At 46.0% G+C, this 70841-nt stretch overlaps 4 protein-coding genes across 6 annotated transcripts; 2 read left to right on the forward strand and 2 right to left on the reverse strand.

The window, feature by feature from the left end:
* The first annotated feature begins 25066 nt into the window (after window positions 1–25066).
* On the forward strand, window positions 25067–27839 carry LOC109784566 (protein transport protein sft2). The gene is made up of 5 exons (XM_020343166.4): window positions 25067–25173; window positions 25260–25504; window positions 26141–26408; window positions 27148–27252; window positions 27474–27839. The coding sequence occupies exons 2-5, from the start codon at window positions 25305–25307 to the stop codon at window positions 27582–27584; spliced, it is 684 nt and encodes a 227-aa protein (XP_020198755.1). The 5' UTR covers window positions 25067–25173; window positions 25260–25304; the 3' UTR covers window positions 27585–27839.
* A 551-nt stretch (window positions 27840–28390) lies between these two features.
* LOC109784565 (fructose-bisphosphate aldolase 5, cytosolic) lies at window positions 28391–30252 on the forward strand. Its single transcript, XM_020343165.4, has 3 exons — window positions 28391–28774; window positions 28864–29549; window positions 29648–30252. Exons 1-3 carry the CDS (start codon window positions 28747–28749, stop codon window positions 30014–30016), a joined length of 1083 nt encoding a protein of 360 aa, XP_020198754.1. The 5' UTR covers window positions 28391–28746; the 3' UTR covers window positions 30017–30252.
* A 238-nt stretch (window positions 30253–30490) lies between these two features.
* On the reverse strand, window positions 30491–36767 carry LOC109784563 (E3 ubiquitin-protein ligase RGLG3). 2 transcript variants are annotated; one of them, XM_020343162.4, is made up of 12 exons: window positions 36662–36767; window positions 35429–35660; window positions 34298–34382; window positions 33778–33918; window positions 32976–33089; window positions 32764–32861; window positions 32542–32621; window positions 32350–32455; window positions 32143–32270; window positions 31774–32035; window positions 30973–31029; window positions 30491–30887 (listed from the first exon to the last, which is right to left on the reverse strand). In XM_020343162.4, exons 2-12 carry the CDS (start codon window positions 35639–35641, stop codon window positions 30807–30809), a joined length of 1365 nt encoding a protein of 454 aa, XP_020198751.1. In that variant the 5' UTR covers window positions 35642–35660; window positions 36662–36767; the 3' UTR covers window positions 30491–30806. The 2 variants fall into 2 exon arrangements, with proteins under 2 accessions (XP_020198751.1, XP_045086671.1); XM_045230736.2 differs by lacking the exon at window positions 36662–36767 and adding an exon at window positions 35848–36116.
* Window positions 36768–38271: 1504 nt separating this feature from the next.
* LOC109784564 (E3 ubiquitin-protein ligase RGLG5) lies at window positions 38272–44433 on the reverse strand. Of its 2 annotated transcripts, none has more exons than XM_045230737.2 (12): window positions 44247–44433; window positions 42902–43125; window positions 41721–41805; window positions 41061–41201; window positions 40841–40954; window positions 40615–40712; window positions 40422–40501; window positions 40216–40321; window positions 40000–40127; window positions 39624–39894; window positions 38847–38903; window positions 38272–38755 (listed from the first exon to the last, which is right to left on the reverse strand). In XM_045230737.2, the coding sequence occupies exons 2-12, from the start codon at window positions 43100–43102 to the stop codon at window positions 38675–38677; spliced, it is 1362 nt and encodes a 453-aa protein (XP_045086672.1). In that variant the 5' UTR covers window positions 43103–43125; window positions 44247–44433; the 3' UTR covers window positions 38272–38674. The 2 variants fall into 2 exon arrangements, with proteins under 2 accessions (XP_045086672.1, XP_020198752.1); XM_020343163.4 differs by having other exon boundaries at window positions 43785–44364.
* Window positions 44434–70841: the final 26408 nt, after the last annotated feature.

Consider the following 70841-nt stretch of genomic DNA (forward strand, 5'->3'; position numbering starts at 1 on the left):
ACCACAAAACACAGATCCTTCCTCAAATTCCTCCCCATGGATGAAACCAACAAAGGCGTGCTTCACGGCGCTTTGAACCTTGGCGGGTCATGCACGCTGAGCCGTCTCGATGATGTCGGTGCAGGTGTCCATCTCAGGGCCCGACTCGCCGATCTTGCCAATGAAGACGTGGATTCTGCCGAAGGGGACCCGGTACCCGTACTCAATTGAGCCGGCCTCGGGGCCCTAGCCAGCATCGTTGATGTAAAACTTGCTGTGACGGCTCTTGGTCATCCGGCCCACGGCGTATCCCTTGATCCCTGCGAAGTTGCCCTTCAAGAACTCGAAACCACCCCGCGCTGGCCCCATGGTGGGCGCCAACTATCTTGGACTTAACACGGCAGATGCCCTAGCGAAAGGACTTAGGTGTGGAACCATTGCAGCTAGGTTAGCTTGAAGGGGTTAATCGGGACAAAGGACACAGAGAGTTTATACTGGTTCGGCCCCTCAGAAAGAGGTAAAGGCTTACTCCAGTTTGGGGTTGTATTGCTTGGATTCGATTACAAGTGAGTGAATACGCTTGACCTAGTTCTCGATCTCTTCTTTCTTGTCTTAACCCGCCGCCGGGTCACCCCTTTATATACACAGGTTGATGCTCGGCAGCTTACAGAGTCCCGGCCGGCTCACACACAACATGTCCGGCTCGGTGACTAACTAAGCTTGCCTTACAATACAAGTTACACATATGGTGGTTTATCCTCTTGGGACTCAAGTCGCCCCTATGTCTTGGGCCTTCAATAGGCTTGCTTTATAACCCGCCATCTTCATCCTTAATTCGCCAGTGGCATGACCCGGCCCCTCCTGGGCGGGTCATACCCAATAGTTATATCCCCAAAACTCTACGTTCACATACAACGGGTGCAAGACAGTTTTGCACATGCGGAATACTCGGGTTAAACTTGACGAGCCTAGCATGTACATACATGGCCTTGGAACACTGAAGACCGAAAGGTCAAACGTTAATCATATAGTAGATATGATCAACATAGAGATGTTCACCATTCAAAACTACTCCATCTCACGTGAGATGATCGGACATGGTTTAGTTGATATGGATCACGTGATCATTTAGATGACTCGAGGGATGTCTATCTAAGTGGGAGTTCTTAAGTAATATGATTAATTGAACTTAATTTATCATGAACTTAGTCCTGATAGTATTTGCATATCTATGTTGTAGATCAATAGCTCACGATATAGCTCCTATATATATTTTTGATATGTTCCTAGAGAAAAATTGAAAGATGATAGTAGCAATGATGCGGACTGGGTCCATGATCTGAGGATTATCCTCGTTGCTACACAGAAGTATTATATCCTTGATGCACCGCTAGGTGACAAACCTGTTGCAGGAGCAGATACAGACGTTATGAACGTTTTACAAGCTCGATATGATGACTACTTGATAGTTTAGTGGGCCATGCTTTACGGCTTAGAACCAGGACTTCAAAAATGTTTTGAACGCCACTGAGCATATGAGATGTTCCCAGAGCTGAAATTGGTATTTCAGACTCATGCCCGTGTCGAGAGGTATGAGACCTCTGACAAGTACTTTGCCTACAAGATGGAGGAGAATAGCTCAACCAGTGAGCATGTGCTCAGAATGTCTGGGTACTACAATCTTTTGAATCAAGTGGGAGTTAATCTTCCAGATAAGATAGTGATTGACAGAGTTCTCTAGTCACTATCACCAAGTTACTCAAACTTCGTGATGAACTATAATATGCAAGGGATAACGAAAACAATCCCCGAGCTCTTCGCGATGTTGAAATTGGCGAAGGTAGAAATCAAAGAGCATCAAGTGTTGATGGTTGAAAAGACCACTGGTTTCAAGTAAAATGGCAAGGGAAAGAAAGGTAACTTCAAGAAGAATGGCAAGAAAGTTGCACTCCCGTGAAGAATCCCAAAGCTAGACCTAAGCCTGAAACTGGGTGCTTCTACTGCAAAGGGAATGGTCACTGGAAGCGAAACTACCCCAAATACTTGGCGGATAAGAAGGATGCCAAAGTGAACAAAGGTATATTTGATATACATGTTATTGATGTGTACTTTACTAGTGTTCATAGTAACCCCAGGGTATTTGATACCGGTTCAGTTGCTAAGATTAGTAACTCAAAACGGGAGTTGCAAAAATGAACAGAGACTAGTTAAAGGCGAGGTGACGATGTGTGTTGGAAGTGATTACAAGGTTGATAAGATCACCATGGATACTCCCTCTACCTTCGGGATTAGTGTTGAACCTAAATAAATGTTATTTGGTGTTTGCGTTGAGCATGAATACGATTGGATCATGTTTATTGCAATACGGTTATTCATTTAAGTCAGAGAATAATTGTTGTTCTGTTTACATGAATAAAACCTTCTATGGTCATAGACCCAATGTAAATGGTTTATTGAATCTCGGTCATAATGATACACATATTCATAATATTGATGCCAAAAGATGCAAAGTTGATAATGATAGTGCAACATATTTGTGGCACTGCCGTTTAGGTCATATTGGTGTAAAGCGCATGAAGAAACTCCATGCGGATGGACTTTTGGAATCACTTGATTATGAATCATTTGATTGCGAACCATGCCTCATGGGCAAGATGACTAAAACTCCGTTCTACGGAACAATGGAGCGAGCCACTGACTTATTGGAAATAATACATACCGATGTATGCGGTTCGATGAGTGTTGAGGCTCGCGGTGGGTATCGCTATTTTCTGACCTTCACAGATGATTTGAGCAGATATGGGTATATCTGCTTGATGAAACACAAGTCTGAAACATTTGAAAAGTTCATAGAATTTCAGAGTGAAGTGGAGAATCATCGTAACAAGAAAATAAAGTTTCTACGATCTGATCACGGAGGCGAATATTTGAGTTGCGAGTTTGGCCTTCATTTAAAACAATGTGGAATAGTTTCACAACTCACGCCACCTGGAACACCACAGCGTAATGGTGTGTCCGAACGTCGTAACCGTACTTTATTAGATATGGTGCGATCTATGGTGTCTCTTACCGATTTACCACTATAGGTTTGGGGTTATGCATTAGAGACAACTACATTCACGTTAAATAGGGCACCGTCTAAATCTGTTGAGATGACACCGTATGAACTGTGGTTTGGCAAGAAACCTAAGATGCCATTTCTTAAAGTTTGGGGTTGAGATGCTTATGTGAAAAAGCTTCAACCTGATAAGCTCGAACCCAAATTGGAGAAGTGTGTTTTCATAGGATATCCAAAAGAAACTGTTGGGTACACCTTCTATCACAGATCCAAAGGCAAGATCTTTGTTGCTAAGAATGGATCCTTTCTAGGGAAGGAGTTTCTCTCGAAAGAAGTGAGTGGGAGGAAAGTGGAACTTGATGAGGTAATTGTACCTTCTCTCGAATTGGGAAGTAGCTCATCACAGAAAACCGTTCTCGTGATGCCTACTCCAACTATAGAGGAAGCTAATGATATGATGAAACTTCAGATCAAGTTACTACCGAACCTCGTAGGTCAACCAGAGCACGTTCCGCACTAGAGTGATACGGTAATCCTGTTATGGAAGTCATGTTACTAGACCATGACGAACCTACGAACTATGAGGAAGCGATGATGAGCCCAGATTCCATAAAATGGCTTGAGGCCATGAAATCTGAGATAGGATCCATGTATGAGAACAAAGTATGGACTTTGGTTGACTTGCCCAATGATCGGCAAGCCATAGAGAATAAATGGATCTTCAAGAAGAAGACTGGCGCTGATGGTAATGTTACTGTCTACAAAGCTCGACTTGTTGCGAAAGGTTTTCGACAAGTTCATGGAGTTGACTACGATGAGACATTCTCACCGGTAGGGATGCTTAAGTCTATCCGAATCATGTTAGCAATTGCCACATTTTATGATTATGAAATCTGGCAAATGGACGTCAAAACTGCATTCCTTAATCGATTTCTTAAAGAAGAGTTGTATATGATGCAACCAGAAGGTTTTATCAATCCTAAAGGTGCTGACAAAATGTGCAAACTCCAGCGATCCATCTATGGACCGGTGCAAGCACCTCAGAGTTGGAATATACGCTTTGATGAGTTGATCAAAGCATATAGTTTTATACAGACTTGCGGTGAAGCTTGTATTTACAAGAAAGTGAGTGGGAGCACTACAACCTTTCTGATAAGTATATGTGAATTGTTGATCGGAAATGATGTAGAATTTTCTACAAAGCATAAAGGAGAGTTTGAAAGGAGTTTTTCAAAGAAAGACCTCGCTGAAGCTGCTTACATATTGGGCATCAAGATCTATAGAGATAGATCAAGACGCTTGATAAGATTTTTCAATGAGTACATACCTTGACAAGATTTTAAAGTAGTTCAAAATGGAACAATCAAAGAAGGAGTTCTTGCCTATGTTGCAAGGTGTAAAGTTGAGTAAGACTCAAAACCCGACCACGACAGAAAATTGAAAGAGAATGAAAGTCATTCCCTATGCCTCAGCCATAGGTTCTATATAGTACGCTATGCTGTGTACCAGACCTATTGTGTACCATATCATGAGTTTGGCAAGGGGGTACGATAGTGATCCAGGAGTGGATCACTGGACAGTGGTCAAAGTTATCCTTAGTTACCTAAGAGGACTAAGGAAATATTTCTCGGTTATGGAGGTGATAAAGAGTTCGTCGTAAAAGTTACGCCGATGCAAGCTTTTACACCGATCAGATGACTCCGAGTCTCAATCTGGATACATATTGAAAGTGGGAGCAATAAGCTAGAGTAGCTCCATGCAGAGCATTGTAGACATAGAAAATTTGCAAAATACATACGACTCTGAATGTGGCAGACCCGTTGACTAAACTTCTCTCACAAGCAAAACATGATCACACCTTAGTACACCCTGGGTGTTAATCACATAGTGATGTGAACTAGATTATTGACTCTAGTAAACCCTTTGGGTGTTGGTCACATGGCGATGTGAACTATGGGTGTTAATCACATACAGATGTGAACTATTGGTGTTAAATCACATGGCGATGTGAACTAGATTATTGACTCTAGTGCAAGTGGGAGAGTGAAGGAAATACGCCCTGGAGGCAATAATAAAGTTGTTATTTTATATATCATGATAAATGTTTATTATTCATGCTAGAATTGTATTAACCGGAAGGTTGATACATGTGTGGATACATTGACAAAACACAATGTCCCTAGTAAGCCTCTACTAGACTAGCTCGTTAATCAAAGATGGTTAAGTTTCCTAACCATAGACATGTGTTGTCATTTGATGAACGGGATCACGTCACTAGGAGAATGATGTGATGGACAAGACCCATCCGTTAGCTTAGCATAATGATCGTTAAGTTTTATTGCTATTGCTTTCTTCATGACTTATACATATTCCTCTGACCATGAGATTATGCAACTCCGGGATACCGGAGGAATACCTCGTGTGCTATCAAATGTCAAAACGTAACTGGGTGATTATAAAGATGCAATACAGGTATCTCCGAAGGTGTTTGTTGGGTTGGTATAGATCGAGATTAGGATTTGTCACTCCGAGTATCGGAGAGGTATCTCTGGGCCCTCTCGGTAATGCACATCATAATAAGTCTTGCAAGCAATATGACTAATGAGTTAGTTACGGGATGATGCATTACGGAACGAGTAAAGAGACTTGCCGGTAATGAGATTGAACTAGGTATGAAGATACCGACGATCGAATCTCGAGCAAGTAACATACCGATGACAAAGGGAATTACGTATGTTGTCATTGCGGTACGACCGATAAAGATCTTCGTAGAATATGTAGGAACCAATATGAGCATCCAGGTTCCGCTGTTGGTTATTGACCGGAGAGGTGTCTCGGTCATGTCTACATAGTTCTCAAACCCGTAGGGTCCGCACGCTTAACGTTCGATGACGATTTTGTATTGTATGAGTTATGTGATTTGGTGACCGAATGTTGTTCGGAGTCCCGCATGAGATCACGGACATGACGAGGAGTCTCGAAATGGTCGAGAGGTAAAGATTCATATATAGGACGATGGTATTTGGACACCAGAAGTGTTTCGGAGGTACCGGGTATGTATCGGGTCACCGGAAGGGGTTCCGGGCTACCCCGGCAAACTATATGGGCCTATTGGGCCAAGAGGGGAAACGCAGCAGCCAGCATGGGCTGCTGCGCCCCCTTGCTGGCCGAATAGGAAGGGGAAGGGAAAGGGGGAAGAGAGAAGGAAGGGGAGGCAATTCGGCCTCCCCCTTCCTTCCCTCTCCGGAAAAGATGGAAAGGGGGGTGCCGAATTGGACAAGGCCCCCAAGTAGGATTCCTCCTACTTGGGGCGCCCCATGGCTGTCCCCCTACCCCTCCCACCTATATATATGTGGGGAGGGGGCGCCTAGAACACACAAGAAACATTGTTAACCGTGTGCGGCGCCCCCCTCCATAGTTTACGCCTCCGGTCATATTCACGTAGTGCTTAGGCGAAGCCCTGCGCGGATCACTTCACCATCACTGTCACCACGCCGTCGTGCTGATGGAACTCTCCCTTGACACTTTGCTGGATCAAGAGTTCGAGGGACGTCATCGAGCTGAACGTGTGCAGAACTCAGAGGTGTCGTACATTCGGTGTTTGATCGGTCGGATCGAGAAGAAGTTCGATTACATCAATGATGTCTACTACACAACCTTCTTCTTGTAGACGTTGTTGGGCCTCCAAGTGCAGAGGTTTGTAGGACAGTAGCAAGTTTCCCTCAAGTGCATGACCTAAGGTTTATCAATCCGTGGAAGGCGTAGGATGAAGATGGTCTCTCTCAAACAACCCTGCAACCAAATTACAAAGAGTCTCTTGTGTCCCCAACACACCCAGTACAATGGTAAATTGTATAGGTGCACTAGTTCGGCGAAGAGATGGTGATACAAGTGCAATATGGATGGTAGATGTAGGTTTTTGTAATCTGAAAATATAAAAACAGCAAGGTAACTAATGATAAAAGTGAGCGTAAACGGTATTGCAATGCTAGGAAACAAGGCCTAGGGTTCATACTTTCACTAGTGCAAGTTCTCTCAACAATAATAACATAACTGGATCACATAACTATCCCTCAACATGCAACAAAGAGTCACTCCAAAGCCACTAATAGCGGAGAACAAACGATGAGATTATGGTAGGGTACGAAACCACCTCAAAGTTATTCTTTCGGATCGATCTATTCAAGAGTTCGTACTAGAATAACACCTTAAGACACATATCAACCAAAACCCTAATGTCACCTAGATACTCCAATGTCACCTCAAGTATCCGTGGGCATGATTATACGATATGCATCACACAATCTCATATTCATCTATTCAACCAACACAAAGTACTTCAAAGAGTGCCCCAAAGTTTCTACCGGAGAGTCAAGACGAAAACGTGTGCCAACCCCTATGCACTTCATGGGCGGAACCCGCAAGTTGATCACCAAAACATACATCAAGTGAATCAATAGAATAAGCCATTGTCACCACGGTTATCCCACGCAAGGCATACATCAAGTGTTCTCAAATCATTAAAGACTCAATCCGATAAGATAACTTCAAAGGGAAAACTCAATCCATTAAAAGATAGTAGAGGGGGAGAAACATCATAAGATCCAACTATAATAGCAAAGCTCGCAATACATCAAGATCGTAACACCTCAAGAACACGAGAGAGAGAGAGATCAAACACATAGCTACTGATACATACCCTCAGCCCCGAGGGTGAACTACTCCCTCCTCGTCATGGAGAGCGCCGGGATGATGAAGATGGCCACCGGTGAGGGATCCCCCCTCCGGCAGGGTGCCGGAACGGGCTCCCGAGAGGTTTTTGGTGGTTAGAGAGGCTTGCGGCAGCGCAACTCCCGATCTATTCTGTTCCCCGATCGTTTTAGGGTATATGGAGATATATAGGCGAAAGAAGTCGGTAAGGGGAGCCACGAGGGGCCCACGAGGGTGGAGGGCGCGCCCAGGGGGGTGGGCGCACCCCCTGCCTTGTGCTCTCCTCGTTGATCTCCTGATGTGCACTCCAAGTCTCCTGTATTGCTTTCTTTCCAAAAATAACTTTTCCGAAGGTTTCATTCCGTTTGGACTCCGTTTGATATTCCTTTTCCGCGAAACACTGCAACAAGGGAAATAACAGAAACTGGCACTAGGCTCTGGGTCAATAGGTTAGTCCCAAAAATAATATAAAAGTGTATAGTAAAGCCCATTAAACGTCCAAGATGGATAATATAATAGCATGAATACTTCATAAATTATAGATACGTTGGAGACGTATCAGCATCCCCAAGCTTAATTCCTGCTCGTCCTCGAGTAGGTAAATGATAAAAGAAATAATTTATGAAGTGTGAATGCTAGCAAGTGCACAAGTTTGATCAATGATAATTTCAATCACCTTTTCTAGCATCGTTATATGTCATAACAGTAGCTCAACTCATAAAACTTCTCATGATCAAGTAACAAGCTATTCACATGTTAAAGTATAGATCATAAACTTTCTTGAAAACTAACAAACCGTGTTATTAGTCATCAAACAATTACAATTCATCTTATTTTCAGGAAGAGTCTATGTCAGAGCTTTGATTTAGCAAATCCCACATACTCAACTATCATATAGTCTTCCATGATTGCTACCACTCAAAGCATATTTTTAGAACAAATAGCATCCATCGAACACAGAGAAAGATAGGGGCTTAATGTTTCGCCTCCCAACTTATTTATCATATAGATAATTGTCAACAATAATAATTCATGATCAAATATATTTGAATGGCCATATATGCTTAGATCTTTCCATCATATGATGCTTGCCAACTAAAGAGTAGGTTGGAATGAGAAGGAATACTATTGGCTCTTGCATAAAAGTAAAAGATAGCCCCTTCGCAGAGGGAAGCAGGGATTTGCAGAGGTGCCAGAGCTCGAAGCTAAAACAGAGATGAAAATAATTTTGAGAGGTATGCTTTCATTGTCAATATAATGACCAAGAGTTCCCAATATCTTCCATACTAGATACATTATAGGCGGTTCCCACACAGAAAGGTAAAGTTTTTACTCCCCCTCCACCAACATTCACACTCCACGACTTGTCCGAAACAACGGGTGCCGTCCAACTATCAACATTCCTGGGGGAGTTTTGTTAAATTATTTGCGAATTTGTTTTTGATCTTTTGATCATAGGACTAGGCATCCCAGTTACCAGCCATTTTCTCGTGAATGATGAGCGGAGTCCACTCATCGTGAGAATAACCCACCTAGCATGGAAGATACTGACAGCCCCTAGTCGCTACATGAGCGATTCGGGCATACAAAACATATTATTATTTGAAGGTTTAGTGTTTGGCACATGCAAATTTACTTGGAACGGCAGGTAAATACCGCATATAGGTAGATATGGTGGACACTCATGGAAGAAACTTGGTTCAAGGAATTTGGATGCACAAGCAGTATTCCCGCTTAGTACAGATATTTTGGCTAGCAAAGGATTCTAAATAGCAAGCACCACATGTTAGAAGATCCATAACAATATAACTTCTATACAAATATACCCAAGCATAACTCATTATGTTGTCTTCCTTGTCCAACTTCAACTAATTTGCTCAGGTTTGAAAATAATTAATGGGGCTCACAATCATAGAAGATGTCCAAGATAGTATATTTATATTTGAAATCTCTCTTCCTTCAATATTCTTTCATGAATTGTTCAAGTGACCAATACAATGTTTGCTAACCTTCAAAAAATTTACCACCTCTAATTCTTATATGTGAAGTCACTACTCCACATGGGAAAGGCATACGAAACATATATAATTTCACATTTATGACATTCAAATCATTCAACCATTTACTCATAGGATATAAGTGAAGATCAATGAGTAGTTAAATAATTATGTAGCTATGTGAATACTCTCTCTCATTCAAGAATTTCAGATCTTGGTATTTTATTCAAACATCAAGCAAAACAAAATAAAACAAAATTACGCTCCAAGCAAAACACATATCATGTGGTGAATAAAAATATAGCTCCAAGTAAAGTTACCGATGAACGAAGACGAAAGAGGGGATGCCTTCTGGGGCATCCCCAAGCTTAGACGCTTGGTTATCCTTGAATATTACCTTGGGGTGCCTTGGGCATCCCCAAGCTTAGGCTCTTGCCACTCCTTATTCCATAGTCCATCGAATCTTTACCCAAAACTTGAAAACTTCACAACACAAAACTTAACAGAAAACTCGTAAGCTCCGTTAGTATAAGAAAATAAATCACCACTTAGGTACAGTTGTGAACTCATTCTAAATTAATATTGGTGTTAAACCTACTGTATTCCAACTTCTCTATGGTTTATAAACTATTTTAATAGCCATAGATTCATCAAAATAAGCAAACAACACATAGAAAACAGAATCTGTCAAAAACAGAACAATAGGTAGTAATCTGTATCAAACGTATACTTATGGAACTCCAAAAATTCTAAACTAAATTGTTGGACCTGAGGAATTTGTCTAGTAATCATATGCAAAAAGAATCAACTAAATATCACTCTCCAGTAAAACGTTTTAGCTAATCTCGTGAGCGCTAAAGTTTCTGTTTTTTACAGCATGATCATAAAGACTTCACCCAAGTCTTCCCAAAGGTTCTACTTGGCACAAACACTAATTAAAACACAAAACCACATCTAAACAGAAGCTAGATGGATTATTTATTACTAAACAGAACCAAAAAGCAAGAAACTAAAATAAAATTGGGTTGCCTCCCAACAAGCGCTAACGTTTAACGCCCCTGGCTAGGCATGATGATTTCAATGATGCTCACATAAAAGGTAAGAATTGAAACATAAAGAGAGCATCATGAAACACATGGCAAGCACATTTAAGTCTAACCCACTTCCTATGCATAGGGATTTTGTGAGCAAACAACTTATGGGAACAATAATCAACTAGCATAGGAAGGCAAAACAAGCATAACTTTAAAACTTTAAGCACATAGAGAGGAAACTTGATATTATTGCAATTCCTACAAGAATATACTCCTCCCTCATAATAATTTTCAGTAGCATCATGAATGAATTAAACAATATAACCATCACATAAAGCATTCTTTTCATGATCTACATGCATATAAATTTTATTACTCTCCACATAAGCAAACTTCTTCTCATGAATAGTAGTGGCAGCAAACTCAACAAAAGAACTATCATGTGAAGAATAATCCAATTGAAAATTAAAATCATGATGACAAGTTTCATGGTTATCTTTATTCTTTATAGCATACGTGTCATCACAATAATCATCATAAATAGGAGGCATGCTTTCATCATAATAAATTTGCTCATCAAAACTTGTGGGAATAAACATATCATCTTCATCAAACATAGCATCCCCAAGCTTGTGGCTTTGCATATCATTAGCATCATGGGTATTCAAAGAATTCATACTAACAACATTGCAATCATGCTCATCATTCACATATTCTATGCCAAGCATTCTATGTAATTCTTCTTCTAGTACTTGAGCACAATTTTCCTATCCATCATTTTCACGAAAGACATTAAAAAGATGAAGCATATCAGGCAACCTTAATTCCATTTTTTGTAGTTTTCTTTTATAGACTAAACTAGTGATAAAACAAGAAACTAAAAGATTCGATTGCAAGATCTAAAGATATACCTTCAAGCACTCACCTCCCCGGCAATGGCGCCAGAAAAGAGCTTAGTTGACGGGGTGTGAGTGTCGCTTACCTAGCCTCCCCGGCAACGGCGCCAGAAAAGAGCTTGATGTCTACTACACAACCTTCTTCTTGTCGATGTTGTTGGGCCTCCAAGTGCAGAGGTTTGTAGGACAGTAGCAAATTTCCCTCAAGTGGATGACCTAAGGTTTATCAATCCATGGAAGGCGTAGGATGAAGATGGTCTCTCTCAAACAACCCTGCAACCAAATTACAAAGAGTCTCTTGTGTCCCCAACACACCCAATAAATTGGTAAATTGTATAGGTACACTACTTCGGCGGAGAGATGGTGATACAAGTGCAATATGGATGGTAGATATAGGTTTTTGTAATCTGAAAATATAAAAATAGCAAGGTAACTAATGATAAAAGTGAGCGTAAACGGTATTGCAATGCTAGGAAACAAGGCCTAGGGTTCATACTTTCACTAGTGCAAGTTCTCTCAACAATAATAACATAACTGGATCACATAACTATCCCTCAACATGCAACAAAGAGTCACTCCAAAGCCACTAATAGCGGAGAACAAACAAAGAGATTATGGTAGGATACGAAACCACCTCAAAGTTATTCTTTCGGATCGATCTATTGAAGAGTTCGTACTGGAATAACACCTTAAGACACATATAAACCAAAACCCTAATGTCACCTAGATACTCCAATGTCACCTCAAGTATCCGTGGGCATGATTATACAATATGCATCACACAATCTCATATTCATCTATTCAACCGACACAAAGTACTTCAAAGAGTGCCCCAAAGTTTCTACCGGAGAGTCAAGACGAAAACGTGTGCCAACCCCTATGCATAGGTTCATGGGCGGAACCCGCAAGTTGATCACCAAAACATACATCAAGTGAATCAAATAGAATAACCCATTGTCACCATGGTTATCCCACGCAAGACATACATCAAGTGTTCTCAAATCATTAAAGACTCAATTCGATAAGATAACTTCAAAGGGAAAACTCAATCCATTACAAGAGAGTAGAGGGGGAGAAACATCATAACATCCAACTATAATAGCAAAGCTCGCGATACATCAAGATCGTAACACCACAAGAACACGAGAGAGAGATCAAACACATAGCTACTGATACATACCCTCAGCCCCGAGGGTGAACTACTCCCTCCTCGTCATGGAGAGCGCCGGGATGATGAAGATGGCCACCGGTGAGGGATCCCCCCTCCGGCAGGGTGCCGGAACGGGTTCCCGAGAGGTTTTTGGTGGTTACAGAGGCTTGTGGCGGCGGAACTCCCGATCTATTCTGTTCCCCGATCGTTTTAGGGTATATGGAGATATATAGGCGAAAGAAGTCGGTAAGGGGATCCATGAGGGGCCCACGAGGGTGGAGGGCGCGCCCCCTGCCTCGTGCTCTCCTCGTTGATCTCCTGACGTGCACTCCAAGTCTCCTGTATTGCTTTCTTTCCAAAAATAACTTTTCCGAAGGTTTCATTCCGTTTGGACTCCGTTTGATATTCCTTTTCCGCGAAACACTGAAACAAGGGAAAAAAACAGAAACCGGCACTAGGCTCAGGGTCAATAGGTTAGTCCCAAAAATAATATAAAACTGTATAGTAAAGCCCATTAAATGTCCAAGATGGATAATATAATAGCATGAATACTTCATAAATTATAGATACGTTGGAGACGTATCAATCGACCGTGTTAAGCAAACGCTTCCGCTTTCGGTCTACGAGGGTACATGGACACACTCTCCCCTTCTTGTTGCTATGCATCTCCTATATAGATCTTGCATGAGCATAGGAAATTTGTTGAAATTGCTTGCTACGTTTTCCCAACAAAACCCTGGCCAGCACGGACTCGTCAATGTCGTCGTGGCCGCGACCAGCACCGGCTCGTCCACGTTTCCTCGGATGGTGCTGTCGGAGTCGCCGTGCGCATCTGCGACGCACCCGACCCCCGGCTTCCACGTCTACCCGCAAGCCTCCCGACTCTCTGGGGAATGCTCGCTGGAGGTGAGCGTGGTGGCTCCTTCCACGCCCACACCCGCGCCCATTGACAACAATGGCATGCCAGTGGCCAGTGCCTCATCATCGGAGGGATCAGGAAATGCGTGCAGGAGATGCTAGCCGACGTGCTCCCCGGCGCCCACAACCTGTTCGATAGAATGCCGGCGGCCGGCACCGACGAGACGACCAGCTGTTTCATGGAGAGCATCATCTTCGAGGGTGGTGCGACAGTCGCTGGCGGTGCCACCGCGGCTGGCTACGATCCCGATGAGACCCAAAGCCAGGACGACCGAGGATCGTTCACGCTGGCAACCTATGATCAAGCTGGCGTGCACGACGCCTTCATGCAAGATCATGCCAGCCTTGATTTGGACGGCTTCCTGCTGGACCATGAGTTTCCGGAGGACTACGGGCTCGAGGAAGAGGATGAGTTGGACATCGACGGGGAGCCTTTGTTCGAGGACGAGCTCACCAACCAAGCCGCCGGGGCGAAGCCGAAGCACAAGAGCAAGCAGATGAAGGCATACACGGCGGCTGAGGACAAGCTCCTTTGTGAGTGTTGGAGGGACATTGGGCAAGACCCCAAGGTCGGTGCCGAACAAAAGGCATCAACCTTTTGGATTCATATCCATCGTGAGTACTGAGGGAGTCCTGGATTAGGGGTCCTCGGGTGTCCGGGCTGTGTGATATGGGCCGGACTGATGGGCCATGAAGATACAAGGCAAAAGACCTTCCCCCGTGTCCAGTCGGGACTCTCCTATGCGTGGATGGCAAGACTGGTGTCCGGATATGTAGTTTCCTTCCTTCACAAACCGACACTGTGTAACCCTAGACCCCTCTGGTGTGTATATAAAACGGAGGGTTTAGTCCGTAGAGGCTATCAGAATTTACATAGGCTAGACAACTAGGGTTTAGCCATTACGATCTCGAGGTATATCAACTCTTGTAACCCCTATACTCATCAAAGTCAATCAAGCAGGAAGTAGGATTTTACCTCCATTAAGAGGGCCCGAACCTGGGTAAACATCGTGTCCCCTTTGTCTCCTGTTACCTTCGATCCTTAGACGCACAGTTCGGAACCCCCTACCCGAGATCGACCGGTTTTGACACCGACATTGGTGCTTTCATTGAGAATTCCATTATGTCGTCGATGGAAGGTTCGATGCCTCGTTCGATCATCAACAACGATGTCGTTTTCGGGGAAACTTTCCTCCCTGGTGAACTTTTTGTGTTTGGCGGCTTCGCTCTGTGTGCCGATTCAACTGGTCACCTTGAACAGATCGATAGCTACGCCCCTGGTCATCAGATCAGGTTCGGAAGCCTAAACTATGTCGCTGATATCCGAGGAGATTTGATCTTCGAGGGTTCACGACCTCAACCGCTGTTCCTCATCTGCAAGAAGGAAACTCGTCGGATCCACTAACATGCTCCGTTAAAAGATCAACTATCTTTCCTGCCCTGGCCCTAGATCCAGAGTAGATCACCTTGTCCGAATACGGGAGCATGAACCCCACCGGACCCTCTCCTACTAAGGAGCTCCATGCCGGAGACCCAGAGGTGGCGATATTATCGGCAGATCTGAAATCGCACAAGGTTCTCCCTGTCGTCAAAAAGCCGAACTCACATGTGGATGTTAACTCCGAACTCCTGAGGTCTGCGTCCATTGGGCATAGCCAAGCAGCGGTCATCAGACCCAGCTCCGCAGATCACCAGCCACCTGTCCGGTTTTCGCTTCTAAGCGAAGCCCTGGACTTAATGTGATCTCTCGGCATCATCGAAGCGTCGCTTCCGAACTACGCCCAGCCCGAACTAGGGGCTGAGTGCGGGGAATTTTGCGTCCCACCCACCACCCACTTGGTAGCCACTATCGAGGACTTAACCGACATGCTCGACTATGCCTCCGAAGACATCGATGTATGGATGACAACGCCGGAGCCAAACCAGGCTAAAACCCGCCTATCACCGGGCGTTGGACTGCCACTTCTACATACGACGTGTACATGGTGGATACGCCCAAAGAGGACGACGATGGCAATCAAGATCCGATCGAGGACAAGCCCGTCGAGGTACCACCAAAGCATCGACGTCAGCGGCACCGTTCACGATCGCGGCGGGAAAAAGAAAGCAACACCGGCACCGGAGACAATGACACTCCGGATGACGGCGAACAACCCGAAGACCGCGTCGAACCTACATCTGGTCAGGATGAATGGGAGGAGGGACAAGTCAACCCCGACGAACCTGTCGAGAATGACGATTCGGAGGATAGTAACTATCTACCGGTCTCCGAGGAGGATGTCAGCCTCGGCAACGACGATTTCATCATGCCAGAGGAACCCCTCGAGCAAGAGTGCTTTAAGCGATGGCTAATCGCCACTGCGAGGAGCCTAAAAAAGAAACATCAACAGCTTCAAGATGAATAGGATACGCTCAATGACAGATGGACCCAGGTCCTAGCTGCCGAAGAATACGGCCTCGAGCGCCCAATAAAGAGATATCCGAAGCGTCGGCTACTGCCACAATTCGACGATGAGGCCCTTGAGCCAATACTGTCAAGATATAATCACGCTGACGAACCAGACCGACCACCACGCAAATGAGACAAAGTGGCTGCTTATACCGAACACCAGCCAGCGCCACCTCGCCGTCGAGGCAAAGAGGTAGCGGCTCCGGGCTACACCTATGACCTACGACAGGACCTGGACAATAGAGCCGGCCAGACCAGATCAATCTACGGATCAAGGGGACGTGCTCCAACAAGAGACGACGACCATCAAGCTTGGCGTGATAAGCATAACCAAACTCGGGATGAAAACCAAACACGGATGTCATCCGAACTCCGTCATGACGTTGCCCGATACAGAGGCGCTGCACACCGCTTGTGCTTTACCGATGAGGTAATGCAACACCAGTTTCCAGAAGGGTTTAAACTCCGTAAACATTGAATCATATGATGGAATGACAGATCCTACTGTATGGATTGAAGACTTCCTTCTCCACATTCACATGGCTCGCGGTGATGATCTCCATGCCATCAAACACCTCCCCCTAAAACTAAAGGGACCAGCACGGCACTGGTAGAGAACTCTATTGGCAGCTGGGAAGATTTGGAGGATGCCTTTTGAGACAACTTCCAAGGTACTTATGTCCGGCCACCGGACGCCGATGACCTCAGGCACATAGTCCAGCAACCCGGAGAGTCAGCCCGCAAACTCCGGACTCGGTTCTTAATTAAAAAGAACCAAATCGTCGACTGTCCGGACGCCAAAGCCCTAGCGGCCTTTAAACATAGCATCCGCGATGAATGGCTCGCCCGACACCTCGGTCAAGAAAAGTCGATGTCTATGGTAGCTCTTACCGCACTCATGACCCGCTTCTGTGCGGGAGAAGATAGCTGGTTAGCTCGCAGAAGCAACAGCACAGCGACCCTGGCACCTCCGAAGCCAGGGATGGCAATGGAAGGCCACGACACAACAAACATAAGCGTCGGAACAACAATGAAGATACTGAAGATACGGCGGTCAATGCCGGATTCAGCGGCTCTAAACCTGGTCAACGGAAGAAGCCATTCAAGGGAAACAGGGATGGTCCATCTAATTTGGACAAAATACTCGACCGGCCTTGCCAGATTCATGGCACCCCCAAAAAGCCTGCCAATCACTCCAACAGAAACTGTTGGGTCTTTAAACAGGCCGATGAGTTAAATACCGAACATAAGGGGAAAGGGCCGCCAAGCGAGGACGATGATGAACCCCGCCCACTGAACACAGGGGGACAGAAGAAATTTCCCCCTGAGGTGAAAAACAGTGAATATGATATATGTCACGCATATCCCCAAGAGGGAGCGCAAGCGCGCACTAAGGGATGTCTACACCGTAGAGCCTGTCGCCCCTAAATTCAACCCGTGGTCGGCTTGTCCGATCACCTTCGACCGCAGGGACCACCCGACCAGTATCTGTCATGGAGGTTCGGCAGCCCTGGTCCTCGATCCAATTATCGACAGATACCATCTCACTCGAGTCCTTATGGATGGCGGAAGCAGTCTTAACCTAATCTATCAAGACACTGTCCGTAAAATGGGTATTGATTCGTCAAGAATCAAGCCTAGTAACACCACCTTTAAAGGAGTGATACCCGGCGTAGAGGCCCGCTGCACGGATTCATTAACACTGGAAGTAGTCTTCAGTTCACCGGACAACTTCCGAAGTGAAGACTTGATCTTCGACATTGTCCCCTTCCGCAGTGGTTATCACGCAGTGCTCGGACGAACCGCCTTTGCCCGCTTCAATGCAGTCCCGCATTATGCTTGCTTAAAGCTCAAAATGCCTGGACCCCGCGGTGTTATCACAGTCAATGGAAACATGGAGCACTCCCTCCATACTGAGGAGCACACCGCGTCCCTTACAGCCGAGGTACAGAGCGGCCTCATCAAGCCAAATAAATCATCGACCATCAAGGCCCCGGACACTATTAAGCGAGTCCGGCCTACTCGGCAGAATGACAGCTCAGTGGATCCAGAGCTAGACTAGCAGTCTCGCCTCCGTCGATCGCCCCACACAACTGCGGCATATGTGTCGCGTGTGCATAATTACGCACTCAAAATACCATGGGCAATGACGGAGGCACACCGCGGACAAGGTCTATAGTGCGGCCTATTTGACCTTAACCTTTATTCTTTGATCTTTTTTCCCCATACCATAGGTGCATTAAAACCTAGCTATCCTACGGTCATGCAAGGGCTCTTTCTGGGCCCCTTTCGTATAAACGACCGTTGACTGCTCCTCTCAAAGGATATATTTCTACCAAGGAGAAACGGCGCAGACATGTGGCAGGGCATCAATGAGATCTTCAAGACTACCTTTTTTTAGGCCCTGTATACAACTTCCCCTTCTGTACAAATTCTCGACATATAAAATAGCCTTGACAATTCTGGCATTATCTGTACTAGCACGTCTTAACGTATTAATCAGAGTATAAAGGAAACAGTTTATTGCGCCCCTGTTCGGCATTGGTTTATTTTACCATCTGTATTCCCTCCTTGCTTCAGATTGCCAGATATACTTTGGCCCGGCCTAAATGCCGGGGGCTCTATTCGGCCACGTATATTTTCAAAATTCCAAACACTTTCTAGGGAATAGTTCGGCGTCCCGAATATTGCATTATATGCATCAGCTCCGAATCATGTCTTTGGTCAATAGTTGGGTTGCCCGGCTCCTGTGATTACCACCTTACGTTCCGCTCGTTCGGCTAAGGTAGTAAAGGGAGAACTACTGCGATTGTGTTTCTGGTTCGTCCGGTTAAACACCTCAGTATTGAAAGCCGAAAACTGACTGTCATGATATGTCGAGAGCTGGTCGGCGATCCGGCGACTTGCTACAAATCTTTTGCGATTTACTCTGTACTATACGAGGGGCTGGCATTCACTCAGTCATGCGCTTAAGGCATCCTAGTTCGGATGGCCGCATACGCACCAGGGGCTAGTACTTAGCCCCACCGTCAAACTCCTATGGCTAACTGAAAGTAGTAAAGCCGCATAGTCTCATTGCCTGGTTCGCTGCGCAGACACCTCCTTTGCGGACCAAGACATTGGGTCAAGTGTGATCGCGCGCTGTACCGAACACCCCCGTAGCATCTATGTGGGGGCTGAAGCCGACGACTGGCAAACTTTCAGAATTGACCCGGCCTCACAGGAGGAAAATAATTTCAGATAGAGGCAAAAATATATTACAAGCTTTGATTCACAAAACAAAGTCTGGACAGCCCTGATACATTCACTCAAACATTACATCCTTTGAGCATTGGACATCCTCAAAGTATCGCTCCGGCTTGCGGTGGTCCTTGCCTTCAAGCGGGCCTTCGGTTGTGACAACGGTGGCCTTCATCTTAGCCCAGTGCATCTTGACACGGGCAAAAGCCATCCGCGCACCCTCTATGCACGCCGAGCGCTTCACAGATTCAACTCGGGGCAGCGCATCGATGAGTCACCTCACCAAGCCGAAGTAGCTGCTCGGAATGGGTTCGGCTGGCCAAAGCCGGACTATGATGTCCTTCATTGCCAAGTCGGACATCCTATGCAGCTCCGCCAGTTGCATCATCTGGTTGTTCAATAGCGCCGGACACTCCGGCGCCAAGAACTGTGATCAGAACAGCTTCTCCGTCGTGTTCCCCTCCTGGGCTCAGAAGAACTGTGCGGTGTCGGCAGCACTCCTCAGAAGATCTGCAAAGGCGTCTGGAGAACTCCACAGTCGAGTGAGCAAGGCATATCTCTGACCCCCAAATATAGTCTGCAAAAGAAACGGCTTACCAGCCGCTATCTGTTCAGCCTACCGGATCTCTTCACGAGCGCTCCGGGACTCGGTCCTGGTCTCCTTGGCCTCATGGAGGGCCTTGGCGAGTTCGGCCACTTGGGCCGTAGTCTTCTCCTCCAAGGCCTCGCACTTGCCGATGGCGTCCTTCAGCTCTTGATCCACTTCGGCCACCCTCTCTTCATGCTGGCGGCGGGCGACCTATTCGGTCTTTAATTCCGCAGCCGCTTTTTCAGCGGCCGCTTTGCTCACCTTCGTCTCCTCCTTGGCTTGGGCAAGGGAGCTCTTGAGTGTCTCGACCTCGGCCGCGCTACCTGCACCCATAATCACAGCAGTACATGAGTTACACTCTGAATTTGCTTATCACTTTAGATATATGATCGAACTCTTTTAAAGTACACGCTTACCTTGCGCCTCATCGAACCACTTGTTCACGCGGCCGATTTCGTCATTGGCCAACTCTAGTTTCCGATTAAGTTCGGAAACATCGGCGGCCTGGGCGGTTGCCGCCAATAGGGAAGCCTGTTATAAAATGGATAAGTACATCACCTCTACCGAATACTATGTGATCCTCTGTTCGGCCTTTTTCAAAAACCAAACAGAGTCTCAGGGGCTACTATCTATATACATGTATATTTCCTTTATATAAAAAGCGTCTAAGAGCATTACGTCGCATACCTCGAAGCCTGTTAGTAGGCTGGTGAAGGCTTCGTGCAGCCCGCTCTTGGCGGACTGAACCTTCTCGACCATCGAACCCATCAGGGTGCGGTGTTCCTCCATGATGGAAGCACATTGTAGTGCTTCCACCAGAGCATTCGGCGCCTCCGGAGCTGATGCTCCCCCCTCTTTCAAAGGGGCTGCTCGCCCAATTCCGGAGCCGCATGGGTCTCCGGAATAATGTCCGGCTGGGGGCGGACTGGTCAGGGCCCCCACCGTCGGTCGCCATGGGGGTCGCACCCCCCATGTTTTCATCAGTCGAGGTATTACCCTCGGCCGCCGTTTCGGTAGCCTCGCCCACCTCTCCGCGACCTGGAGAGGTCCTTCGGGACAACACCTCAGTGTCATCCGCGATGATTGGCGGAGAGGCTCGCGGAGGCGTCTTGCTCTCTGCCATCTCGGGTAGCAGAGAACTCCCCTCAGATAGTGAAGGGTCGGGGTGGTCGCGAGCGGGGCTGAAATACACACAACATAATATGTTATATTAAAAACATAAAGGACCGAATACTTGTAATGAATCCTTTGGTACTTACGATTTAGCCGGGAGCTTCACCCTTGGAAGCCTCTTGGGGATGGGTTCGGCCTCTGAATCCGAACCGTCCGAGAGGGTCACCTTCCCCCTGTTGGACGCCCCCTCCTCCGGGTCTATGGAGGCTGCCCTCTTCTTCTTCCTCCCCTTAAGAGGGGAGTCACTTTCCTCCTCCTCCTCCCCCTCCTCGTCTTCATCTCCCTCATGGGAGGAGGGGATATCAGTCTCTTCGGACACTGCGTCCAAAGTACCCTTACGGTGGAGGCTGCCCTTGGCCTCCTTGCTCTTCTTCTTGGCCTTCTTCTCCGGCGCCCAATAGGGCGCCGGAACCTGCATCTTTGTCAGCTGGGGAGTGGCCAGATCTTCTGGCAGCGGTGCCGGACACTTGATCCGCTCCGCCTTCACTATCCAGCCCTGAACGAGGGATGGAAAGCTCATTATGCCTAAGAATTTATGGACTGAATGTATGTTCAGGAATAACACACTTTCCGGTGTGGCCGGGTTCTCGCTGTCGAGGCCGATGTCTTCGTTCTTCTTCGGCCACGCCTTCTGGGCCTTGAAGAGCAGCTTCCAGATATCTTCGTGCGTTGTGCCGAAGAAGTGCTTCAGGGTCCGCGGATCTTCCGGATTGAACTCCCACATGTGGGAGGGCCGGAGTTGGCAGGGAAGGATCCGGCGGAAGAGCATCACCTGAATCACGTTTGTGAGACTAGTGTTCTTGCTTATCATGTTAGTGATGCGCTTTTGCGGCATCAACACTTCCGTCGTGGATCCCCAGTCCAGACCCTTGTTGGTCCACGACGCGAGCCGCATAGGGGGCCTGGATCTGAACTCAGGAGCAGCCGCCCGCTTGGTGTTGCGGGGTTCAGTGATATAGAACCACTCCTGCTGCCACACCTTGACGGTCTCCACAAAGGCCCCTTTAGGCCAAGTGGTGTTGGGGAGCTTGCTCACCATGGCGCTGCCGCAGTCCGCATGCTACCTGTCGACCACCTTCGGCTTCACATTGAAGACTTTTAGCCATAGGCCGAAGTGTGGAGGGATGCGGAGTAGCGCCTCACACACGATGATAAACGCCGAGATGTGTAGGAAAGAGTTTGGGGCTAGATCATGGAAATCTAGCCCATAGTAGAACATGAGGCCGTGAACAAAGGGGTGGAGAGGAAACCCTAGCCCGCGGAGGAAGTGAGGGATGAACACAACCCTTTCACCGGGCTCCGGGGTGGGAATGATTTGCTCCTTGGCAGGGAGCCTGTGTGCGATGTCCGCAGACAGATATCCCGCCTCCCGGAGCTCCTTGATGTCCTTCTCCATGACGGAGGAGGCATCCCACTTGCCCTTCGAACCAGATCCGGACATGGCTGGAGAGGTTGGTGGCGGTGGAAAGATTGAAGTTTGGGCGCTGGAGCTTGAAGATGGGAAAGCAGAAGAAGGAAGAAGGCGTGGGGAGAAAAGAGGAATCTTTATCCTCTTATATAGGCAGTGAATATCAAACGCCTTCCCCCCCTCAAGCCTTAAAACTCGCCTGTTCCCAAGGGGTCATGCGAATGGCACGGCTGGATTACCCAAACCGTATTGATGAGGATCCCGCGATAAGCGGACATGATCTCTGTTTTGACAAGATGTGTCAATAGAGGTTGTGCCTCGAAACGCAAAGCGGGGGGCAAATAAACGGTTCAAAATGTTAAAAAGGCCAGACGTGACGCTTTGTCGAAAAGTTGTCAGTTGACAGACATTATTTTGATTAAATATCTTGCCTTCATGGTTAAGGGTTGTAACTATTATACAGAGCCGGATATAGTTCTTTTGTTCAGGAGACTGCTTTGAAGTATTCAGGAGGAGGAACCCGCCTTGCAATGCCGAAGATAACCCACGTGCCGAATATGCCGTCATTGAAGACTGGTTCAGGGGCTACTGAGGAAGTCCTGGATTAGGGGGTCCTCGGGTGTCCGGGCTGTGTGATATGGGCCGGATTGATGGGCCATGAAGATACAAGGCAGAAGACCTTCCCCCGTGTCCGGACAGGACTCTCCTATGCGTGGATGGCAAGACCGGTGTCCGGATATGTAGTTTCCTTCCTTCACAAACCGACTTTGTGTAACCCTAGACCCCTCTGGTGTGTATATAAACCGGAGGGTTTAGTCCGTTTAGCTATCAGAATTTACATAGGCTAGACAGCTAGGGTTTAGCCATTACGATCTCGAGGTAGATCGAATCTTGTAACCCCTATACTCATCAAAGTCAATCAAGCAGGAAGTAGGGTTTTACCTCCATTAAGAGGGCCCGAACCTGGGTAAACATCGTGTCCCCTTTGTCTCATGTTACCTTCGATCCTCAGATGCACAGTTCGGGCCCCCCTACCCGAGATCGGCCGGTTTTGACACCGACAAGTACCATGAGCGCAAGAAGTTTGAGCCATACCAAATGCAAAGCACGCCCGGGTGGGTGTCCATTTTGAAGCTATGGAGGGTGATCCAACAAGAGTGCAACAAGTTTTGTGCCACCCTTGAGAGCATCAAGGCACACCCCGTGAGCGGCATCGGCATGCAAGACATGGTATGCATGCGGCCCTCTTCATTTTCATCCCGTTTATGCTTGCATGTCCATTTGCATACCCATTTGCTCATATGCTTGCATGCTATCCATTTGTAGGCGTTCCAAGCTTTGTAGGCTTTCAAGGTCCAACATGACGACAAGTCCTTTAACCTCTCCCATTGTGGGAGGGTCATCAACGGGGAGGAGAAGTTCAAGGCGCAATATGCCGCCCTCATGGCACGTCGGGCGAAGAAAGCCGTGGAGGAGGTTGGGGAGGGCGAGAAGCCATGACCGCAGGGGAAGACCAACTCCAAGAAGGAGTACAAGCGGGATGCGGCGTCGATCGCCTTGATCGCAACCGTGGAGGGCATGATGACCAAGAGGACTCAAGGGAGGAGAAGCGTTGGCAAGACAAGGAAGAGCAAATCAACGTCTTCATGAAGATCCAAAGGAGGAGGCTTGAGATGGAGGCGAAGAAGCAAGCCAAGATGTTCGAGATCGAGGCTGCCAATGCCAAGACCAAGGCGAAAGAAGTGGCTCTCGCTAGCATGATGACAGGGGGAGGGGGAGATCATGAAGGTGGACCTCAACACCGTGTCGTCGAGGAAGAGGCCATGGTTCGAGAAGATGCAGGCCGACATGCTCAAGTTCGACGACGAGTGATCTATGGCGGGACGCGCCATCCTTTTTTGTATGCCGGCAAGTGTGCTGGCATGACCATGGCCGAGATGGCGTGGTTGCTCCTGACCTTTTTTTATGCTGGCATGTGTGCCGGCCGCTGGCATGGTGCTGGCATGAACTTTGTGATGGTATTTTTGGAGGCTGGCATTGTATGCGGGCTGCTGACATGATGCCGGCATGAATTTTAGGCGGTGACATGGGCGTTGGCATGATCTATGACCGCATGCCTTTTAAATTTATATGCGGACATGAAATGGGTCTCTTGTGTTGGGCACACGGCAAAAAAAAAAACAGGACCGACGCGGCGCGCTGGAGTTGCTCTTACGTGCCGAAGATCCAACTCGATATTTGACCGGCTGAGGTGGACGAGTGTCCCACTTGTAAGCCACTCGTCTCGTTTCCCCATTTTTCTTCTTCCTCTGTCACACACACACACATATATATATATATATATATATATATATATATATATATATATATATATATATATATATATATATATATATGTCCAAATCACACAACACAGACCGCGGTTGGAAAAGTAAATACGGCGGCGACTCACAGATGGGTTCGGAGCTTGCGAGTTGCGACCGAGGCCAGGGCGGTCCAGGGCGGCAAGGGAAGACACATGCACGAGGTTGGGAGTCTCGCACTCGCACCCCAGCTAAAACAAATCGTTTAGGTGAGCAAATCGTAACAATTTTGTTTTTTAGGGGTTCGTAACAAGTAAACAGGGCATATTTCCGTCCCTCAAAAAAAAAAAAACAGGGCATATTTCCGGCTGTCTCTACTCCCTGGCGGCGTGGGCCCGAGATGCAGGCGTGGTTCTCCGGCTCTGGGCCCTCGCCCTCCTCGTCGGCGGCGTCTTCGCAGCCGCCGCCGTCTCTGCTCGCGGAATGGAACTCCTACGCCGCCGCCCGCTCCGCGGAGGAGGATGTCGGCGGAGGATTCGGGATCGACATCGAGGCCGCCGTCCGCTCCGCCAACGACCGCGTCACCGGCACCTTCGGCGTGTAAGCAACCCCCCCTCTCGTCGTCACTCCGCCTCCTCCTAGGGTTTGCGCGAGTGAATCGGGATGCGGTGGATTCTCCCCAGCTAAGCTTAACTACCGGTGCCATGAATAAATTGCTAGTAGCTTAGCGCTTCCCGGATCGCCTCCATGTGGATCGAGATTGCTTCGGTGCTGTTTCTTTTTGGTTACATGCGAAAAGAAGAATTTGCGCAGGCTTTTACTCCAGAGCTACTATTGTAAAATAGCTTCTTAGCATTGGCCAATTAGATCAATCTTAGCCAGCACTGTACTTCTTCTGGTTATCTCAAATCGTGATTGAGGATCGTTAGTCAGGAGCAAGGTGTTGGGCTGAATTAGTCGCTTCTTAGGTATAGACAATCAAGGAATCTATGTTTTGGCAAGTCACCATCGTGATTCATTTTGTAATGGCGAGCTGCTTAGAGTCATACATATGAAAGACATTTGTTAATTGTTAGCTCTAAAGCAATTTGAAAAGCTAAACATCACAACAGCTCTTCAAGATTAACTAGAGGAACAATCATAGAAGATGGCATTGACCAAACCTCTAGTTAACCTTTCTTTTAACTGTTTAGTTTTTGCTGAATGCTGATTGCCTTGCCATTCTATTTTCTCCAGGGTATCTAAAGGAGTTAGAGGGTTCCCTGGCAGCTTCCAGTCCTCAACAAGCAGTGTTCCATCTGGCAAATCTCTCATGTATTTCGGTCTTTTTCTTGCCAGTGGCATTTTCCTAGTTTTCATCGCGTTCACAATATTCCTGCCAGTCATGGTAATAATGCCTCAAAAGTTTGCAATCTGTTTCACGATGGGATGTGCCTTCATCATTGGATCTTTCTTTGCATTGAAAGGGCCCAAGAATCAGCTCTATCATATGATTTCCAGAGAGGTATCAATTCATTTTCCTTGTCCTTAAATAAGCACCATTCCTGGGAATCACTGTTCAACAAAACTTGTGCTGTTTTCTTCTGTCTTTTGATAATTTCTATTTTACCACAAACTGCACATGTTAGATTGTTTCCATCCAATTCTCTCCTTGAAGATATTGGTTAAGGTATATAGTGTGTATTGTAAACATTTTGCTGGGAGAGCATTTTGTACTTGTATTTTTCTAGTAATGATCAAACAATTCCTCTGCTTTGAAGAAAGTAAAAAAGAAAAGGAAAAATACATGGTCAAATTTGTACAGTAACATAGCATGTTCTTGAGGCATTGATAATTTGATGTTATCAAGTGAGCATCCAGTTGTGAAACATCAACCTGAAAAATGCATTGTCAATGATTTTCTACCAATGGTTGAGCGCTTTTCTACAGAAGATCGAATGTGCATTGTTTTTTATTGTTCCATGTCAAAGGCGTGCTTAGTGAATAACTGAATATATTCTTTGTTTTAAAATTGATGTGTTTTTAGATGATAACATACTTTCTTTTCACAAAATAATATGCACATTTTGGGTTTTATTTATTCCCATATGTCATACTTTTTTTATTCCAACAGTTTATAGGAAGTTACTGGGTTGTTGATTTAATTAGTTCATATCTTATATTCTATATATTTAACTTTTGTTATATTTCGAAAATAAATATGTTTTTGGTACATTTTCTGAAGCTGTTTTAATTTTTTCCAGAGGTTACCTTTCACCATTGGATTTGTTGGCAGCATGTTTGCTACCATCTATGTGTCAATGGTGCTCCATAGCTACATACTTTCTGTTCTCTTCTCTTGTCTTCAGGTGAGAATTTCTCCCACAATCTCTTGTGCTGTTATTGTGCCCTTCTCTGGATGCTAGCAACAGGAACAACTTTGAAGAGAACTGTGAATTTGTAGCATGTGAATAGGTCATCAAACCCCTTAAAGTTGCAGTTTGTGGCATCGTTGTTCTGGTGGCAGTTGTGTACCGAGCATTCGATCACTTCTATCAACTTCGAGCTAACAAAACTCTTCTATTTTCAGATCCTTGCGCTAGTATACTATGCCATCTCATACTTCCCTGGTGGATCTGCTGGAATGAAGTTTCTGTCATCTACCCTTGTGGCCTCAGTGTTGAGATGCTTCGGGCGATGAGCTCACCCGTTAGTTGCTCTCACCCATCTGTCTCAGCCTGTGTTTCAGCTCAGTAACATTTTTTGGCTTTTGCTTTGACATGGAGAGAGTGTGTCAAAGATGACCTTGGAGCTTGTGTTCACAGATATACATGCATGTCCAACTTACCGATAGTATTACTGATTCCATGGAAACTCTGCTCGATGAGATGATTTGTTCTTTATGGAGACGTGTGGAATCGAAATTTAACAAACAGAGAGATAGTTTGTGAATTTAGGAATGTTGTGGTATGATGCCTTCTATTCGATCTTGTATCGTGTATTGCCTTGGTTACATGACATTACCCTTATTGCCTCAAACTTCCGTCGCCTAAACGGCGATAGTCCCTCTAAGAAGCTAGCTGCGGAGGGATGGCTCTGTATAGCTAGTTAGCAGGCTGAGGTCTCCGTTTGTTAACGGAATTAACCAGACAAATCGCTCCGCCAACTAAGAACGGCCATGCATCACGACTTACCGAAAATTGGGCGATGGTACACCAAAGCCCTGGACTGCATCAAAAGATCCAATTTAAATATCTTCCAAATTGCGATGCCTCAGAAAATACTGAAAACATTGTTGTGGGCTTACAACATTACACATCGTGGTGGCACCTCACTCTCTCACTCTACACTGGACCACAGCTCACATATCCCCACGGCAGAGCGGGGAAATGAAATACATATATGTATGCTCCACCATCTGATGATACATTCGTGTCGTGTAAGAAATCCGGCCAGCCCTACGTTCACCCTGCATGGATAGAGTCCACATCACCACCACAACCACTTGTTCAGTTTTTATTTGGATCGACCTTCCATGGTGTCTACATGTATGTGTTCTTAGCTGCGAAAATTGTATTCCTAGTATTTTGTCTGGCCAGCAGGCGGAGGTGGGTTTGGGTGGCGCGGCTCGCCCCCCCTATCCCCCCGACCCCCAACGAGTGACCGGCGCCGCGCGAGCCAGTGGCCCGTGCATCACAGATCCCCCTCGGCCGTTCGGTATATCCTCCGCCCGTCCGGGGTTTATAAGGCGAGAGAGATAGCTCGCACAGCCACCTCACAAAAAGCGCGAGCACAGCAGCCGAGCGTTTGGATTTTGCAGCCGCCGGTCCCGGAGCCTCCTGACCGACACGGTCGCCGCCGCCATGTCTGCCTTCGTCGGGAAATACGCAGGTTCTTGCCTTGTGTTTGGCATATCTGTATGCTTTTCATGCGCTCGTGGTGCAGCTTGCTGATGGTTTTTTACGTCGCGAAATGTGCAGATGAGCTGATCAAGACGGCCAAGTACATCGCGACGCCGGGGAAGGGGATCCTGGCGGCGGACGAGTCGACGGGCACCATCGGGAAGCGGCTGGCCAGCATCAACGTGGAGAACGTGGAGTCCAACCGCCAGGCGCTGCGGGAGATGCTCTTCACGGCGCCCGGCGCGCTCGAGTACCTCTCCGGCGTCATCCTCTTCGAGGAGACGCTCTACCAGACGGCCGCCGACGGCACCCCGTTCGTCGACATCCTCAAGGCCGGCAACGTCATCCCGGGCATCAAGGTGGACAAGGGCACCGTGGACATCGCCGGCACCGTCGGCGAGACCACCACCCAGGGCCTCGACTCCCTGGGCGCGCGCTGCGCCAAGTACTACGAGGCCGGCGCGCGCTTCGCCAAGTGGCGCGCCGTGCTCAAGATCGGGCCCGGCGCCGAGCCGTCCGAGCTCGCCGTGAAGCAGAACGCCGAGGGGCTGGCGCGGTACGCGCTCATCTGCCAGGAGAACGGGCTGGTCCCCATCGTGGAGCCCGAGATCCTCACCGACGGGCCGCACGACATCAAGGCCTGCGCCGCCGCCACCGAGCGCGTCCTCGCCGCCGTCTACAAGTCGCTCAACGACCACAAGGTCCTCCTCGAGGGCACCCTCCTCAAGCCCAACATGGTCACCCCCGGCTCCGACAGCCCCAAGGCACGTCCCTCCCTCTCCCTACTTCCTTCAGAGTTATGTATGATCTTCATGGTCTTCGTTTGCATGGCTGATCGTGCTGTGAATGGTCGTGTGCATAGGTTGGCGCGGAGGTGATAGCGGAGTACACGGTGGCGGCGCTGCGGCGCACGGTGCCGCCGGCGGTGCCCGGGGTGGTGTTCCTGTCGGGCGGGCAGAGCGAGGAGCAGGCGACGCAGAACCTGGACGCCATGAACAAGCTGGTGGTGCTCAAGCCCTGGACGCTCACCTTCTCCTTCGGCCGGGCGTTGCAGCAGAGCACCATCAAGAAGTGGGCCGGCAAGAAGGAGAACGTCGCCGACGCGCAGGCCACCTTCCTCGCCCGGTGCAAGGGCAACTCCGAGGCCACGCTCGGCAAGTACGGCGGCGCCGCCGCCGGCGGGGACGCCGCCGCGTCCGAGAGCTTACACGTCGCGGGGTACAAGTACTAAGGCACCGTCGCTCCCGCGCCATTCCCGGACCTAGGACCTCGGTGCAACCCGTGTGTGCGTGCGCACGGCGCGGCACATGGATTGCGCCAAGATTCGTGCGTGCATGCAGATATATATGCTCTTCCTTTTCTGCCGTGTACTTAAATTCTCTCTCCCTTCCCCTTCTCCTATTTAACCAGAACTACTGATGATATATAAGTGGTATATATGAAAGTGTGAATGCAACGCTTTTAGTATATGTTTGAGCTTGATTCATGAGAAAATTTGAATATCAGATAGCATGTATGCTCAGCTGAACAGAGATAAGATTGGTTGGTTCATCCTCAAATATTCTGGTGTAAATATAATTAAAAAATGAGTGCGAAACTGAATATTCAACAATTATAACAGGTTTTTATTAATATACAATGCAAATGTCTTCCTAATGGGTTAATCCTGATATTTCTCTACTGTTCATTTTATTTAGAAGAGAAAGAAAGGAAAGCAATATGTACATTATTTTCACAGAATATTCTTCAATGGTTTGTATGGACAGTAAGAGCCCTTTTGGAACAGAGAAATTTTACCGAAACGGATCGATCCACATTCCCCTTGCGGGAAATGGAGAATAAACCCTGCATTCCAACAGGCCTTAAATCACCAGCTAATTGAAGACACTCCAACTGCAGTAAGAACGCTTAAATTTATGGACAACAAGTAAAATTTATGCGGATTCTGAACATTCTGCACCGAACTTCTTCAGTATTGACAGCGTCATAGGCTTCAAAAGCTTTAGGAGGTTGGTTTTTGATCAGTACAGCCTGATCCTGGTGGTTATGTGCTTCTGGCACATAGGGCAGCGCACCAATTTTTCCCCGCAGTCATAGCAAGTCTAAATTACGCGTGTTAGCAATTACTATATACAACAAGAATTGTGAATAAATGTTCAGAGGAAAGTAAGGGGATATTTTCTGCACCTGATGTCCACATCCAAATGCAAGATCCTTTGATTTATCCATACATATGGCGCATGACTGCAAGCACAAAAATTGCAAAGGCTTAGTTCCTGTTCCACTAAAATTAGAGGGTCTTGCAGTTAGCACAAACTTTGTCAGCATTATATTCGCAAAAAAAAAAACCTTTGTCAGCATTAGGAAGAGGAACACTATTTCATGATCTGCATGTAGGCACAGGATGCAAGTGTATGTGTCAAAGTACAATAGCAAGCTAAAGTGTATTATATTTGAAAAAGAGCATAAATACTTTACAGGCAGAAGTGAACCGAGGATAAACCAAATTTAACTAGCAGTGTTGTCTGAAATAGGATTTCCAATCACTGAAGTTCCAGGGGCATATCCAATAAAAATACACAAATTCTATGACAGTGTGCTGTGACTGCTTAAAAAAATTCTAAAAAAAGAGGCTACTACAGAAGGGTATGTTCATGTAAAAAATTCAACTTCACATTCAAAATACTTGGTGATAAGCATCTGCCTTTTTTGTATCTTGCAAAGTATTTCGACTTTGATGATGAATTTTATTTGGGAATTTTTGGAACTTGTAAACGCTATTTGCACAGCATAGTGCATTTTCACCTAATAGTTCCCCTGTATAACCCTTAGCATCGGCAAGTCTGAACATCCAAAAGTATTGGTTAACAAAGATTCTATCACGTTTTTTTGGCGGTGTAGATAAAGTTGGTTTAGTGCACAGTTTGATTTATTCATAACTGGGTATGAAATGGTGGGAATACGGTGTAAACACAAAAGGATACGTACAAATGTGCTTTCTGATGCATAAGTGTCGGGTGTCCTTGTAACCGCAGGCTGTGAACTTTCCGATGAATAACTGTCGGGCCTCCTTGTAGCTCCATGCTGTCGCTGTTTGAAACTGTCTGATTGCTGAAACCCACTTGTTTGTTGGCCAAAGCCACTAGACCGTGAATAAACACCAGCCTGTTGGTCAAAGCTAGCAGACCGTGAATAAGCAGTCCTTGCTGGTGGAGGCAGAGGAACTCTTGGAGGTATTCCTTGGCGACGGCTGAAACAGAGGAAGAATCGAAGAAAGTGGTCAGATGGCAATATTGTCTCTGCAAGCACAAAGCATTGTTCTACTTGACTCAGTGAGGTTGAAAAAGCATAGAATACCCAAGGAGTTGGAGATCAAGTGTTGCTTTGTACTGCGTAGGGATTTCCATCAATGCTGACAACGCAAATTCAGCCTCTTTTCTATCAGCTGCTATGCTCTTTGACATGATTTCCGTAAAATTCACAAACTGCATGAAATCAAGTATTCTTTCATGTTTCAGTTATTGCGAACCAGAAAAACAGCTAAAGGTTAGATGTAATTTGTACCTGGAAATTGTCGAATGACCGAGCAGGTATGTTGTCATCAAACTTATGCATCATATCCCATGGTCCATCACCGACCCCAACAAGAACAATAGACAAGGGAAAGTGGCTGGTTCAAAACAGATATTATTGTGTGCAATTTGTTCAGGAGGTTTGACTTATCAAGGTGTTACTTAAAAGTTCTGAATCAGATACCTAGCTTTCACTATAGCGTTAATGGTGTCCCACTCCTGTGGGCTTAACTGCCCAGACTGTGTATCCACATTTCGAGTAACCTATCAGCAGAACTTTTAGCCGGAGTGAAAATTGGATATAGTATACAACTAAGACTCTGCAAGAATTTCTTCTGACCACCATTTAATGGTTATAAAGAGGATGCCACTCAGAAAAACACAACTTGGTAAAACTGTGGTGCACCTGTCCATCAGCAATTATCAGAAGAACATGATATTGGCCACCAGTGCTGTCCACGATCCCAATTGCCGTCTCGATTATTGGAGCGAAAGATGTTGGTCCTGTGCAAGTTTACATCCAGATTATTTCAGTACATCTTTTTGGTGTGGGAACTCACTTTTATGAAAATAAAGGAAGACCAAATCTATCTACATTAAATGTTTATTTAAACAAACCAGATAATCGAAGGGTTGGAACGATTTGTCTGTATCTTTCTAATGCCTCTTCAAATCCAGTGCAAGGGCGGTTCTCTGGATAAAAGCTGAATACGTCCTTGTCATGAGTTGACGCTGCCAGCAGGGAAGGGAAGCATTAGAGCATCTCCAACAGCAACCCTAAATATGCAGTTGTGGTGCAAAAAATTGCCTTTTGGAATAAAAAAATCGCCTCCAACAACAGCCCTATAGCTATATGGTGATGCAAAATTTTAAGGTCATGATGCAAAAATTGCTACAAGTGATGCAAATTTGCATCAGCACTAGTAGCTGCCCTAAAAACGCAGTGGTGGGAACCCAACTGCCGCGCACTTCCATGGCCGCCCCGAGCTCCGCCGCTTGGGGGCCACTGCCGAGACCCCCACGACCGTCACCGAGCTCGTGCCAGTGCCAGCCGGTCCCGCCCAATTCCAGCCGTCCCACCGCGCTCCACACCATCGGATCCGCCCATGCCGCCATCCCCGAGCGTCATGTCGCCGTCCCCGCACTTCCCCGCCGTCGGATCCGCCTCCCGCCCCCCTGCCGTCCGATCGTCTTGTTTCATGTTGTTCTCAAATTATAGGGCACCAGTTATAGGGCTGCCGGAAAAGCATACAAATTTCTGGTGACCCAAAAACTTCTCTCTCCACACCTAAAACTGGTTTTGGGTCACCAAATTATAGGGATGCTGTTGGAGATGCTCTTATTCAATACCATTCCTTTACACTTTCTATTGGAAACACACCAAGTGAGCAATTTAAAAGAAAACTAATCATAAGCTTACCATCACCAAATCCAAAGCAGGGAATCAAATTGTCTTCATCAAAATCCGAGAGCGTCCTTCCAATAATAGATATGGCTTGCTCATATGGGTTTGGAGTTCTTCCAATATCATGCAGACAACGCCGATTATAGGAATTTTTTCCTGTAACATGAAAAAAGCTTAACAAGTTCAATAAAAAATGTTATTGTCTAATATAGATTATTATGGGATACAGAAGCAACATGGGGTGCATTCATCCTTAAAGTACAATGTCCTCGTTGCTAGCTCTCCTTAACTAACGAAACTTCTTAGCATATCATGGTTTCCCCTGAAAAAAGCTTTACAATAGACAGGTTGGGAAGCCATTGACCAAACGGCTTTCTTCACTAACAATAAATCACAAATTATATGGGAAACAAACTAGCATCCAGCTAACTGTAGTAAACAATAGCTATACCAGTGCACCAGAAAAGCAAAGCATAAAAACCATAAATATGCACCCAAAGTCAAAAGGTGGAAAGATCAACTGTGAGTCTGTAACCTGTCCATTGGTTACTTTTCGTAAAATCAATGCCTACAATAAGGTTTGAAGATTCAAGACCGGCTTGTGCCAAAGCTTCAGTCACCTGCAATAGATAAGGTACAATTTCAGTCTTAAGTTCACAATAAATGAAGGGAACTGAGGAAAAATCATGTATTGATAGAAAGGCAGTGTCATTTAAGTTACAAAAAAACTGAAATGATGTTTGATGACATGACAGTACACTACCACAGCACCATCTGAATACTTTAAGTAATTATGTTTCATGCAGGTGTAGTAGCAGAATATGAATTGATGTCCGATTTAAATGTTTGATTGTTATAGCCATCAGCTTAACTAGTTCATAAGCCTGATTGCAGACACCACGGTCTGTATTGAAAATGCAAGGAAAAGTAAATAGTGTTACATCTTATAGAAGATGGCAGTTTCTTTGGAAAAATATAATGCAAATGCAAGGAAAAATAGTTTATCATCACAACACCATACGAAGAGACTAAGATTTATACATTTTGTCAAACTAAGTACACTTAGTATCATACTGTATAATTAAATCATCTGGTCACTCAAATAAATGCTGAGAATATGATAGGCTAGGATGTGGGAGAAAACTAAAATCTATATAAACTAAGGTGTACTGCTTCTCATATTTTAACTAGGTATTAGGACCATTGACCACTCAGTGAATTAGTAATTAATATGTTTGAGCGACAAGTAATTCCGGACGGAGGAAGTATCAAGTAAGTCCTGACTGTAAAAGAAGAAGGCCCATCAGAAATGCATTCACCGGAGATGTACAACTTATACACTCATAAGACTTAATGAAACCAAAGCCAGCACAATGAAGGTGAACATGGCAGTGCGGGTGACCTAAAATTTTGAAATGGTTGGAAGAGCAATAATTATAGCTAGTAAGAGATAACTTCCTTTGCTGATGAAAATCTATTATGGTTTCTATACTTGTTGAAACCCCTATAGATAAAAATATTCCTATTAAATATACTTTGCATTCAAAATTTTACATAAGATGACTAAATAAGATGAATGGTATCATTCAGCTACATCTAGATGAAAACCATTCATCAAAAGTTGGGAATGAAAATTAGAGAGCCAGGGGAGGCCATCAATACATACTTGAGCCACAGTGCGGTAGTCGTCACCAATCCTGGAGTACTTCCTCTGCAGAGTGGCTTGTGCTTCTGGCTGCTGCACATTGTTGCCCGCAGAAGAGGCATACCACGGGCTCAAACCCAGGGGTGCAGTTGCATATCTCGAGTTAGACCTTGTTGATGAATTCCCGTAACCATAAGCAGAGTTGTATGAAGGTTTGGGGGCCTTTTTCTCCATTCCTCAACTACTGAACTTCCTGGTGAATGGATGAAAATCATGAAATGATCAGTAAGTACTTCTCTACACTAACTAGTTGGAAACAAGACATGTGGTTTTCGTGCATACATCAGTTTACTTGCTTTACTAGATTTCATGAAAACTTCTGAAATAAAATGTGATGCTAGTGGAATCGATATAGGTGATATTCTTATGGAAATGCTTACCGGTAACTTACTATGGTGGAAAAATCACCAGCTCTCAATTGAATCACCCAATTCATAAGGAATACAACATGATATGATCATGATAATCATGGCCGAACTTTGTCACGGCAGGAAGAGAGCATAATATAAACTGCTAAACCATACACAAACTTTCTCCGTTCCTAAATATTTGTCTTTTTACAGATTTCAAATGGACTACCACATACTGATGTATATAGACATACTTTAGAGTGTAGATTCACTAGTTTTGCTCCGTATGTAGTCACTTGTTGAAATCTATAGAAAGAAAAATATTTAGGAACGGAGGGAGTAACAGTTTTAGATTAATATTACTGTAGCATCAACTTAGAAGAAAATCATAGAAGTTAACCAAAAAGCGGACCACCAAGATAAATGAGATTTTCGGCCACAAACACGAAGCCACGCCAAGAAAGTGTGGCCCCAAGGCCTCTAACACGAAAAGCCGATGACAAAGAAATTTACAATACGTTTCAAAACAAAAAATACTCCCTCCGATCCATATTAATTGTCGCTAATCTAGTACAAATTTGTAATAAATAAACGACAAATAATATGGATCGGAGGGCCCTCTACCCTTTTCATTAAGAAAGCTCGAAGGGACAGAACGAGATCAGACAACGACCTACCTAAAACGCCAACGGGTGAGTAACAAGAAAGGGACGAGAGCAGAGAGGGCAGAGGCCAGATTAGACTTGCTGGAGCAGAAGCAGAACCCATAATTAACCCCAACAAACCATCATCTCCCTCTCCCCACTTCAAGATGAGCACAACAACCATGGGTAAGGCTTCTTACTCTGCTCTATGTATCAAAACGCAGGTCTCCGCTCCACGGCAACAGCCCGACGACAAGGAGGAGTAGAGGAGCAGCCGCTTAGCTGCGAGATATATCATATATGCACCGCACGACGAGGCAAATAAGTACATAATAATTAGGGACAAATGGTGGCCAAGTCAAGTCAATCGCCTGAGGCAATGCAGTTGGCAGTGGAGGCAAATATCCGAAGCTTTGTAAAATGATGAAAGACAGAGACAGATGGATTAGTAATTGCTCGGTCATCTCCACAGGAGAGATAATATTTTGTATGATTAGAATCTTTGCAAACTTGTACTACAAGATAGCGAATTTTAAAAAATCATAATAAACATGATTAAATATTTAATGAGGATTTGGTTTAGTGGGTAAACAAGAAATTCGTTTACTTTCAGGAAAAGTATGCACTCGATCCATCCCAAAATCTAATGCATAATAGTATTGTTCAAAGACCAACTACATGAAAATATGAATATTTAAAATACCAAATGTATATATGATGTGAACTTGATAATTTTTGGGACGGAGGCAAATGGTGTTGTGGATGTTGACATTTCTTTTGTCAAAGTTTATAAAGTTTTACTTAGGACAAAACTAATATACAGTATATTTTGAGACAGAGGGAGTACCTTTTGTTTGGAACAAGCCTGCATGGATGATCTAGGCTGAATTCTCTCTCTCCTCCTCCTTAGAGCATCTCCAACAGGTGATGTAAAAGTTAATGCCTAAAAATAGTTTTAGGGCAGGAGAGAAAAGGTTTTTGGACACCAAAAATATTTTTCTGTCGTAACAGATGATGCAAAACTGGTGCCCTAAAAATTTGGCCTTCTTCAACTATCCAACATTTTAAAGCGTGTTCAACAAAATAAATCCAAAAGGATAATATCAAACTCATTTCAAATTAATCCAAAGCAAATAAAACACAAATACTAGTGCTTAATTACATAGTTCATCGATCCACAAGCTCAAATTCAACAGACATGTTCATCAAACATAAAACAAAGTTCAACACACATGACATGAAACATAGAGGTGGAACTAGTGGTCTTGTTGCCCATTCCATGTCCACCACTCCTCAATGAGATCTCTTCTTTGAAGATCTACGTGAGTATTCGCATCTCGAATGTCATGGTGAACTTGAAGAAAGTGTCATATGTGGTATTCCCTTCTATGTGGTTCAGTGGTTGCACCGACTTTCATAGGAGTAATCCAAATCTTTCCCGGACCTAAGACCTCGGTGCAACCCGTGTGTGTGCACAAGGCGCCGCACAGCGCCGAGATTCGTACGTTCATGCAGATATATATATGCTCTTCCTTGCTACCATGTACTTCAAATTCTCTCTCCCTCAAATTTGCTCTTATTTAACCAGAACTACTGATGGTATATGAAAGTGAGTGCAACACTTTTATATGTTTGAGCTTGTTTCATGGAAAAAATGAGTATCAGTAATACTATGAGTATCAGTAGTACTGATAAGATGTATGATCAGCTCAGCACAGACAAGATTGATTGGTCCATCCTCAAATATTCGGGTGTTCGTCGTATTTACATTATACACGCAAAAAATATACTGAAATAAATGAGTACAAAATTGAATATTCAACAATTATAATAGGTTTTAATTAATATACAACGCAAATGTCTTCCTAGTTGGTTCATCCTGAAATTTCTCTACTGTTCATTTTATTTACAAGAGAAAGAAAAGACAGCAATATGTACATTATTTTCCAGGGAACATTCTTCAGTGCCTTGTATGGACAGCAAGGCCCTTTTGGAACACAGAAATTTTACCGAAACAGTTCAATCCACATTTCCCTTAAGGGGTGGAGAATAAACCCTTCATTCCAACAGGGCCTTAAATCACCAGCTAATTGAAGACACTCCAACTGCAGTAAGAACACTAAAATTTATGCGGATTCTGAACATTTTCCACCGAGCTTCTTCAGTATTGGCAACGCCATAGGCTTCAAAAGCATCAGGAGATCAGCTTTTAATCAGTACAGCCTGATCCTGGTGGTTATGTGCTGCTGGCACATAGGGCAGCGCACCAAATTTTTCCCACAGTCATAGCAAGTCTGAATTATGTGTGTTAGCAATTAGTATATACAACAAGAATTGTGAATAAATGTTCAGAGGAAACAGGAAAGTAAGGGAATATTTTCGAACCTGATGTCCACATCCAAATGCAAGATCCTTTGATTTATCCATACATATGGCGCATGACTGCATGCACAAAAATGCAGGCTTAGTTCATATTCCACTAAAATTAGAGGGTCTGGCAGTTAGCACAAACTTTGTCAGTATACACAAACTTAGCATTCGGAAGAGGAACGATCTGCATGTGGCCACAATATGCAAGTGTATGTGTCAAAGTACAATAGCAAGCTACAGTGTACATTTGGAAAAGATAATAAATATTTTACAGGCAGAAGTGAACCGAGGATAAACCAAATTTAACTAGCAGTGTTGTCTGAAATAGTATTCCAAGCACTGAAGTTCAGGGGCATATCCAATGAAAATACACAAACTCCGTGACGATGTGCTGCGTCAGCTTGAAAAAAAGTTAAAAAAAAGAGGCTACTACAGACGGGTAAGTTCATGTAAATCAACTTCAAATTCAAAATACTTTGCAATAAGTATCTGTCTTTTTTATATCTTGCAAGGTATTTCGACTTTGAAGTTAAACTTTTGCATGGATGTTAAACATACTGTCCTTAGTAGTGGAAATTATTTGAGAATTTTTTTAACTTCTATTTGCTGTTTTCACAGACCTCCGAAACACTTAGCATCGGCAGGTCTGAACGTGCAAGAGTATTGGTTAAAAAGATTCCATCAGGCTTTTTTGGCGGTCTAGATAAAGTTAATTTTTACTACACAGTTTTATTTATTCATATATGGGTATGAAATGGTGGGAATACAGTGTAAACACGAAAAGATACGTACAAGTGTGCTTTCTGAACTTTCTGATGCATAAGTGTCCGGTATCCTTGAAGCCGCAGGCTGTGAACTTTCTGATGAATAACTGTCAGGCCTCCTTGTAGCTCCATGCTGTCGCTGTTTGAAACTGTCTGATTGCTGAAACCCACTTGTTTGTTGACCAAAGCTACTAGACCGTGAATAAACACCAGACTGTTGGTCAAAGCTAGTAGACCGTGAATAAGGAGTCCTTGTTGGTGGAGGCAGAGGAACTCTTGGAGGTATTCCTTGGCGACGGCTGAAACAGAGGAAGAATCGAAGAAAGTGGTCAGATGGCAATATAGTCTCTGCAAGCACAAAGCATTGTTCTACTTGACTCTGAGGTTGAAAAAACATAGAATACCCAAGGAGTTGGAGATCAAGTGTTGCTTTGTACTGCGTAGGGATTTCCATCAATGCTGACAACGCAAATTCAGCCTCTTTTCTATCAGCTGCTATGCTCTTTGACATAATTTCCGTGAAATTCACAAACTGCATGAAATTAAGTATTCTTTCACGTCTTAGTTATTGAGAACCAGAAAAACAGCTAAAGGTTGGATGTAATTTGTATGGCAATCACCTGGAAATTGTCGAATGACCGAGCAGGTATGTTGTCGTCAAACTTATGCATCATATCCCATGGTCCATCACCGACCCCAACAAGAACAATAGACAAGGGAAAGTGGCTGGAATATTTTCAAAATAGATGTTATTGTGTGCAATTTGTTTAGGAGGATTGACTTGGTAGAATATAAAGGTGTTACTTTAAAACCCTGAATCAAGTACCTAGCTTTCACTATAGCATCAATGGTATCCCGCTCCTGCGGACTTAACTGCCCAGACTGTGTATCCACACTTCGAGTAACCTATCAGCAGAAATTTTAGCCAGAGTGAAAACTGGTTATACAAGCAAGACATGCAAGAGTCACCATCATTTAATGGCTATAAAGAAGCACAACTTGGTGAAACTGTGGTGCACCTGTCCATCAGCAATTATCAGAAGAACATGATATTGACCACCGGTGCTGTCTGCAATCCCAATTGCTGTCTCAATTATTGGAGCGAAAGATGTTGGTCCTGTGCAAGTTAAATCCAGATTATTTCCGTACATCTTTTTTTGTGGGAACTCTTAGCTATTTCTGGTAGCAATTTTGTTCCTCTCTTCACTTTTATGAAATCTACATTAAGTGATTACTTAAACAAACCAGCTAATCGAAGAGTTGGAACAATTTCTCTGTATCTTTCCAATGCCTCTTCAAATCCATTGCATGGTTGGTTCTCTGGATAAAAGCTGAATACCTCCTGGTCATGAGTTGATGCTGCCAGCAGGGAAAGGAAACATTATATTCAATACATTCATTTAGACATTTTGTTGAAAATCCATGAAGTGGTCAATGAAAAAGAAAATTGGAACCTTAAGCTTACCATCACCAAATCCAAAGCAGGGAATCAAATTGTCTTCATCAAAAGCTGAAAGTGTCCTTCCAATAATAGATATGGCTTGCTCATATGGGTTTGGAGTGTTTCCAATATCATGTAGACAGCGGCGGTTATAGGAAATTTTACCTAAATGGAAAAACACGGCAAGTTAAAGGAAAATGCTATGATATGATATAGATGATTGTCACATATAGAGGCAAGGGTTTGGAATGTTTCCAATATCATGTAGACAGCAGCAGTCATATTTTTTTTTACCTAAATGGAAAATTATAGCAAGTTAAATGAAAATACTATGATCTGACATAGATGATTATCAATATAAGATGCAACAGGGGGGGGGGGGGGCATTCTTTCTACAATACAAACGCAGAAATGTTTTCATTGCTTGCCTTTCATCTAAAGAAATTCATGTGCATAATGTGGCTTCGCCTGACAAAAGTTTTATAATAGAAGTTGGAATACCATTGACATCACATACCAAATGTTTTTTTTCAATAGCAAAACCACAAACTATATGGGCAACTAACTAGTATTCTACTAAGCAGTACCTATTAATAAATAATAGGCACCAGTGGACCCCAAAGCAAGCATTAGCAAAAAAGAATATGCATCTATAGTCAAAAGGCAGAAAGATCAGCTGCTAACCTGTCCATTCATTACTTTTTGTAAAATCAATGCCTACAATAAGATTTGAAGATTCGAGGCCTGCTTGAGCCAAAGCTTCAGTCACCTGTAACAGTGTAAAAAAGGTGTTGCTTTCAGTTTTAAGTTCACAACACAACAATGGAAAGGAAGAATATGTGGAAGACTCTTGTAACTGTCATCTGGGCTGTAGTACTAGAGGAAAATGCATAGGCTGGTAGAATCCAATTTCATTTAAGCATATACAAATCCAATAATATTTCATAACATAACAGTATACTACTGCAGCTCCGTATCAGCATTGTAGTTATTTGTCTTTTGTGCGGGTGAAGTAGCAAAGCCCTTAATAGATGGGACTACCCAATTTAGTTGATTGTTATAGTTGTCAGCTTAATGATCCACAAGTCTGACTGCAGATATCAAGGTTATTACTGAAAATGCACTGGAAAGTAAATAGCAGTCACATCTTATAGAAGATGTCAGTTTCTTTGGAGAAGTAAAATCTAACTGCAGGAAAATTTATTTTATCGTCATCAAACCTTGGATTAGGAATCCTACCATACAAACAAAAACTGACTAAGATTGATAGAATGTCAGACAAAGTACACTTGGACAGTACCATATCATTAAATCGCCATGCCAGTCAAATTAATGCTGAGAATATGACAGGCTAGGACTTAGAAGAGAACCAAAATCTGTATACACTATCGTACGGCTTCTCATATTTGTAAGTAATTGCACACTTGTAAGTAACATTGTAGAAGAAGAAGGCCCATGAAAAATGCATTCACTGCCGAAAATAAGTGCAAATTATACAAGACAAGACTGTATGTCCCCGAAGCTAGTACAATTGAAAAGAACACGATTAATGCAGGTGGCTTGAATTTTTTAAATGGTTGCAACATTGCAGAAAATACTCATATCGAGCAAGAGATAACTTCCTTTGCTGATGCAAAATTTAATTTGATTTCTCGACCTGAATACTTAAAGCACTATCCTTCTTGAAATACTCATATAGATAAAACTAACTCTACCAAAGATAGTTTACACTCCAAAATCCACCTGAGACGACTGAATAAGATGAATGGTAGTACCATTCAGCCACATCAAGTTGAAAACCATGCATCAAAAATTGGGAAAGGAAAACAAGAGAACTTAAGGCACAAAAGGCCATCAATACATACTTGACTGACGGAACGGTAGTCATCGCCGATCCTGGAATACTTCCTCTGCAGCCTGGCCTGTGCTTCTGGCTGCTGCATGTTGTTACCCGCCGAAGAGGCATACCTCGGGCTGTAACTGGAGGGCGTGTTTGCATACCTCGAGTTGTACCCGTTGGCTGAATTCCCAGAGTTATACGACGGCTTGGAGTCCTTTTGCCCCATTCCTCAACACTCGGCTGAACTTCCTGGTGAACAGAAGAGAATGTGAGTACTTGGGTACACAGCTAGCTGGAAACAAAGCAGATACTTTTCACGCATGTATCAAGAAATCCTAGTGTTTTTTGCAGAACATGATCCATCCATCAATTACATGTGATCTTTTTGACGAATTCCTAATTCGAGGAGGGAGGGGTGACTTTCTAATCCAAAACTGGCAAGTTTCACACCCTAAAACAGCCACAGCCTCCCCTATCCACCCCCACATTTCCTCCTCATTGCCAAACTGGAGACTGGCAATCGCAGAAGGCCCAGTTCCTACATAGTAGTACAAGCATCGGGCATATCGAAAGGTCTGAACGAGATCAGAGAACGACCTATCAAAAATACCAAATATAATCATCTAAAAAACCGCCAATTACTACTACTTAGGAGCATTCGACGAACCGCCTCACACGATCAGATCCAAACACCTCGTGGGCTGACTCACGGAGAACTTGGCTTCATCCCGCACCCTCGCCAAGAAAGAAACAAGACGGAGGCGAGGCGGAGTGGGGAGATACGGGACTATACTTGCCGGTGCGGCGGCGGAACCAGAATCAATCAACCCCAAGAAACGAACACCCGGAATTCTCTCGCGCGCAACAGCATCCCCAAATTAATCAGCAATCCGCAGGGATGGGCTTACCCTGCTCTCGGCGTCCAAGGTCGCAGCGCAGGCCACTGCTCCGGGAGAGGGAAGAGGATCGGTGGAGTAGCGGGGACGAGGGGATAGGCCGAGTCAGCTGAGACCAAGATTTGTACGCCCGGCACGACGAGATAAACTATAATCAGCGGAGAAGCGGTGGCGCGGGTCAAGTCAATCGCCAGCCCGGGAGGCAATGCAGTTGGCACTTGGCACTGGAAGCGGGGGCCAGACGGCAAAGATTTCTCGCGCCCTGCTCCTCTGAGTCCCTCCCTCCTCCTCCGCTCTCTATCTGAAAGCGATATCCGAAGCTTCGGAACTAGGAGTAGTATTCAATGGACGGATGTGGAGAGCTCGGACGGATGAGTTTGGTGGCGCACTCGTCTCCGTCATCGGCATCCGCAGGCACCAACCAACCGGGGGGGAAAGGTTAGTTTGAGAGCCGTAGTGTGCTGGAATTATTACCGGATTGCACGATGGTTATCCACTGGCGCCGAAAAGGTCGAGGGAGGGATCTTTTCTCTGCTGCGCCCGCGCGCGACGGAGGGGCTAGAGCAGTGGACTGCGGCGTTATTTGTTCGGTGGTTGGCGCGTCGCAGTCCTGGTTTCCGGGTTGGTAGTTAGCTACGGTGAACTCATGCGGAGCGTTTGTGTAGTTAACCTGGTCCTCACGAAAGAAATTAGGCGGCGCTCACCGGCTCATGGGTGGCGTGCGCTGCTGAGACGGCCACACAGGCCACGTGAATTGCGTTATGCGTCGCGTTTTGGCCTGCGTACCGCGGGGCGACGCAGGGAGGTGGGTGTGTATCTGCCAAAAACCACACCTAGTGGATTTGTCCTTCGCACAGTGTGTTGTTGAGACGGCCACACAGGTCAAGTTTTGGATACACTGTGCAAAGAAGGTGGGTGTGTAGATCTGGGAGGAGAAGCTTGCCTTCCTTCGTGAACTCAAAGACACTATTCAGGACAGTATGCCCAATGGCACGGCCCTTGCATTGAAACCACACGAAGGAAGGCAAGCTTCGCACAGTGTGTTGCTGAGACGGCTACACAGGTCAAGTTTTGGACAACGCAAGGACCGTGCCATTGGGAATACTGCGACGCAGGGAGGTGGGTGTGTATCTGCCAAAAAGCACACGTAGTGGCATGGAAAGGTGACCACTACTCCATGGCCACCATTGCAGTTCAAGGGTACACGATGGCGGCTGTTGGGAAAGATGCCAAGGGGGCTCCAGTGGGTGTGATTGGGGTGTTTGGCCCGCAGATCTGGGAGGAGAAGCTTGCCTTCCTTCATGAACTCAAAGACACTATTCAGGGCAGTATTCCCAATGGCACGGCTCTTGCGTTGATCGGTGATTTCAACCTCATCACCGGAGCAGCCGACAAGAACAACCCGAGGATCAACAGACGCTGCATCACTGCCTTCAGAAACTTCATCAACGAACTGCAACTAAAGGATCTATATCTCCATGGCCGTAGATATACGTGGAGTAACGAGCAATCAAACGCAATGATGGTGAAGCTGGACAGAGTTCTCATCAATGGAGAGTGGGAGGAGACAATGCCCAACTGCATGCTTCAAGCCTTGTCCTCAAACATCTCAGACCACTGTCCTCTCCTCCTCAACTGTGAGATTGCATTCCGTCAGCACAGAGCTTTCAGATTCAAGAACCACTGGGTGAAACTTGACGACTTCGATGAGGTGGTTCAAGGTGCTTGGCATGGGGCGCCGACGTCAGGGGATCCGGTCGGCCAATTTGCGGGAAGGCTTGCAGCCACGGCTAAAGCACTGAAACGGTGGCAAGGCCAATTCTGCAATGACATCAAGCTGAAAGCGGCCATTACAAGCGAGATCATTGGGCAGTTTGACCGGGTCATGGATCTTAGACCCTTAACAGCAGCAGAGAGGCAATTCCGTGCCACCTTGAAGATGCAGCGGCTAGGATATGCAGCGCTTGACAGAGCCATCTGGCGGGAGAAATCGAGAGTGAAGGGCATAAAAGAGGGAGATGCAGGCGCAAAATTCTTCAAAGCAAAAGCATCAGCCAGAGGGAGAAAGAACTTCATCATCAAGCTACAGGTCGACGGGCTGATCATCACAGACCAAGACGCAAAAGTAAAGGCGTTCCACTCCTTTTTTGAGCCAATTTTCGGATCAAAGGAGCCCCGCTCCAGGAGGCTGAACCTGTCCAGGATAGGATACACAAGACTGAACCTTGCCGAGATGGACGAGGCTATCACGGAGGAAGAAATCCTGGCTAATATCAAGGAGTTGGATGGATACAGTGCCCCGGGGCCCGATGGGTTTACCGGTTTGTTCTATAAGCGGTGTTGGCCCATAATCAAAGATGATCTGACAAGGGCTGTCCGGGCCGTGCAAGCAAACGCGTCGGCACACCTCCACCGGCTCAACCAGGCTACTATGATTCTCCTTCCAAAGAATGCAGAGGCCCTGGCCACAAAAGACTTCAGGCCGATCAGTCTTGTCTGTAGCTTCGCCAAGTTGATCACCAAGATTATGGCCACGAGGCTGCAACACCGGATGAATGAGCTCGTCGGCCCCTGCCAGAACGCGTTTATCAAAGGGCGCGCCATCCATGACAATTTCTAATACGTCAGCGGGCTGGCCAAAGCCCTCCGACGTGCCAACACGCCGACGCTAATGCTCAAACTCGACATTCAACGCGCCTTTGATACTGTGTCATGGGAGTTCCTGCTTGAGCTGCTTGTTGCAAGAGGGTTTGGGAGAGGATTCACCAACTGTCTGTCAGCACTTCTCAGCTCCTCTTCTACAAGGATCCTTGTCAATGGTGATCTATCTGACCCGATCAATCTGGTGAAGGGGCTAAGGCAGGGAGACCCGCTGTCACCGCTCCTGTTCGTGCTGGTCATGGACTGCCTTGCTATGCTCATCGACAAGGCGGTGAGGGTCGGAATTCTTGGACCGATCGGCAACCAAAAACTGCCCTTCAGGACTTCTCTGTATGCAGACGACGCAATCTTGTTCATCAACCCATGCCGCAAGGAGGTACTTGCACTGACACAAATTCTCAAGCTTTTCGGAGAAGCTACGGGCCTGCACACTAATTTTGCAAAATCTTCGGTCTCCACTATCTGCTGCAACGGGATCGACCTCCAAGAACTTCTTCAAGACTTGGGCTGCCCCATCAAGGAATTTCCTTGCACCTATCTGGGCATGCCACTGACGGACAAGAAACTGAAGAAGAATGACCTACAGCCGATCTGCGACAAGCTCATTGCAAGGATGAAGGGCTGGAAGCTTGCGTTTCTTTCCCTTGATGGACGGCTGGATCTGGTCAGGACCGTGCTCTCGGCGATGCCGATCTTCCAAATGCTAGCCTTGATATTACCTGCTTGGCTGGCTAAGCTGATCGACAAGGTTCGTCGTGGATTCCTCTAGGAGGGCAGTGACGTGGCGGCCGGAGGAAAATGCCTGGTCAACTGGGGTACTGTTTGTCAGCCAAAGGATTTCGGAGGGCTCGGCGTCATCAACCTGACAGCCCAAAGTCGCGCCCTACGGATGAGGTGGTTGTGGCTCTCATGGAACGACGGCAACAAGGCATGGCAGGGGCTGGATTTGCCTATCGACCCTACGGTCAGATCACTGTTCAACGCATCTATTGACTTCCAGTTGGGCAAGGGTGACCGCATTCTCTTTTGGAAGGAGCCGTGGTTTAAGGGCATCAACCTCCAGGACGCCTTCCTGGCGCTGTTTCAGCATTGCACCAGGAAAAACCTCACCGTTGCACAAGCCTTGGAGAACAACAGATGGATCCGACACCTCAAAGCCAACCTCTCTGCACATGCGATGAGGGAGTTCCTGAAACTGTGGGAGGAAATCCAAAATATACACTTAACACAAGAGCCTGATTGAGTTCAGTGGAAATGGACAGCAAACGGCGTGTACACGGCGAGATCGGCTTACAAAATTCAGTTTGAGGGCTGCACTCGGCCATCGTGGGCTGCGTTCCTTTGGAAATCTGATGCATCGGGCAAATGCAAGCTGTTTGCATGGTTGGCTCTTCTTGGACGTTGCAACACGGCCGATGTCCTTGCGAGGAAAGGCTGGCCTCACAACCCGTCTTGCTCTCTATGCAATGGGCCAATGGAGGATGTCGTGCACCTGCTAGCTTCCTGTCCCGTCTCCATCCGAATTTGGGACGACATCATTGCTCGCTGCAACCTTCATCCGGGCCTCGCTCCCTCCACCACCACAACTTCCCTGGTGCTTTGGATCGAGCAGTCCAATGGCATCATTACTGCATCAGCAAAGAAGCCATGGAGCGCACTCGTACAGCTGGTTTGGTGGTCGATATGGAACGAACGCAACGCAAGGATATTCAGAAACCAACCATCGCCGCAGACGACTGTGGTGGAACGGATCATTGAAGAGGCAGCGGTCTGGCAAAGGGCGGGACGGGGCAAGGCCATCTCCCTCCTCAACAGACCAAGAGAACCAGACTAGGAAAGCTTACTTCAAGCAACGGAGAAGGCATGTCCACCTAGTGGAGGACTGCACATGTAAAGCTGCTGTAACTTAACTCTCTATAACCCCCCCTATCAATGAAAAGCTGTTCCATCAGCATTTTCGTTAAAAAAAAACTTGACCTGGAGCAAGAATCTGGATGATTTTTCGCGTCATTGACATGCATGTTTTTTTCCAGGGGATTGAGAGCAACTCCAACGGGTCGACCCAAACGGACGGCGCATTTGTCCGCCTTTTGTCCGTTTGGGTCGGCCGCCCACCCGGCGTCCGCCCAGTTTTGCATTTGGGTCGGTAGTGCGCCCAACGCGCCGACCCATTTCATGTCCGCATTCAACTTTTAAATAAAAAATGCCCGCGGCCGATCATACCAGCGGCCATGTCTCATGCCGACACCATGCCAGCGCCGGCATACAATGCCGGCTTTAGAAAATACCACAGTTCATGCTGGCGCACTCGCCAGCCGGCCGGCACACATGCCAGCACACAAAAAAGGGTGGGACTTGAGTTCGACCACGCCGTCGCGGCTCCCTTGGTCATGCCGGCACACCTGCCGGCATACAAAAAAGATGGCCCTCGTCGTCAAACTTGAGCATGTCGGCCTGCATCTTCTCGAACCACGACCCCTTCCTTGGCGACACGGTGTTGAGATCCACCTTCATGATCTCCACACCAGTCATCATGCTCGCGAGAGCCACTTCTTTGGCCTTGGTCTTGCGTTGGCGGCCTCGATCTCTAGCATCTTGGCTTGCTTCTCCGCCTCGAGCTCGAACATCTTGGCTTGCTTCTCGGCGTCCAGATCAAGCCTCCTCCTTTGGATCTCCATGAAATCATCCATTTGCTCCGCCTTGAAACGCCGGCGCTCCTCCTCCCTTGAGTCCTTCTTATTCATCATGCCGTCCACGCTTGCGATCAAGGCGTTGGTGGCTGCATCTCACTTGTCCTCCTTCTTGGAGTTGGTCTTCCCCCGCGGCCGTGCCGGCTCGCCCTTCCCAATATACTCCACGACTTTCTTCCCCCCACGTGCCTTGAGTGCGGCATATTGCGCCTTGAACTTCTCCTCATCCTTGATGACCTGATAACAATGGGAGAGGTTGAAGCACTTGCCATTGTGTTGAACCTTGAATGCCTCCAAAGCTTGAAATGCCTACAAAATGTTTGCATGCAAGCATATGGGCAAGTGATATGCAAATGAACACGCAAAGGATGATCTTGATGACACAAAAGAGGGCGGCTTGCTTGCTATCATACCATGTCTTGCATGTCGATGCCGCTCACGGGGCGAGCCTTGACGCTCTCAAGGGTGGCGCAAAACTTGTTGCATTCTTGTTGGATCACCCTCCACCGCTTGGAAATGGAGACCCACCCGCGCGTGCTCACAAATTGGTAAGGTGGAAACTTCTTGCGCTCATGAAACTCTCGGTGGACACAAGTCCAAAAGGTTGAATGCTTTTGCTCGGCGCCCGTCTTGGGGTCTTGTCCGATGTCGCGCCAACACTCACAAAGAAGCTTGTCCTCGGCAGCTGTGTACGCCTTCGTGCGCTTGCTCTTGTGCTTCGGCTTAGGACCGGCGGCTTGGTTGGCGAGCTCGTCCTCGAACAAAGACTCCACTTCGATGTCGCACTCGTCCTCTTCCTCTAGCCCGTAGTCGTCCGGGAACTCGTGGTCGAGGGAGAAGCCGTCCAGGTCGATGCCGACCTGATCACGCATGAAGGCCGCCTGATCGGGATCATAGCCAGCACCCGGCATGAACGCCCCGCGGCCGTCCTGGCTTTGTGTCTCGTCGGGATCGTAGCCAGCGCCCGACGCACCACCCTCGAAGATGAGGTTCTGCATGTAGTCCTCGTCGACGGCAGACGCATTTCCTCGAACAGGTTACGGGTGTCCGGGAGCCCGCCCACCGACGTCTGCCGCGCGCGTTTCCTCGAGTCGCCGGATGACGAGCCACCGACCACCGGGGTGGCGCTGAGGTCGATGGGCGCGGGCACGGGCGTGGAAGGCGCGACCACACTCACGTCCGGCGAGCACTCCCCGGAGAGGCGGGAGGCCTGCAGGTAGACGTGGAAGCCGGGGATCAGGTTGCAAACCGACGCGCGGGGTGAGTCTGGCGGCACCATCTGAGAAAACGCCGACGAGCTGGTGCTGGCCGCGGCGACGACGGCTTGGACGAGGTTGTGCTTGCTAGGGTTTACCCCTAGCATGTAGAGCGCCTCCCTTGTTGCAGCCGCGACGCGAGCGTTGGTGAACTCCCGCTGCGCGGCGGCGACGACGGCGGCCTGCGCGGCGGCCTCATCCCTCGCGTCCGCGGCGTGCCTCCGGTCCTTCCTCTTGGCCGACTCCCTTGCCCGCTGTTTGGGCGTCAGCGGCTTCTTCGGCTTGGTCGCGGCGGCGGTCTTGTGCGGGGTACGAGGCTTCTTCGGCTTGGTCGCGGCGGCGCCGGACGAGGCGAGGGAGGCGAGGCCGGCGGCGGCGCGAGGTCGATGGCGTCGTCCATGGCTGGCTGGGGCGGGAGCGCGCGCGGGCGGGAGTGTTTTTGGGGGGTGGGTAATGGAGGGAAATGGCGGTGGCTCCGACCGACAGGCGGGCCCGGAGGGAGGAGTAGGCGCGCACGCGTCCGTCTCGTGTCCACGCCGACGCAAATCCGGCTCAAAATTGGGCCGGGAATGGGTCGCGCGCGGACGAAAAACGGACGCGCGTCCGATTGGGTCGGCGCATTGGGCCGCCATTTTTGTCCGCGCCGACCCAAACGGACGTGGGCGGACGAAATGGGTCGCCCCATTGGAGTTGCTCTGACATGTAGTAGGGTTTTGGACTGCCCGCCAATGACTTAAGGCGTGCTTTCGTAAAAAAGAAAAAGGCTTAAGAGGTGACATTTGTGAAATGTCGACTCGTTCTTGTGCTCGTCTCAGGTGGTGCTCATGATGGAGCTATGATGCCCGCCGATGATTCCTTCCTTTTTAAAAGGATTTGGTCATGGTTGTTGATGGTCGTCCTCCGTCGCTCAGCCATTGTATCTTCTAATTGAAGTGTGGCTTTCTTTTTCCGATCTTCCTCCTGACCTGGCTGCCTATAGAGAGGCAGCAAAGTTCAAACTAGGCGTCCATATGATCTTTCTTCAGCATCAAGATGTTGGTGTTGTTGTGGTAAGTTCATGTTTCAATTGGTGTCGTCTTTGGTGACGGTGAGCATGGCCCGTGTTTGTGCCAATTTTCAGGACTAAATTGCAATTTAAAATTCTGAGGAGGGTTTCCAGCTCTTGTCTGGCATCCTTTATTGAATCTTGTATGATCCTAGTGTGAACTGATTTGGTCCTCGTACCTCCAGTTTGTAATAGCCTTGGTTTCAAAACTGCTGGTTCATGCTAGCTTTTGATCTACTTTGGGCGTGCAATAGTACTCCCTTTGTTTCTTTACAGAGGAAGTAGTTTGTAAACAGATCATATGGTTTCTTTATATGAAATCAGAGAGACAGACCTCTCTTTTACTCAAAAGAAAAAACTTTATCACTGCTTTGAGGTTAATGAAGCGCACCTTTATGTCATTTTTAAAAGAAACAACATCCCCAATTTCTCCACAACATAATCCATCCATCAATTACATGTGAACTTTTAGAAAAAAATACTCCTAACTCGAGGTGGTATGATTTGTGGTCCACGACAGGTAAATCACCCTCCCTAGTACAACACATTTACTTCTTTGATTGATTTTTTTTCCTTTTTCTTGCAAGTAATTAGATTGACATTCGACAAGCCAATTCAAACATAAGCATCAAACATATCAAAGGGTTAATTTACCACAAAAATGAAGACGTAGTCGAAGGGTCAGTACGAAATCAGACAACAACCTACCAAAAATGCAAGTACTTGCACAATTACAACCAAATACCTCGGTCAAGACTTACTGAAAGCTCTGGTTTTCCGTACAACATACTAAACACGTGCAACAAATCAAATACTCTTCCGCCCCAAATAAGATTAACAATTCACCTGGATGTGCAGGGTTTCTTACCCGGTTGCTCCACAACGGAGGCCGATGAAGAGGACGACAATGAGGTGGAGGTAGCGGAAATTTGCAGGGGCACACACCTGCCCAGCCCTTCCCGGCCATCTGAATGCCTCGTGATCCGTAAAGTAGTTGGATCCCGCAGGAGGGCAAAGTAACTTTTAAGTTTTTAGCTTTGAAACTTATGATTTTTGCATCTGAAACTTGCGATTTTATCGGTCGCTCATATCAAGTTTTAGAGTTGAAAATTTAAGGAATTTTTTTGTACTAGAGTTGTTGTCGGTTGCTCATACTAAGTTTCAAAGCCTGAAACTTAACAGAACTTTAAAAACTCTTCAAAATGGATCGTATTTGAATGCCCTCGCCACGAGAAACACGAATATTAACTTAAACTTTTCGTTCAAAAGATATGAAAGATTAAAAATGAAAAGCCAAGAAAAAAACATGTGTGAGTGACTCGGTGCCCCCTGCACCCGCATGCCACAAATCATCTTCCGTGGATGTAGGCAACCCCGACGGAGGAGGAGCGGAGAGGAGTCTCGGCCGCTTAGCTGCAAGATATATGCATCGTATGACGAGACAACTACACTTATTAGCGGAGAACACGGTCCTGTATTGGTCCGCGGTGCGGTCCAAACGTGTTTTCTCCCGCAAACCGGAGATAAACGCGGGGTGGGGGCTTTGCAGGAGTCCGGACACGAGAAATGTCGCTCTCTACCCCCTGGCCCACACAAAAGGCGGAGCCCGCGCTTTTGTAGCATCCTGCACTGTTTCCGTGCCAAAATCCCCCACTTCTCTTCTTCCATTCCCCGCCGCTCTCCGCCCAATTCCCGCTCTTTTCTCCCAGCCTCTCCTTCCTTCCGCCGCCAACGCATGGAACCGTCGGAGAACCTGTAGGAGATGGAGTCGGTGGAGGTGCCAGAGGATCCAAGCATAACGCTTGCCCGAAAGATCAACTCGGCGACGTGGCAAACTCGTTGCGTCAAAGCGAAGGCTGCAAAGGAGGAGAAGATCAAGAAGTGGTTGGCCGCCGGTGGGCCTGATGATGGCGATGGGCGTGGAGGTAGTGGCGGACAAGGCGGTCGACGCGGTCGTGGCGGACGCCACCAGACGGGCACGCCCACAATATAAACGACGTCGTGGCCGGAGCCTTACAAGCCTCCGTACTACTACGCCACCAAGCAGCTCAGACCCCCCCATCGGTACGGTGCCTTACATCGTCGATGTTAACGCGGTGCCGCTCTTCTCCAAGTATTCTTCGCCGTAGCTCGTCCGGACATGGACGGCGACCGAGGAGCAGATGGGTGCCCGCATGTTGTCCGCTACAATGCCTGGAGCGGGGGAGCCAGGGTACGACGCGGATAGGGAGATGCTCGGCATCATCCATGATGGAAGCGAGGAAGGAGGGGGCTATGAGGACGGGCAGGTGGAAGACTCGGATCCCATCCAGTACGGCAACTACCAGCAGCAGTCCTACACCCAGACGACCACACAACAGTCCTACACTCAAACCGACGATGGTACAGAGCAACTACAACATTGGGATGTGAAAGCACAGGTGCTCCCTGGGTGGTTTTGGTAATTAATGTCAACATATCTCTTGTTGGACTAATGCTTTTATATAGCGTATTTGAGACAAGTTCAACAATCAACTATGGTGTGGAAAGGACAAGAGGATGGGGAACCCCTTCAAGGTGTCCAGGGCATGCATTGGCCAAAGCTCAAGACTCTTCATTTTACTTTTAGTGATCCAAGATCACATAGAGTCCATAGGAAAGCCAATACTATTAAAAGGGGATGAGGTGTTGCTTAATGGCTTGCTTGCTCAAAGTGCTTATAATGATATTGCTCCAAAGCCCTCAACCACTTTCTCATTTCCAAATATGTCCAAAACCCAAAGTCAAACTCGGCCCAAACGATTCTTCCTATCCGGAGCCATCGAGTTCATATGACATAGCCACTTCAAGAAACCCTAACAATGCGGTCACACCGATACAGACCTCGGTCTCACCGAGATGGCCTTGCAAACTCTCTGTTTCTCTTTGTAACATTCCGGTCTCACCAAAATGAGCAATTGCTCCCACCGAGTTTGCTTGACATTTTCTCTGTTTGCTCATTGCTTCACTTCGGTCTCACCGAGTTGATGCAATCGGCGCCACCGAGTTGATGTTTTCCCTAAGCCCTAGCACATTGGTCCCACCAAGTTGTTCCAGTCAGTCCCACCGAGATTCCTAACGTTCACATTTTGAACTAAATCGGTCTCACCGAGTTCTTCTATTCGGTCTGACCGAGTTGGGTCAAATGTGTATAATGGTTGGATTTTGTGTGGAGGCTATATATACCCTCCACCCCCTTCTCCATATGAGAGAAAGCCATCAGAACGTGCCTACACTTCGAGCATACATTTTCTGAGAGAGAACCACCTACTCATGTGTTGAGATCAAGATATTCCAATCCTACCACAAGATTCTTGATTTCTAGCCTTCCCCAAGTTGCTTTCCACTTAAATCATCTTTCCACCATATCCAAATATGTGTGAGAGAGTTGAGTGTTGGGGAGACTATCATTTGAAGCACAAGAGCAAGGAGTTCATCATCAACACACCATCTATTACCATTTGGAGAGTGGTGTCTCCTAGATTGGTTAGGTGTCGCTTGGGAGCCTCTGACAAGATTGTGGAGTTGAACTAAGAAGTTTGTAAGGGCAAGGAGATCGCCTACTTCGTGAAGATCTACCCGAGTGAGGCAAGTCCTTCGTGGGCGATGGCCATGGTGGGATAGACAAGGTTGCTTCTTCGTGGGTGGAGCCCTCCGTGGACTCGCGCAGCAGTTACCCTTCGTGGGTTGAAGTCTCCATCAACATGGATGTACGATAGCACCACCTGTCGGAACCATGCCAAAAATCTCCATGTCTTCATTGCGTTTGCACACTCCAATCCCATCCCTTTACTTTCTTGCAACTAGCATGCTTTACTCTTTCCGCTGCTCATACTCTTGGCATGCTTGCTTGAAATGTATTGTGAATGCTTAAACTTGTGCTAAAACTCCACCTCAACTTAAAGAACTTAAAAATTGCCGCCTTTACTTGTTGAGGGTCTAATCACCCCCTCTAGACCCCTCTCTTGATCCTTTCAATTGGTATCAGAGCATTGGTCTCCATTGCTTTGGTTTAATCACTAGAGGAAGATGGATGAGTCTACGATTGGGAGTATTAGACGTAGAGTGCCTATGCTTGACGGAGAGTTCTATAATTCTTGGAAGAATGAGATGCTTGAGATTTTCAATGAATATGATTTGAAAAAGCATATTACTAGCCCCTATGTGCCCCCCATTGATCCTTTGCATCCTACCCCCGATGAGTATCTTGATATGACTCGCAATCTAAGAACTATTGATCTTATCATTAGAGGATTGCCTAGAAACTTGCTTGTATGCTTGCCTACATTTTAATGTGCTTATACCATATGAAAATATCTTGAGGCGCTTTCCAAACTATTCCTTGAAAAATCTAGATGAAATTCTTCAAAAGTCCATTGCTTTTCAGAAAATAGATCCTAGTGATCCCAAATTTGATGATTGTCTATTTGAGCTCCGTGATCTTATGCGTGTCAAAGCAAATGTCGGAGTCATTAGTAGTATCATCTCTTAAGTTATTAGAATTCATAAACATGCACATTGTCTTGGTCATAAATCTAATGAATCACTCTCTCTAGGCAATGATCATTCACAAGATATATGATGATGAGCATGGATATTATGATGAGGATGATGATAGTGACTTTGATCTTGATGAGTCAATGAGACACTTTGGACTTATGGCTAACCTTCGTGGTTACATGGCCGGAGGAAACACTAGTGCGCGTCGGTCCTAAAAAAAAACAGTTTTTAATCCCTTTCCGTGATGACATTTGGAACGGTCGCCAAGTGAGTGTGGGCGATAGGGGGGTCCTTCCCACACGACCCAGAAACCGTCGGGGATATGCCCTCCTAGCACACACGCTCGGCAAAATGAGGTCGCGTGCGACCGGCGAGCGCTCAAATACGGAAATACGTACAGTAGAGCTAAAAAATACAATTATACAGGCGAAATTGTTTCCGGTCGCAAGTACATCCCACAAAGTCAGTCCCCGCTAAACGTTTCCGTTCGTATATACATCCCACACAATCGCTCCAAGGAAAACGTTTCCATTCACAGGTACATCACACACAATTTTTCCCGTTAAATCGTTTTCGTTATTGAATGTATCACACACGATCCGTAGAAGAAACTGTGTGGCAAAGGTTGTCCATCACACACAGTTTTTATGTGGTAAACGTTTGCGCAAGCTGGCCTAACGCAAACAGTTTTCAAGAGAAAGTCATGTGTGATTGTTCATTGATCCAACACGGTTTATTCCTAGAAACTGTGTGTGTTGCCTGAGGTCATCGCCCACGGTATCTTTTCAATAACCATTTGCAATAGCAAAACCCAATTAGCAGGCTATTTCGCCATTAGCAGGCTAATTGCCCTATTATTAATAATCCATTTATTAATCTAATTGACATTCATATTAAGCACATAATATATTTCATTTCCATATTAAGGAAGCAGAATTTCATAATTGAAATACATTAGAGTACAACATGATATAGCTTCAGCACTCAGCTACCCCATTACACAACTGCACCAGCACCAAGTTCCACATGCAACATGTAGAACCTTTCAAAATTAGCATCATAGACGGTATATAGACAGATGCATCTCATCTGAAAAACTGCTGAAGCGGAAGGCAAATATTGAGCTTTCATTCATGTTGAAGGTCTTTGCAACTTTAGGCCAGTGCCTGTGGATGATTGACCGTCCGTCCTTTGTCCTCTTCAGGAACACTTCAATATTGAACCGTGGGTGTTGTATGAAAACCTTCCTCGCCTCCTGACCATAGAGGTGGGTTGAGAGGTAATCATCAGTGAACTGCTTTGGAAAGGTCTGAAAAGGATGTGCATAAATATCTTCTCTATATTGGAAATGGGGTAAAGGAATAAAAAAAGCAAGGTATAATAGTTAGTACCATCTTGTAGTGAACTAATGTCTTGTTCATTGTGCAGACAAAGATCTTGTTGTTTTTTGTCGCTAATTTCTTTATCCTAACAATCTTCTTGAGTTTCTTGATTTGATTGATATTCATGGACAACTCATTTCCCCATATGCAAAAAGGGTCGAACAGTGGGTCAAAACCTCTGACAGCAGGACCTACATGTGCAAGACCAAATTGTTAAAAACCAAAATATTAGAATGGTTCCTGCAATTTCACAATAATGTGCTATTAGACAATGGACCATGCACGTGCTAACCTCGATTGTAAACCTCAGTGCTTCCCATTGTTTCCCTGCAACACATATAAGGTAGTTAGTCATCAGGTTAAGTAAGGGTTCGCATGCTATCAGTAAAATATGTTGATAAAAAATAAGCACATTGTAGATTCATCAGATTAATTCAAGCCACATGGAAAACCCATTTATCCAAACCAAGCATGATTAAGAACTAGGAAATATAGCACTTGTATATGTTTCTCATGTATTAAGTGCAGCCAAATTCGATTTATTCCTCACATGGTATACAATAACAGAATGCAGCCACAACAATTGAACATCGCATTGCAGAATTGAACCAAGCAGTTAACTAAACACCACAACAAATGAACCAAACGTTAACTAAGCACCACATTGCACAATATAACATACTCATAATAGAAGATCAGACAGTTAACCAAACCAAGCCGCTTAACAACTTGGAAATATTGCACCTTGAAGAATTGAACATCACATTTGCAGAATTGAACCAAGCAGTTAATTGAACACCACATTGCACGACATATAGAACATATACACTATAACAGAAGATTGCATGGTAAAAGTAGATAGCACAACTCACTAGAATTTGCTAAGGAAAGGCAATAGCTAGCAAACTGAACATGGGTCCTTATAGTGAGATCATAAGACAAGCTACTCCTCATTGTCAGAGATATGGATGACGATTGGCTCCTTGGACATGGAAGAGGGTGAGGCCTCGGCATCGTGGGTGCCCTCGTTGTAGTGGTGAGTTGCCTGAGCCGCTCTGGGCACCAACCTGCTGGCTCTCGAGATGAGGTAAGCACGTGCACGCTGAGAAAACATCTCGTAGTCTTCGTTGAAGGCACCGACGGTGGCCTCGAGAAAACGCCACGAACTGTCGTTTAAAGCAGCCAATCGTGTCGCGGCATCGGTGCGCGAGGTGTCAACGGTGGCCTCGACGGCGAGGTGCTCCTCCAAGATCTGGGGGTCGACACGAATGGCAGCCATCGCGACCTCATCAGCGCATGCGGCCGCGATTTGCTTCTCCGCTGCCAAATGCACCTTGAGATCCTGGTTATACTGCGTGCACCTTGGCTTAGGGCGGCGCTTATTTGGTGGAGGGGTCGGTGATTTGGGTGGAAGGTGTCGCGCTCGCGTCGGCGGTCGGGGCATGTGGGATGTGGAAGGAGGAGGAGGATGGGGGTCGGGTGTGGATTATCTGCCTGGATAGGCGAGGCCGAGCAGCGTGAAGGAGGGTCACCAGCGAGGAGGCGGCGCTGCAAGCAAGGAGTGAAGGTTTCAACTTGGAAAGGAAGGCGGAAACAGGAGAAATGTAGCTTTTGGTAAGGGGGAGGGGCGGGGAGGTAGATATTTCTGCGGAACCCGAAAATTTGGAATCGCTTCAGCGAAAAAACTGGCACGCAAAGTGTCATCAGACACGGTCCCTTATTCAGAACTGTGTACGATATGTGAACATCACAAACGATTCAGATAGCTTAGCCCGTGTGTGTTGAGTTTGAACATCAAAAAATTTTGTTTGAATTTCCCTGGTTACAGTGGTCATCCACGTCATTGCATAATTTGGGTACACAAAGCAAACTAACTTCTTAATCGAGCTGTAACATCCCAAATTTTCAATTTGGAATGTTATACATTAGATCATCATGCATATCATACTTTATTGCATTTTGATTTGCGATCCTAGAAATTCCATGCAACTCGAGGACCCACGGAGAGAGTTGGGGATTTCGTTATTTTCATATTTTGGGTTTTCTCAAATTTTGAAAATAGGATCATTTGTTTTTATTATTTTTCTCTCCGAAAATATTTCATATCAAAATATATGAGAGGGGATAAAATGACTTCTCCACAAATAATGAAATATTGGAGGAAAAATATAAAAAACAAATATTTGATTTTATTTGAATTAGGAAAAATATGCGTTTTTCAAAATTGCATTTAGGCCCCAAATAAATCTTCATCTTGTTCGGCTTGATTTTAGAAGTCGGGGAAAATTTATTTCGGGATTTTTGGAGTCCGTTTAGTATTTCTTTTATTTCTTTTTCGGCGTGAAATTATTTAAAAAAATCGCGAAACTGACTTTGGGCCGTGTTCGGCCAGGACTCCGCCTGGCCAGGCCTTTATAAGGCGCCGCCCCAGCCCCGATAGCCCAAGCCGCCCGAGCCGCCGAAACCCTAACCCTAAGCCGCCGCTGCCGTCGCGTGCCGCCGCCGCCGCCCGACGCCGTCGCCCGACCCCGCCACCTGCCGACCCCGCCGCCCTCGCCGGAGGTAGCCGCCGCCCCGCCGCCGGCGGTTTTCCTCGAGAAAACCGTTCGGTTTTCCTGTCCGGTTTTTCGTTCGGTTTTATATATAAAAAAACCTAGATCTGTTTTTTTCGGTTTAGTTATTTAGCGAACACTCGTTCGTTCGTTCGTTTTAACGAACGGTTTTCTTTTTTTCACAGACAGTGAACGTTCGTTCGTTAGCCTCTTCGTCAGTTTTCTTTTTCTCGGATTTTCCGCGATTATTTCTTATCGCGATTTCCGATCTATTTTTCGTTTTAGTATAACTTTTCGCTCGTTTCTCAGAATCAGGCGATTCAAGTGCCTAGAGTTTCGTCTCGAAACCCTCTTTCCGTTTAACCAAATCAAACAAGTTTTTGCTACTGTAAAAGTTGACTTAAGTCCAGATTAGTAAACGAAGCTTGTTTGTTTCGCCATTTGAGTTTCGTTGCTTCGTTCGATTTGGTTTTTTTTGCAAACGGGAGTTCTTAAGTTGAACTTTCTGGTTAGATCTCTTATTTTGAGTTTTACTCGTGCACCCTTGCTTGATTCCTTATGTATGTATTGTTTGTTTATGATAGAGTACCCGGAGTGCGAAGCGTGCTACTACGAGTCTCTAGGTTTCACGGATCATCAGCAAGGCAAGTAACACTTTGATCATACCTCTTTACCACCCAGTTTTATTGCATTAGATCAATCCTCAAACAATTGCATGATTAGGATCTGATTAATATGTGGGTTTTGGGAAGTAGAAGAGGTAGTACCTATTGCCATGTTTATTATCAAACCCTTGGGAGTTACTTCTACGTTTGCTTATATTGCTATGCTATGCTCATAGACGTGGATTGGGTTTGAGTGAATTTTTCCATGACAGATGTGAGATTGTTAATTAATGGTTCAACTTAAGGTGGCTACTTAAATAAACATCAGGGTGGATTGAGGCACCTGGAGAATCCAGTGTTGCCTGTATTTTTGGATATCCCGGAGTACCCGTGTGATCATCCTATGGACCGCCACCCAGGCTCAAAGGGATCATGAGATTATTCATGCTAGAAACTTCCGTGTGCAGCCACAAGCTATTATGGGCTCTAGCATAGTTGAGTAGGTTACATGACCTCTTGAAGAGGTGGGCTAGCAGATGTAGGGGAAAGTAGGTGTAACTGTCCACCCGGAGTAAAGAGTAGTGTTTCTGAAAGACTGTGTCTCGGTCATCTGTTTCTCAAACACCTTGTAGTGCAAGAAATCAAGTGGAGGCGATCGAGTCTTGTGGGGAAAAGTGCACAAACCTCTACAGAGTGTACAATCTAATCATGGTTAGCCGTGTCCCCGGTTATGGACATCTTGAGTATCTAGTTCTTGGATTATCATGTGAATCTCATCATCATGTTACTTAATTGAATTTGATTGGGTTAATCACGTTCTTAATTGGGATTGAGTTGGAGGTACCTTCTCAATGTTTAACAACCACCATGATAGTTAAATAAAATTTATTCCTTTGTGGTAGGGAAAAATTGGCTTTTCGCAAAACTGTAACCATAGAGCTTTCCACCAGCCAAATATGCATGCAGTGATAGCATTATTCTATTCAATACTCTCTATGTGTTACATTGCCAGCATATTCCATGTGCTGACCCGTTTTCGGGCTGCAACGTATCATGTTGCAGACTTTTCAGACGACGAGTAAGGAGCCTTAGGTCGTGGTCTTATACTCAGTGATGCCGTTGGAGTTGATGGACTCACTTTATCTTCCAAGCCTTCCGCTGTTCTCGTATTTAGATGGCCTTAAGCCATATTTATTTGTATTGAGTTCTCTTGAACTATACGATGTAATAAGTGTGTGATTGCTACTCTGTTATAAATCCTTCAAAGTACTGTGCGTGTCAGCATTACTGATCCAGGGATGACACTGATGCACGGAGACTAGACAGTTTGAGGTCTGGTCGCTACAGAGATGGTATCAGAGCACACACTGACTGTCGGACCCGACCACTAAGCTAAAGCCCTAGATCACTACTCTCTTCTCATTTCTGACTCCTCTCCTTTCTTCCACTCTTTTAGGATGGCGGATGCAAGGAACAAGTTCGCACAACCGGATGAGGATACACCTTTTGGACGACACTTGAAGGAAGTTACTAAGTACCTGAACATAGGAATACCAAGCTTCACCGGGACCTACAACGCCACACTACCAGAAGAGGAGCGCTGGATGATTCAAGTTCAAGTTCCAGGAAGGACGTTCACGCCAGTCACTGAGCCCATAGAGTTTTTCTTTGATGCACCAACCTGGAGTCTAGGAAAGAGCATGGCAGCCCACATCACCATGGGACGCATTGGAGAAGTGTACCACAATAATCTCAAGGATACTATCTATCAGATTTGTGGGCGCCGAGACGAGCAATGCGAGATGACCAGTACCAGGAAGGATAGATCTATTGCAGCTTTCATCCAGGAGTTAAACCAGCACATTCGTCGCCAGGAGAACCAGATGTGCGCAGACATGATAGATCTGAAGAAGGCAAAGGCTAGGATCATGGAACTGGAGGAAGAACTCAAGGCTACACGCGAGGATTATATGGAGGAAATCGTCGCACTAGTAGAGAAGAATGGCGACCTGACAAAGAAGCTAGACGTTTTCATGGGAGACCCAGCACCAGGAGGAGATGACGACGATTCTACTTGCCCAGAGAATTACATCATCATCGACGACACCGACTCGGACCCCAGTGATGATGATTTGGAGGATGAAGCCGGAGCAGATATCATGGAGTCTTCGACTGAGCAATTTTTCTAGTAGACCACCAAATTAGTAGTAGTATTCCACCATATATATAGTATAGTCCAAACACTTTGTAACGATAGTTAGATCGATTGTATGCCTTGTGTGAATTGATTGAAGTGATATGATTGTGTTCGTCTCTTGTGCATATGGGTAGTGCTTTCCCTCTAGACCTCATTCTATTCTATTTTCTCATCTTTTCTAAACCCATCAGATGCCTCCGAGACGCGACACCGGATTTGTTTTCCCACCGGAGATCACTCAGTTGATTCAGCAGCAGAATGCCCTGATGCAAGTGCTAGTTCAGAACCAAGGCAACAACAACAACAACAACAACCCACCACCACCACCACCTGTTGATCACTTAGCCTGTTTTCTTAGGCTAAATCCGCCGATGTTCTCCAGTAGCACCAAGCCGATTGTTGCAGATGATTGGCTCCGCAAGGTTGGAAGGGAGCTGACCACTGCAGGATGCACAGATGCGGAGAGAGTGCGTTTTGCCGCACATCAGCTTGATGGACCCGCAGCATCATGGTGGGAGAATTACACAGCCACTCACCCCATTAACACTGTCACATGGGACCAGTTTCAGCAAGCTTTCCGTACTGCCCATGTTTCAGCAGGAGCTATGGCCATGAAGAAGCGTGAGTTTTGCAACTTACGCCAAGGAGGACGTACCGTTGGCCAGTATGTGGAGGATTTTAGTAAGTTAGCACGTTATGCCCCAGATGACGTTGCTACAGATGCAGCTAAGCAGGAGAAGTTTCTGGAAGGACTGAATGATGAGATGAGCATGCAGTTGATGGTGGCAACTTTTAACAACTACCAGGAGTTGGTAGACAGAGCTCTCATGATTGAAGGGAAGCAGTAGCAGATTGAGAGCCGTAAGAGGAAGTATGGACAAGGAAAGTACAGTACAGGAGCTCATCAGAAGCCTCGTTTTACCCCGAACTCAGGAGGACACCTTCAGCATAACCATGGAGGTCACAATCACAATGGAGGGAGCTCGCACAATCATAGTGGCCCCAAGAATGGCAATGGGAACGGAGGAAGCAACAGACAGAATCGTACCAACCCATCAACCCCAGCCAAGAGGGATCTAAGCCACATTACTTGTTTCAAGTGCCAGAAGACTGGACATTATGCCACTGATTATCCGGAAGCAAAGAATGGAAATGGCAATGGAAGCTCGGGGAAGAAGCCGAACCCTTTCAACAGGGGACAGGTGAACCACGTTAACGTGGAGGAGGTTGAAGCACAACCCGATGCAGTAATAGGTAAGTTTTTGGTTAAGTCATTTACTGCAATCATTCTTTTCGATATTGGTGCATCGCATTCATACATATCAAGGGGATTTGTGGATAAGTTTAAGTTGCCCACCAAAGTTCTTAGAACACCTATGTTAGTAACCTCGCCAGGAGCAGAGTATATGGCAAGCCAAGGATGTTTTCAGTTGCCATTGGCCATAGGTAGGCATGTTTTCCCCTCAGACCTAATAGTTTTGGAGTCGCAAGGTTTGGATGTGATTTTGGGAATGGATTGGCTATCGATGTATGGAGGAAACATCGATTGCGCTAGTATGACGATCCTGCTTACTACCCCAGAAGGAAGAAGGATTAAGTATGTATCCCGACATGTGCCGAAGAGGACTCAAGTAAATTCCTTATCAGGAGATGTACCGGAGAAAGTACCAGTGGTGAAGGATTTCCCTGACGTATTTCCAGAGGAGTTGCCAGGCATGCCACCAGATAGAGACATTGAGTTTTTGATTGAGCTTTTGCCAGGCACATGGCCAATATCTAAGAGACCGTACAGGATGCCCGCTAAGGATTTGGAAGAAATTAAGAAGCAGATTAAGGAGTTACTGGATAAAGGATATATTCGCCCAAGTTCGTCACCTTGGGGATCACTGTACTTTTAGTGGAGAAGAAAGATGGATCGTTGAGGATGGTTGTTGATTATCGTGGTTTGAATGAAGTAACAATCAAGAACAAGTACCCACTGCCGATGATCAATGATCTGTTTGACCGACTACAAGGAGCTAAAGTATTTTCCAAGATTGATTTGCGGTCAGGATACCACTAGTTGAAGATTCGAGAGCAGGATATACCCAACACAGCTTTTTGAAGGAAATATGCCCTAGAGGCAATAATAAAGTTATTATTTATTTCCTTATATCATGATAAATGTTTATTATTCATGCTAGAATTGTATTAACTGGAAACTTGATACATGTGTGAATACATAGACAAACAGAGTGTCACTAGTATGCCTCTACTAGACTAGCTCGTTGATCAAAGATGGTTATGTTTCCTAACCATAGACATGAGTTGTCATTTGATTAACGGGATCACATCATTAGGAGAATGATGTGATTGACTTGACCCATTCCGTTAGCATAGCACTCGATCGTTTAGTATGTTGCTATTGCCTTCTTCATGACTTATACATGTTCCTATGACTATGAGATTTATGCAACTCCCATTTACCGGAGGAACACTTTGTGTGCTACCAAACGTCACAACGTAACTGGGTGATTATAAAGGTGCTCTACAGGTGCTTCCAAAGGTACTTGTTGGGTTGGCGTATTTCGAGATTAGGATTTGTCACTCCGATTGTCGGAGAGGTATCTCTGGGCCCACTCAGTAATACACATCACTATAAGCCTTGCAAGCATTGTAACTAATGAGTTAGTTGCGGGATGATGTATTACGGAACGAGTAAAGAGACTTGCCGGTAACGAGATTGAACTAGGTATTAAGATACCGACGATCGAATCTCGGGCAAGTAACATACCGATGACAAAGGGAACTACGTATGTTGTTATGCGGTCTGACCGATAAAGATCTTCGTAGAATATGTGGGAACCAATATGAGTATCCAGGTTCCGCTATTGGTTATTGATCGGAGAGGTGTCTCGGTCATGTCTACATAGTTCTCGAACCCGTAGGGTCCGCACGCTTAACGTTACAATGACAGTTATATTATGAGTTTATGTGTTTTGATGTACCGAAGGAGTTCGGAGTCCCGGATGAGATCAGGGACTTGACGAGGAGTCTCGAAATGGTCGGGACGTAAAGATCGATATATTGGACGGCTATATTCGGACATCGGAAAGGTTCCGAGTGATTCGGGTATTTTTCGGAGTACCGGAGAGTTACGGGAATTCGTATTGGGCCTTAATGGGCCATACGGGAAAGGAGAGAAAGGCCCCAAAGGGCGGCCGCACCCCTCCCCATGGACTAGTCCGAATTGGACTAGGGAGGGGGGGCGCCCCCTTCCTTCTTTCTCCTTCTCCCTTTCCTTTTCCTACTCCAACAAGGAAAGGAGGAGTCCTACTCCCGGTGGGAGTAGGACTCCCCCCTTGGCGCGCCCTCCTCCTAGGCCGGCCGCCTCCCCCTTTGCTCCTTTATATACGGGGGCAGGGGGCACCCCATAGACACACAATTGATCATTGATCTCTTAGCCGTGTGCGGTGCCCCCCTCCACCATATTACACCTCGATAATATCGTAGCGGTGCTTAGGCGAAGCCCTGCGTCGGTAGAACATCAACATTGTCACCACGCCGTCGTGTTGACGAAACTCTCCCTCAACACTCGGCTGGATCGGAGTTCGAGGGACGTCATCGAGCTGAACGTGTGCTGAACTCGGAGGTGCCGTGCGTTCGGTACTTGATCGATTGGATCGTGAAGACGTACGACTACATCAACCGCGTTGTGTTAACGCTTCCGCTTTCGGTCTACGAGGGTACGTGGACAACACTCTCCCCTCTCGTTGCTATGCATCACCATGATCTTGCGTGTGCGTAGAAATTTTTGAAATTACTACGTTCCCCAACACTTTTACCACAAGGTATGGGCTATATGAGTACACCGTTATGTCATTTGGCCTGACTAACGCACCTGCCTATTTCATGAACATGATGAACAAAGTGTTTATGGAGTTTTTGGATAAGTTCGTCGTAGTGTTCATTGATGATATTCTGGTCTATTCGAAGAATGAAGAAGAGCATAAGGAGCATTTGCGTTTGGTACTTGGAAAGCTTAGAGAACATCAGTTATATGCCAAGTTCAGCAAGTGCGAGTTTTGGTTAAAGGAAGTTGGATTCCTTGGACATGTTATTTCCGGAGAAGGAATAGCAGTAGATCCCACCAAGGTTAACACTGTGACAAATTGGGAAGCACCCACGACAGTTGGAGAGATCCGGAGTTTTCTTGGACTCGCAGGATACTACCGGAGATTCATTGAGAATTTCTCAAAGATTGCAAAACCGATGACCGAGTTGTTGACGAAGGACACCAAATTCAATTGGACTGAGGAATGTGAGGCTAGTTTCCAGGAGTTAAAGAAACATTTGGTTACATCGCCAGTGTTGATTCTACCAGATCAACGCAAGGATTATGAAGTATATTGTGACGCTTCTCGTCGAGGACTTGGATCAGTGCTAATGCAGGAGGGAAGAGTTGTTTCGTATACCTCACGACAACTTAAACCCCATGAGTTGAATTATGCTACACATGATTTGGAGTTAGCAGCCGTAGTGCATGCGTTGAAGACATGGAGACATTTTATCATCGGAAACCATTGTGAGGTGTACACGGATCACAAGAGTTTGAAGTACATTCTCACGCAGAAGGAGTTGAATCTCAGGCAAAGGAGATGGTTGGAGCTCATTAAGGATTATGATATGAGATTGCATTATCACCCAGGGAAGGCTAACGTAGTAGCTAATGCGTTGAGCCGCAAGAGCCATGTCAACACGCTCATGACCGGAGAGTTACCCAAGGAGTTAGCCGATAATCTTCGTGAACTGTGTTTGGAAATTGTTCCAAGAGGCTTTGTAGCAGCATTGGAGATTCAGTCTACTTTGATGGATAAGATCAGAGAAGCTCAGAAGACAGACAAGGAGATTGCTGAGATAAAGGAAAGGTTGGGTAAAGGAAAAGCCAAGGGATTTCGTGAGGACGAGCACGACACCTTATGGTTTGAGGACCATGTTTATGTGCCCAATGATCCGGAGATCAGGAAGTTGATTCTGCAAGAGGCCCATGATTCACCATATTCGATTCACCCAGGAAATACCAAGATGTACCTGGATTTAAAGGACAGTTTCTGGTGGACCGGAATGAAGAAGGATATTGCAGAGTATGTGGTTGTTTGTGATGTATGTCATAGAGTGAAGGCAGAGCATCAGAAGCCAGCAGGATTGCTACAACCCTTGCCGATACCCGAATGGAAGTGGGATAAGCTACGCATGGATTTTATCACGGGATAGCCCAGGACTCGTTCAGGCTATGACTCGATATGGGTTGTAGTCGATCGATTGACGAAGGTAGCTCATTTTATCCCAGTAAAGACCACTTATACCAGTGCTAAGTTGGCAAAGATATACATGACCAGGATCGTATGTCTGCATGGAGTTCCGAGGACCATTGTATCAGATAGAGGAACCCAGTTTACTTCAAAGTTTTGGAATCAGTTGCACGAAACTTTGGGTACCAGGCTAGAGTTCAGTACCGCTTTTCATCCACAGACAGACGGACAGACCGAGAGAGTCAATCAGATTTTGGAGGACATGCTGAGAGCTTGTGCGCTAGATTATGGATCTAGTTGGGACGACAATTTGCCATATGCAGAGTTTTCATACAACAATAGCTATCAATCCAATTTTAAGATGGCCCCTTTCGAAGCTCTGTACGGAAGGAGGTGCAGGACACCGTTGTTGTGGGACAAAGTTGGAGACCGCCAGTTGTTTGGACCAGATTTGATTAAAGAGTCTGAATAGAAGGTGAAGTTGATTCGCGATAGGCTCAAGGTAGCCCAGTCCAGGCAGAAGAGTTATGCGGATTCTAAACGCAAGGAGACAGTTTACGAAGTTGGAGACAGAGTTTATCTTTGAGTATCACCACTTCGAGGAGTGAAGCGCTTTGGAGTTAAGGGAAAGTTAGCGCCATGTTTTGTAGGACCATACAAAGTTTTGGAGCGTATGGGAGAAGTTGCTTACAAGTTGGAATTGCCTGAAGGATTGTCAGGAGTTCACGATGTGTTCCACGTATCCCAGCTGAAGAAGTGCCACGCGGAGATGGCTGAGATACCACTGAGAGATACAGTGCCACTGGAAGCGATTCAGTTGGATAGTGATTTGACCTACGAGGAGAAACCAGTTAAGATTCTTGAGTTTGCCAGCCGAGTCACCCGCATCAAGGTTATCAAGTTTTGCAAAGTTCAGTGGAGTCACCATACAGAGGAGGAAGCCACCTGGGAGTGAGAGGAAGATCTACAGAAGGACCACTCTCACCTATTTTCTAGCCAACCCGAATCTCGAGGGCGAGATTCATCTTAAGGGGGGTAGGTTTGTAACATCCCAAATTTTCAATTTGGAATGTTATACATTAGATCATCATGCATATCATACTTTATTGCATTTTGATTAGCGATCCTAGAAATTCCACGCAACTCGAGGACCCACGGAGAGAGTTGGGGATTTCGTTATTTTCATATTTTGGGTTTTCCCAAATTTTGAAAATAGGATAATTTGTTTTTATTATTTTTCTCTCCGAAAATATTTCATATCAAAATATATGAGAGGGGATAAAATGACTTCTCCACAAATAATGAAATATTGGAGGAAAAATATAAAAAACAAATATTTGATTTTATTTGGATTTTATTTGAATTAGGAAAAATATGTGTTTTCAAAGTTTCATTTAGGCCCCAAATAAATGTTCATCTTGTTCGGCTTGCTTTTAGATGTCGGAGAAAATTTATTTCAGGATTTTTGGAGTCCGTTTAGTATTTCTTTTATTTGTTTTTCTGTGCGAAATTATTTAAAAAAAATCGTGAAACCGACTTTGGGCCGTGTTCAGCCAGGACTCCGCCTGGCCAGGCCTTTATAAGGCGCCGCCCCCGGCCCCGATAGCCCAAGCCGCCCGAGCCGCCGAAACCCTAACCCTAAGCCGCCGCCACCGTCGCGTGCCGCCGCCGCCGCCTCCGCCCGACGCCGTCGCCCGACCCCGCCGCCCCGCCGCCGGCGGTTTTCCTCGAGAAAACCGTTCGGTTTTCCCGTCTGGTTTTTCGTTTGGTTTTATATATATAAAAAAACCCCAGATCTGTTTTTTTGTTTAGTTATTTAGCGAACACTCGTTCGTTCGTTCGTTTTAACGAACGGTTTTCATGTTTTTTTCACAGACAGCGAACGTTCGTTCGTTAGCCTGTTCGTTAGTTTTCTTTTTCTCGGATTTTCCGCGATTATTTCTGATCGCGATTTTTGATCTGTTTTTCGTTGTATAACTTTTCGCTCGTTTATCGGAATCAGGCGATTCAAGCGCCTAGAGTTTCGTCTCGAAACCCTCTTTCCATTTAACCAACTCAAACAAGTTTTTGCTACTATAAAATTTGACTTAAGTCCAGATTAGTAAACGAAGCTTGTTTCTTTCGCCGTTTGAGTTTCGTTGCTTCGTTCGATTTTGTTCTTTTTGCAAACTGGAGTTCTTAAGTTGAACTTTCTGGGTAGATCTCTTATTTTGAGTTTTACTCATGCACCCTTGCTTGATTGCTTATGTATGTATTGTTTGTTTGCGATAGAGTACCCGGAGTGCGAAGCGTGCTACTACGAGTCTCTAGGTTTCACGGATCATCAGCAAGACAAGTAACACTTTGATCATACCTCTTTACCACCTAGTTTTATTGCATTAGATCAATCCTCAAACAATTGCATGATTAGGATCTGATTAATATGTGGGTTTTGGGAAGTAGAAGAGGCAGTACCTATTGCCTTGTTTATTATCAAACCCTTGGGAGTTACTTCTACGTTTGCTTATATTGCTATGCTATGCTCGTAGACGTGGATTGGGTTTGAGTGAATTTTTCCATGACAGATGTGAGATTGTTAATTAATGGTTCAACTTAAGGCGGCTACTTAAATAAATATCTGGGTGGATTGAGGCACCTGGAGAATCCAGTGTTGCCTGTATTTTTGGATATCCCGGAGTACCCGTGTGATCATCCTATGGACCGCCACCCAGGCTCAAAGGGATCATGAGATTATTCATGCTAGAAACTTCCGTGTGCAGCCACAAGTTATTATTGGCTCTAGCATAGTTGAGTAGGTTACATGACCTCTTGAAGAGGTGGGCTAGCAGATGTAGGGGAAAGTAGGTGTAACTGTCCACCCGGAGTAAAGAGT

This window comes from Aegilops tauschii, chromosome 7 (genome assembly GCF_002575655.3).
Source record: "Aegilops tauschii subsp. strangulata cultivar AL8/78 chromosome 7, Aet v6.0, whole genome shotgun sequence".
NCBI classification, from domain to species: Eukaryota; Viridiplantae; Streptophyta; class Magnoliopsida; order Poales; family Poaceae; genus Aegilops; species Aegilops tauschii.

Excerpts from the sequence above, each read along its gene's own strand:
- LOC109784566 (XM_020343166.4), top strand. The coding sequence starts at position 25,305 with ATGCAGGCGTGGTTCTCCGGCTCTGGGCCCTCGCCCTCCTCGTCGGCG. Across the intron at positions 25,505-26,140 it reads GTCACCGGCACCTTCGGCGT|GGTATCTAAAGGAGTTAGAG; the intron begins GTAAGCAACCCC and ends TATTTTCTCCAG. Across the intron at positions 26,409-27,147 it reads ATCATATGATTTCCAGAGAG|AGGTTACCTTTCACCATTGG; the intron begins GTATCAATTCAT and ends AATTTTTTCCAG.
- LOC109784563 (XM_020343162.4), bottom strand. The coding sequence starts at position 35,641 with ATGGAGAAAAAGGCCCCCAAACCTTCATACAACTCTGCTTATGGTTAC. Across the intron at positions 33,090-33,777 it reads CTGCTTTGGATTTGGTGATG|CGTCAACTCATGACAAGGAC; the intron begins GTAAGCTTATGA and ends CCCTGCTGGCAG. Across the intron at positions 32,456-32,541 it reads AACGCTATAGTGAAAGCTAG|CCACTTTCCCTTGTCTATTG; the intron begins GTATCTGATTCA and ends GTTTTGAACCAG.
- LOC109784564 (XM_045230737.2), bottom strand. The coding sequence starts at position 43,102 with ATGGGGCAAAAGGACTCCAAGCCGTCGTATAACTCTGGGAATTCAGCC. Across the intron at positions 38,904-39,623 it reads AAAGTTCAGAAAGCACACTT|TCATGCGCCATATGTATGGA; the intron begins GTACGTATCTTT and ends TTGTGCATGCAG. Across the intron at positions 38,756-38,846 it reads CATTTGGATGTGGACATCAG|ACTTGCTATGACTGTGGGAA; the intron begins GTTCGAAAATAT and ends CACATAATTCAG.
- LOC109784565 (XM_020343165.4), top strand. The coding sequence starts at position 28,747 with ATGTCTGCCTTCGTCGGGAAATACGCAG. Across the intron at positions 28,775-28,863 it reads CTTCGTCGGGAAATACGCAG|ATGAGCTGATCAAGACGGCC; the intron begins GTTCTTGCCTTG and ends CGAAATGTGCAG. Across the intron at positions 29,550-29,647 it reads CCGGCTCCGACAGCCCCAAG|GTTGGCGCGGAGGTGATAGC; the intron begins GCACGTCCCTCC and ends TCGTGTGCATAG.